Genomic DNA, 60,948 nt, shown 5'->3' with positions numbered 1-60,948 from the left:
ATTACAATAAAAGAAAAAAAAAGAAAAAAAAAATAAAATAAAATAAATAGGAAGCACAAGAGTTATTTTAAAAATAAAAAATAAAAAACTCTAGTTGCTTTATGGGAAATGAATTGGAAATGACAAAACTGGTAGCTTGTGGCAGAACTGAAACAATCTATTGTCCTGACTTAGAGGAAGGGATATTTACTTAGCAAGCCTTTACGTCCCAAGCTGTTCTAAACGCTGAGGATGAACAAACCAGAGTTCCTGCCTTCACGGTGTTCACAGACTAGCGGGCAGAAGACAGACAGCACGTGTGGCGGTGCAGAGGGCTTGGCTGCAAGAGCCGATAAGGAGGACCCCGGCGACTGCCTAGTCCAAAAGTCCTAGCTAGAGCAAGATCAATTTCTACTGCCCTTAGTACAGCCACGTGAGTGGGGTGACCATTGACCTTAACCAAAAAGATGTCAAGGCTTTCCTCCTCCTCACTCCCGCGTCCCCAGTGCCAGACAGAGTCTCCCAGCTAGACCCCAGCAGCCTCAGCACACACAGCACCGGGCGACAGCTTCCGGGGGCGGGGCCTGGTCTCGCTCCACGTCTACCGCGCCTGTTCCCCGGACGAAATCCGCGGACCAGGCTTTAGGTTCGCCGGAATCCCTCGCTCCCGACTTCTGCTTCCGGGTCGGAGCCATGGCGGTGGCAAATTCAAGTCCTGTTAACCCCGTGGTGTTCTTTGATGTCAGCATTGGCGGTCAGGTGAGATCCAGGAGGCTGTCCACACCTGCGCCGAAGGGAAACTGCTCGGGGTTAGGCAGGCAGAACTCACCCAGAGAGAGCGGACTCGGGAAGCCAGCCAGAAAGTGAAATTGCACCCGAACCTACCGACCTGCCGGGCGGGGGGAAAAGAGGAGGAGGAGTCTCCCCAATCCTAGCACCCCGCTTCTGGAGGAACTGGGCGGTTAGACCAGGGAGGCGGAGGTGGGAGATACGGAGCGGCAGGGTGGTGGGTCAGCCCATCATGCCCCCTGCTCCGTGAAGCCCTCATGGTCTTGGACTGGGCCTTCTGACAGTCTCCCGCTGATTGCAGGAAGTTGGCCGCATGAAGATCGAGCTCTTTGCAGACGTTGTGCCTAAGACGGCCGAGAACTTTAGGTAAGGACGTGCTCCAGCTCCGCTGGATTAGCTGAGACAGAAGCCGGGCTCCAGTCAGCCGCCTGAAATAGCCTGTCTACCTCTGTCCGTCCACTCACTGCTCTTGAGACCTGATTCCTCCGTGCATTGCTCTGTCTGGTTGCCGTTTGGATTGTTCCCGTGTTAATTTACGTTGTTAGTCTGTGTGTCTGCGTGTCTGGACGTCTGGTTGGCCGACTGGTGGACTTGCTGGCTCCAGTGTTTATTCTTTCCCGTATTTAGAGGCGCTCACGACTATGATATCATAGTGATTGAATCATTCATTTTTTGTCCCTTTCAGGCAGTTCTGCACCGGAGAATTCAGGTCAGTTTCAGATGTGTTTGACTTCTTTGCCTGCTCCAGAGGGGTGTTCTGGGGCTGCAGTGAGGGTATCGGTGAACCACCTGCTGGCCTTGAATGATTGCTGGTGACAGTGATAGAAGGTAATGCCCCAAGGGTCTGTCCCTAGTTTAATTTATTTGCCTTCTTTATGTCTGTCAGCCATCTTTAGGAGAGTCCTTTTGGCTCCAGTGCATGGTAAACTGGAAAGGCCTTGTGCTACCTGCTGTCACTCCAAGTCTCTTTCTTTTTGGTTATAGAAAAGATGGGGTTCCAATAGGATACAAAGGAAGCACCTTCCACAGGTAAGGCTCTTGGCAAGCCATCCTGGAGTCTTTCAGAAATATTTCCTGGGGGATTAGGCGCTTTAGAGGAAAATAAAACCAGAGGGTAATTCTTCCATTTCTTGAGAAGAAATGTTTTTGTGGACTCAACAACTGAAGATTTATTAAATGTTCTAACTCTGCTTACACTCCCCCACTTCTTAGGTCTTCAAAACAGAAACTACTCATCTTTACAATATCTTGTCTTTTTCATGCACTTGTTTGTGTGAATGCAGATTTTTTAAAAAGTATATTTGTAATCCTAAAGTGCATATAATATATCCTGCTGGTTAATATTTATAACTAATTCCTAAAATGATCATATATGATTGTCCAAGGATAATCATATTTCCTGGGGAGTGGAGTATGGCAACACTTAGTCTCATTTCAATATAGAATCTTTCTCATGGCCTCACTGTGGTTAGTAACAATGTTAGCACATAATTATATCACAGCTTTAGAGATGTGGGTCTCTAATCCCCAATAAGACTCCTGTGAAGTGGTATGTGTGATCTGCATTCTACAGAGGAGGAAACTGAGGATAAGAAAGGTTAAGGACCCTCCCTAGGGGTAATAGCTAACAGTTGTTAAGCCCTTACATGTGTAGCAGTACATTTCACATAAATTCTCTGTAGTTCTTTCCTCCAAATTTACATCAAAACCTTGATCTGCCTTTTGCTTTGGCAAGTAAGCTTTCAGCCCCTTCTTCTTGTTACTGTTCAGGTACCAGATCATGCACTTGATCAACTCTAACATGCCCTAATTTATAACTAAAATCCTTTTTTATGGTTAATTATCCTTTTCAGCTTAATCATTCAGGAAAAGAATAATCTTCAGTTTTGTTTGTTTTTTTTTTTTTTTTTTTGAGACAGAGTCCCACTCTGTCGCCCAGGCTACAGTGCAGTGGCATGATCTTGGCTCACTGCAACCTCCCCCTCCTGGGTTCAAGCAATTCTTCTGCCTCAGCCTCCTGAGTAGCCAGGACTACAGGCATGTGCCACCATGCTTGGCTAATTTTTGTATTTTTAGTAGAGACAGGGTTTTGCCATGTTGGCCAGGCTGGTCTCAAACTCCTGGCCTCATGTTATCTGCCTGCCTCGGCCTCCCAAACTCCTGGGATTATAGGCGTGAGCTACCGCGCCCAGCTAAGAATAATGATTTTATAATAGCCAAAGTGATAGTGTATTTTGAAATCAATGTTAATCTAATACAATAATAACAAAGTCTATGTTTTTCTAAGCCATAAAATCTTCTCAGTATTCTTTGCTGTCTGTTTCAGGGTCATAAAGGATTTCATGATTCAGGGTGGAGATTTTGTTAATGTAAGTACTATTCCTTTCCTATCAAAGACCTGTAGTTTTAGTTTTTGTTGTTATTGTTACAATTGCTGTTTTTACTACAGAGACCCAGTCTTAAGGCTTGAGAACAATAGCCAGGTTTGATGGGAGTATTGGAGAGAATGGTGATGGGGAAGTTCTTGAAAGTGGCTGGGTACAACTGACTGTAGATAACAGACTTTAGCACTTTGATTGAGGCATTAAATTCCATGGTCCAAATCTCAGCCTTTTTGAGCCAGAAATTGGACTTTTTAAGAATACCTATATGATCTATGATAGGTTCACACTAATTAGTCATATGAAACTTAGTCAGAAATCAGCTGTGGTTTGTTTTTGTTTTTTTCTGAATGGCAGTAAGTCTCCTTCTAGTGGGCTAAATGCTTGTCTCATTTTCTCTTTTACTTCTGGTGTCACAGTGCCTGGAAAGCTGAGTTTTTCATAAGAAGTTGATTTGTGGGCAAGGAATCAGAGCGAGAGAGGTTGATAGTTCTGGAGGAATTTTGCTCTATTCACTGGGAGAGCCCAGTGAAATAGTTCTTTTTTGCTAACCATAACTTTCTTGTAAGTAGACTGTTTTTGTCCCCCATATGAAGCCTCCCTCCCCACCCCAACCTTGGAGGGTGTGGGATAAACTACATTTTTTCTTTATTAAACCTGCTTTTGTCCTTACCCCCGACTTCTGTGCATGGTCTTTCTTTACTCTTATTAATATCATTTGGTTAGCTGTGTTGCTATTTTCTTGGATCTGGGAGACATGTGTTCTCTTTTATGTGTTTACTTAGTCTGACTCTCATGAGTTTTTAAGACCTCTTTCCTTTCCTATGCAATATAGGGTTGCAGAGTGGCAGGTTTTAGGCCGAATTATGCTTTTACCTATGTTTTGTTTCATCTGCATGGTGTTGTATAACTGTGAAATGGCACAAAAAAATCCTAGTTTTGTTTTCGCTTTAAAAAATGGAAAGTGGAGGTACGCTGGGCCTGCATTTCTCACAGTGGCAGTGACAGTGACAGTGACAACTGGTTGGAATCAAGGAACTGGTCCCTTTGGACATGGCATATCTTTGCCATTTCACCAGTCTCCACAACTGTTTCCCTTATTTATGTTGCCTGCTCCTGTAGGCATTTGTTTGCAGCCCCTGGAAAGAAATAATGGTAGTGGGGTTTGGTAGCTGGTAAGAAGGGCCCAGAAGCTATCCTCTGCCTTCTTTCCTTCCTTTTCCCCAAGGCTCCCCCGTTGCCTTACAAGGAGAGGAATAGCTTTTTACTAGTTTTTGCCCCAGGCACATCTGATCACTTGTCAATAACTCTGTGGTTAGACAATAGTTGCTCAGTCTGAAGGCCCAGTTAAAAGCAATTGCTGGCAGGGCTTACATCTGTAATCCCAGTACCTTGGGATGCTGAGAGGATTGCTTGATCCCAGGAGTTTGAGACCAGCTTGGCAACATAGTAAGACCCTGTCTCTACAAAAATAAAAAAAGTTATTTTTTATTTTTTTATTTTTGGTGGTGTGCGCCTGTAGTCCCAGGTACTTGGGAGGCTGAGGTAGGAGGATCCCTTGAGCCCAGGAGGTCAATTCAAGGCTGAAGTGAGCTATGTTCATGCCACTGCACTCCAGCCTGGGCGACAGAGCGAGACCTTGTCTAAAGGAAAAAAAAAAGCTTGCTTAGAACCTTCCATGGGGAAGGCAAAATGGAATGAGCAAGAGCCAGAAAAATCAGAATTTGAGACCTTCCAAAGTTTGACCAAGAATATTTGTTTTGTTCATTTATTTTTGGTTTTAATAGTATTTATTATTTTGGTTGCAAAAGAAAAGTGCAAAGAAGACAATAAATCACCAAATGAATTACTCTTAATCTCACCTCACAATATACTATTGGCATTTTGGTTTACAGTTGTCAGTCTTACCTTAGTATGTATATGTGTGTTTATATAATTTTTAACAGACTTAAAATAATCTATATGTTTTACTTTTTTTGTACTTCACAATTGTCCGTATTTTCCCTTGTCCTTACGTCTTCTAAAACATGCTTTCTAATAGCCACCTAATATTTCATTATGAATAGACAAGTTATTTGATCAATTCACTATAGTTGAAGATAAGTTACTTTCTATTGCTTGCTCCAAATTATTAATTTTGTAATTTTCCCTATTGTTTCTGGAGAGCTATAGATAATGTGATTATGGAGAATGGCACGGTAACTGATGTGTCTCTTAGGTTCACTGGGAAATTGGAGATGAACTTGTTTTCTCTCTTCCTTCTGTATTAATATGTATGTGGAGTTAGTTAATGACATAATAGCTTATTTGATTATCTACATAGTGCTATATTGTTTGCACAGTGCTTTTTACAGACACTATCTAATTGAATCTTCATGATAACTGTAAAGAGTAGGTAATTTCATCCTCACTTGATAGATGAGGAAATTGAGGCTCACAGATAGGAATTGACTTTCCCAGCTCTAAATGATAGATCTGGAACTCAAATTCAGATCTTTTTTTTTTTTTTTTTTGAGATGGAGTCTCGCTGTGTCACCCAGGCTGGGGTGCAGTGGTGCGATCTTGGCTTACTGCAACCTCCACCTCCCGGGTGAGTTCAAGCGATTCTCGTGCCTCAGCCTCCCGAGTAGCTGGGATTACAGGCGCTGCTACCACACGTGGCTAATTTTTGTATTTTTAGTAGAGATGGGGTCTCACCATCTTGGCCAGGCTGGTCTCAAACTCCTGACCTCAGGTGATCCACCCGCCTCAGCCTCCCAAAGTGATGGGATTACAGGTGTGAGCCACCACACCAGGCCAGGTCTTTCTAATATACAGACTTGATTTTATTTGATAATATTTAGCCAAACAAAGGTTTGAATTTGGACAGTTTTTCTTTATTCTCTGGCTTATATTAATGGTTGTTCTTTCCCAAAAAGGGACCCTTCATTCTACACTGGGTCAGTGTTTTCCCTTTCTTCCATGCACTCTTTCTCTTTACTAACTGGAGAGGAGAGCTTGGTCTTTTTGGCACTCCTCAATATTGCCTTTAAAACTCAGGGATTCTATTTAAGGCACTGCAAATATGGCCTTGGTCAAATTGTTTTATTACCCAGACTTCAGTTTCCTCACATGAAAAATGGGGAAGATGATAATGCTTATTCCTCAAGGTTGCTGGAAGAGCAAAGAGATAATGAAAATAAAGCTAGTTTAAGCAGAAATTGGGAGTTTATAATAAAGGGAGTGTTTCATGGAACTAAAGGAAGAAATAGAACTAGGAACTAGAACCATAGAGAACCAAGGCAGTTCTTTATCTCTGTTTCTCTAGTGCTCGCTAGACATCTGTGTTGTGTTCTCTTTCTGTTCTCTAGCTCACCTTGCAAATGGTAGTCACATCCAGCTTTCAGGTTTACATGATACAAATTTAGCCTCAAAGAGGGCATCTATCCCACCTCCAGATTCCCAGAGAAGGAACTCTAGTTGGCCCAGTGTGAGTTACGCATCCTTCTCTGGATCAGTCAACTACGACCAGGAGGGTAGTATCATGTTGTACATACAGACTGCCAAGAGCTCACCCACCCTCTTAGCTAGTTTAGGGGAATGGGGTGGTGGTCACTTAAGTGGGTACTTTTATGTGACTGAAGACATGAGAGTCTTCAAGAATGGCAAGGATTGAGTATGTGATCACCTTGTTGCTGTTCCCTACTTTGTCTGCATCTTAATTGACCTTTCTAGAGGCCCAGCTGTGACCTGTTTTATCTAGTCTATAAAATGCTCCAGCCAGTCTTTGTGGGCTGTAGGTACCTTCTATAAGGCTTGCTCTGATTGCAGGGTGGGGTCAAACAGGTGCACCTTCCAAGATGACCAACAAGAGTAAGAGTAGACTTTAAAGACGTCAGGCTTTAGGTGCGACAGTGTTCTTCCTCTGGTTTCCAGGGACCCAACACTCCAAGTCACTAATACTTCCCTTCTCTCTGCTCAGGGAGATGGTACTGGAGTCGCCAGTATTTACCGGGGGCCATTTGCCGATGAAAATTTTAAACTTAGACACTCAGCTCCAGGCCTGCTTTCCATGGTAAGTGAGGTCCAATCAAGGTTTTGGGTTATAGCCAGGTAGTTTCTAGGCCCCTCTTGAGGCCCAATGCTGTCTCTTGGGATGGAAGCAAATGCTTTCCTTCTCTTGCTTGGCCCAGGACTCACCTTTACCACCTCCTTTCTCAGTCTGGTTTGACTGAGAAAGCCAGTAGGTATGCTGGCTCACGCCTGTAATCCCAGCACTTTGGGAGGCTGAGGCAGGTGAATAACCTGAGGTCACCAGTTCAAGACCAGCCTGGCCAACATGGTGAAACCCTGTCTCTACTAAAAATACAAAAAATTAGCCAGGTGTGGTGGTGGGTGCCTGTAATCCCATCTTCTCAGGAGGCTGAGGCAGGAGAATCGCTTGAGCCCAGGACAGGGAGGTTGCAGTGAGCTGAGATCGCGCCACTGCACTCCAGCCTGGGCAACAAGAGCGAAACTCCATCTTAAAACAAACAAAAGAAAGAAAAGAAAACCAGTAGGTAAGGCCCACTAGCAGGCTAGCAGGCTGGGGAACTAAAATCTGAACCAGGATTTGTGTCTGGGCATTCAGCCCTACTACTCAGAATGTAAACAGTTGTGCTTTCAAGACATATTCATAGCTGGGCGTGGTGGCTCACACCTGTAATCCCAGCACTTTGGGGAGGCCAAGGCAAGAGGATTGCTTGAGGTTGAGGTCAGGAGTTTGAACAATCTGGGGAACGTAGTGAGACTTAGTCTCTACTTTAAAAAAAAAAAAAAAAAAAATTCGCCAGGTGTGGTGACACAGACCTGTAGTCCCAGCTACTAGGGAGGCTGAGGTGGGAGGATTGCTTGAGTCCAGGAGTTTGAGGCTGCAGTGAGCCATATCCTGTTCATCTCTGTATCCTTGGATCCCAGCTTAGGCCCTGGCTCATAATAGGTGCTAAGTTAGATTTACTGAAAAAAACCATGGAGGAATCAGTGTTACAAGCTCTTTTGGAAATCTTGCCCTTCAGCTAACATGGCCGGGGAAGCTTACTGCAGGTATATTTGGTTTCCATCAGGCGAACAGTGGTCCAAGTACAAATGGCTGTCAGTTCTTTATCACCTGCTCTAAGTGCGATTGGCTGGATGGGAAGCATGTGGTGTTTGGTAAGCCCTACTCCTGTCCCGTGGTCCAGGCCCTATTCATCCTGGATGGAACCTCCAGAGGAGTTAGTTCTCAAACTCTTACCAAGAAAGCTCAACTCGTGTAACTGCTTAGGTGGTAATAGAGAAAACAGAAATGGTGGGGAGGTGGGGAACATGTGTGGCTAGAGAAGTATAGGGAAGGACAAAAGGGCCATTTGATATAGTATGGAACCACGTAGGGGGAAAATCCAGTTGCTAGCTCCAGAGAAATGCCATAGAGGCAGCATGATACGGTGAGACTTTGGAGTCACTCAGGTATAAGTTTGAGCCCTAACTCTACTTACTACCTATGACCTTGAGCAAGTCATTTCACCTCTACTGCATCTTAATTTCCTAAAGTTAGTATGAGGGTCTAATGAGAAAATAGCTAAGAATGGGCTTTGGAAGCTGGAAAATGCTATGTAAACAAGAATAAAGTCCAGCTCACACTCTTCCTACAGGAAAAATCATCGATGGACTTCTAGTGATGAGAAAGATTGAGGTAAGTACTGCTTTGATTTTTCTCTTTCTCTGCCATTCTGGTCTGGTACTGTCTGACTAGCTAGCGTCCAGGAGCTAGAGAAGGGGGAATGAGCTCCAGTTTGTTAGGCCCAGTCTTCATTGCCTCAGGAAAAGGGAGGAGAAACCACATAAGTTAGCCTGTCTAGCCAACACTGAGGTTTGGTCTCTGATGACCCTGTTGCCTACTTGATAAAATTCTACTCCTCAGCACTGCATTCAAAGTCCTTCATGATTAGTCCCTGTCTACCTCTCCATGGCCCCTTCTCCTTCCACTGCCTCTTCCATGTTCCAGTCACATCAGGCTAGTAGCTCCTCTCTAAATCTGCCATACACGTCCCTGCCGCTTGCTCTTTCCTGCCCCTGAGCCTTTGCTAACACAGTTTCCTCTAGCTGGAATGCTCTTCTTTCCTTCCCTCCTGATGGAATCCCATTCATCCTTCTAGGCATAGTTCAAATACCCCTCTTTTGTGAATCCTTTCCTGACCTCTTTAAGCCCCAATTTAGTTGCCCATCTAACCCTTATCCAACTCTCTCTTATAACTTTTTCTTATCATAAGTTTGATATTTTCTAAGTGTTTTGCATTTTCTCTTTGATAGGTATTATATGCTTTACCTGTCTGCCAGGACATGGACTGTTTCTGAGTGCTGAGTCCTTAGCACAGAGCTGGCAGGCATCAGTAAAAGTTTGATCAGGGAACGAGGGAGTGCCTGAGTGGATGAAATCTCCATTGTGCTTTTTTTCCTAGAATGTTCCCACAGGCCCCAACAATAAGCCCAAGCTACCTGTGGTGATCTCGCAGTGTGGGGAGATGTAGTCCAGACAAAGACTGAATCAGGTAAGTGTGTCTTTCTCCTATTAGGTTAAGAGTCAGACCTCAGAGAAGGTAGCATGGTCTAGTGGAAAGAACTTTAGTCTTGAAGACATGAGATTGAGCCCGTTTCCTGTGTGTGTGGCCTTGGAGTAGTCACTTTCCTTCTCTGAGCACGTTTCGTCATCTGTCAAATGGAAATACTGTAATACCTATCTCTCAGAGTCACTGTAAAAATCAAAAGAGAAAGGGTTGTAGGAGCACTTTACTTTTCTATCACTTTGTAATATACAAAATATCAATGTGAAAACTACTCAGGCAGTTTGTAACAGCACTCTCAGTCTACAGTTCCATTCAGTAGTCCCCCTAGAAAGACCTGGCTCCAGGCCTGAGTAACTCTCTGCTGGGACCAGGCCGAGCAGCCAGGAGACACACCTGTCATGCCTCTCATCAGAACTGATACTGCAATTCCAGGCCTTGACTTCGTATTCGCTGGCCTCATAGGTGAATGCCTTGCATCTTCCAGCCTACATGGACTCATTTCTTACCCGTAATTACCGCTGCCTGCTCTGCGCTGGGCAGCATACTAGCTGCAGAGAGGGGGACAAGAATTGAAAGATGTCTCCTTTCAGGAGCTCATGGAAAGTAAGACATTCCCAGAGGTGATCACTAGTAATATGAGTGGCATTGCCAAGTGTGAGAAGAGTACAAGGGAGAATCCATCACTTCCAGCCAGGTGAGGAGTAGTGATGTTTTGTTTTTCTTTTTTTTTTTTTATTTTCAAACCTGCAAAAAAGTTAGAAGATAATACCTTGAAACCCATATATCTTCACTTAGATTCACCAAAGATTAACATTCTTGTTTTATTGCTTTGCCTTGACATTTGTGTTTTTCTTTCCCTTCTTGCCTCCTCACCCATTTCCATTGCCTCTCCTCCTCCCTCCTGCTCCTCTTCCCTCCCTCCATCCTTTCCTTCCTATCTTTCTTCCCATCTTCCTTCCTTTACCCTTTCTTCTTCTCTTTCCCATGTGAAAGTTGCAGACTTCTTGACACTTTACCCCTAAGTATTTCAGCAAGGAACTCCTAAAAATAAGAACATCCTACGTAACCACAATATTATCTAATATATAGTACATTTTCAAACCTCCCCAATTGTCCCAAAAGTAACTTTTGTAGGTTAAAAAAAGGTGATCCAATCAAGGTTCCCATATTTCATTTCATTTGGTTTACACAAGTAACATAATACACTCTCATTGTGAAAACTTTCACACCAAACAGATAAAGTGAAAGCTCCTCTTGATAATACCCACCCGCAATTCCACTCCCCTTTCCAGAGGTCACTTCCTTATTAGTTTGATGTATGTCCATCAGGGCCTTTGCCTTGCCCATCTAATTTTGGGAGGTTTTCTTTTTCCCAAATGAAATCATACTATATTTTTCATGTTCTAAAAAATATGTCTTGAAAACTTTTCCTTCTTAGTTCATGTAAAACCACCTTGTATTAAAAAATGAAAACAGCCCGGCAGGAGGTGGCTCACTCCTGTAATCCCAGCACTTTGGGAGGCCAAGGAGGGCAGATAGCTTGAGCTCAGGAGTTCCAGACCAGCCTGGGCAACCTGGTGAGACCCCATCTTTCCAAAAAAAAAAAAAAATTAGCCAGGTGTGGTGGTGCAAGCCTGTAGTCCCAGCTACTCAGGAGGCTGAGGTGGGAGGATTACTTGAGCCCAGGAGTTTGAGGCTGCAGTGAGCTATGATCACACCACTGTACTCCAGCCTGGATGACAGAGTGAGACCCCATCTCAAAAAAAAAAAAAAGGAAAAGAAAAACCAAAACTGCAGTGCAGGCTGAGCATCCCTAATCCGAAATCCCAAATGCTCCAAAATATGAAGCTTTTTGAGCACTAACATGACATTAGAAGTGGAAAATTCCACACTTGACCTCATGTGATGGATCATAGTCAAAAATCTGTTTCATGCACAAACGTACTAAAAATATTGTATAAGATTACCTTATACAATAGCTATAAGTAGCTAGGACTACAGGTGCGTGCCACCACGCTCGGCTAATTTTTATATTTCTTGGTAGAGATGGGGTTTCACCATGTTGGCCAGGCTGGTCCCGAACTCCTGACCTTAAGTGGTCTGCCCACCTTGGCCTCCTAAAGTGCTAGGATTACAGGCGTGAGCCACTGCCCCCAGCTGAGCATTAGTTCTTAATTTTATATGTTGTAATTGTTTTCTTCAGAATATATTTTAAGAAAAAAATTAGTATTGTGTTGCTTAAGTTTGGTGATATTCTTTGTTAAAGAGAAGTTCTAAGTTTTGATGAAGTCCAAATTATCAGTCTTTCACTGCTTTTCGGTTTTGTCTCATTTAAGGTCTTTACTACCTCAGATCACAATGTTGTCCGTGTTTTTTCTAGTATTTCTTTTTATATGGTGGAACTAAGATCATTTTTCTAGTATTTTTAAAGTCTTATTTGTATATTTATAAAACCATCTATAATTCATTTTTCTGTATAGTGTTAAGATAGGACTTTTTCTTGTCTTTTTTTCCAAATGGCAATCCAGTCAAATACCTGACCATTTTAATGACTCTACAACACACCTTTATCTGTGACCAACTCTGTTCAGAATATGTGGCACTTACAGGCATTCAGTAAAAATTTATTACATGAGTTAAGTAGAGAGGGAGAATGTCAGGCATTTTAGGCGGAGAACTGGTGTGAGCAAATGCTGAGGCTGGAATGCACAAGTGTGTGCTGAGAGCTGCATGTGGACCTCTCTTGTTCAGCCAGATGATCCCTTCTCAGGCCCACTTGACACCCTGAGCTTTCCTTTCTGCCAATACTGGGTCCCCCTTGGGCCCAGCCTGCTCTCCCTCTTCAATGGCTGCTGGCCATTCCCTCCCTCTTCTACTCATTTCTTTACTGTAACTAAAGTTGAGTTCATAGGTCCTTTCTTTCCAAAGACTGACCACTGATCACTACCAGAGGACAAACGATAACAAAAAGAATAAAGTTTAGAAATTCTTAATGTTGGGGCCTCTTTTCTGTATCTTTCTGAGTCTTTTACATAAAGTTACTGGAAGTCCTTGTTGAGGTTTTATTTCTGAGGTTGGGGATCATCAACCCTCCCCGCTCTCCCCCACTGTTAGCAAAAGTTATATGAACTTTTGCCTCCAAGAAAGTCCTTCTTCTCAGCCTGCAACCCAAGCAGAATGCATTCCTTAGGTGGCCATTGTACATTCCACAGGCCCGCTAGACCAGGACTGTCCATAGGCTGTGATGATGGAAAGATTCTAGATCTGGGAGGTCCAGTATGGTTGCTATCAGCGCCATGTGACAACGGAACACTTAAAATGTGGCTGGTGCAACTGAGGGACTAAACTGTTAACTTTTTATTTTTTATTTATTTATTTATTTTTTATTTTTTTGAGATGGAGTCTCACTTTGTCGCCCAGGCTGGAGTGCAGTGGCGCCATCTTGGCTCACTGCAACCTCTACCTCCCGGGTTCAAGCAATTCTCCTGCCTCAGCCTCCTGAGTAGCTGGGATTACAGGCGCACGCTGCCATGCCTGGCTATTTTTTGCATTTTTAGTAGAGACGGGGTTTCATCATGTTAGCCATGCTGGTCTTGAACTCCTGAGCTCAGGTAATCTGCTCATCTTGGCCTCCCAAAGTGCTGGGATTATAGGCGTGAGCTGGGAATGTTGGCTCACACCTATAATCCCAGCACTTTGGGAGGCCGAGGCGGGTGGATCGCTTGAGGCCAGGAGTTCGAGACCAGCCTCGCTGACATGGTAAAACCCATCTCTACTAAAAATACAAAAATTAGCCGGGCGTGATGACGCACGCCTGTAGTCCCAGCTACTCCAGAGGCAAAGGCATGAGAATCTCTTGAACCGGAGAGGCAGAGGTTGCAGTGAGCCAAGATTGTGCCATTGCACTCTAGCCTGGGTGACAGAGCGAGACCCTATCTCAAAAATAAATAAGTAAATAAAAAAAATAATAAATGTAAAGAGCCAGTTGTAGCTAGTGGCTACTGTACTGGACAGTGAGCTCTTTTAAATGTAAGCTTCTTAATCTACTCGCCCTGGCTTGCTTAGAACTGAATCTCGTAGCTAATACTTAAGGGTACTATAATTAAAGCAGTTATCTTTCAATGAATTCTTCCTGTGCCCAAATAATGAGCTAAGAACTTTACTTGAATTATCGCATTTCACTTTACCAAAAATCCCTATCATAGGTTTTAAAGTGTTAGGAAATCTGGGTGGCAGTCTAATGTAAAGGGGTTCCACAGATGGGCACCCCATTTTGGGTTTCTGAATAATGTGATTTGAGAAAAATTAATGAAAGAGGAGATGAATTTCCCATGGAGCAAGGGTCTTGGAGGGAAGGGAAGTGGTATTTTTAAGCCCTATTGGGCAGTATTTCTTTCTTTCTTTTTTTTTTTTTTTTTGAGACGGAGTCTTGCTCTGTCACCCAGGCTAGAGTGCAGTGGTGCGATCTCGGCTCACTGCAGACTCTGCCTCCCAGGTTCAAGCAATTCTCCTGCCTCAGCCTCCTGAGTAGCTGGGATTACAGGTGCCCACCACCGCACCCGGCTAATTTTTGTATTTTTTAGTAGTGAAGGGGTTTCACCATCTTAGCCAGGCTGGTCTCGAACTCCTGACCTCATGATCCATCCACCTCGGACTCCCAAAGTGCTGGGATTACAGGCATGAGCCACCGTGCCCGGCCGGGCAGTATTTCTTATACTTTAAAGTGCATATGGATCTCCAGGAGACTTGTTATAAAATAGTGGTTCTGACTCAGTGGGTTTGGATGGGGACTGAGATTTTGCATTTCTAATCAGCTCTCAGGTGATGCTGATGCAGACTTTGAGAGGCAAGTCAATAGGGGATAAGAGTCTATCTTTTAATTGAGAACTTGCCATATTCCAAAAAAAAAAAAGACCAAGAGGAAGTACTCTCTTGGTGTGGCACTAGTCCAGCAGGAATCCACTGCATTCACATCAAGGTATCACCTAATCCTGCATTTGAGGCCTTGTGCCCAGGCACTGGGCATATGCAGTGAAACAGCTAAGAAGAGATAGAAGACAGGTCACTTGATCAATTCTACCTCCCTATGGAGCACTTCTTTCCAGAACCTTTGTGTTTTGCCTTCCTAGGTTCTGACTTTGGTTTTAGTGAAAATGAAGTTTTCTGTACAATTTTTTTTTTTTTTTTTTAAAGACAGAATCTCACTCTGTCGCCCAGGCTGGAGTGCAGTGGCACGATCTTGGCTCACTGCAACCGCTGCCTCCCAGGTTCAAGCGATTCTCATGCCTCAGCCTCCCGAATAGCTGGGATCACAGGCATGCACCACCACGTCTGGCTAATTTTTTTGTATTTTTAGTAGAGACAGGGTTTCACCATGTTAGCCAGGCTCGTCTCAAACTCCTGACCTCATGTGATCTGCCCGCCTTGACTTCCCAAAGTGCTGGGATTACAGGCATGAGCCACCATGCCTGGTCTGTACAACTTTAGTTATAGAAACCTTGGTTTTATCTCAGTGAGTTCTGCGAGATTTTTTTTTTTTTTTAGACAGGGTCTTACTCTGTCACCCAGGCTGGAGTGCAGTGGCGCAGTAACAGCTCACTGCAGCCTCGACCTCCCAGGATCAAGTGATCCTCCCACCTCAGCTTCCTTAGTAGGTGGGATTATAGGCGTGTAGCACCACGCCTAGCTAACTTTTTATAGATGGGGTTTCACCATGTTGTCCAGGCCGGTCTCAAACTCCTGGCTTCAAGCGATCTTCCCACCTGAGCCTCCCAAAGTGTTGGAATTACAGGCATGAACCACCATGCCCAGCCCTTGGAAAAGTTTTTATGATGAATTTGGTTATGTATAGCATAAATGAACCTCTACCCTCAGGATTCTCCTGTTGTAGTCTGAATGGGTTGTCTGCTACTTACATATACATGGGAGAGGGTCGCACCTCTCTTTTGAAAGCCCGAGTTCTGGCAACTCTGCTAGTCTGATATGCTTACCCCCTTCCCTGTGATCCTCACCTGGTACCAGTACCAAGTGGTAGAGAGCTTTCCTTAATTCATTGTTGCCTAGATTCTCCAACAGATAATAATCATTTTGGGGCACTTGTTAAACCTATGAATTCCTAGATTCCTTCCCTGGAGTATTTGATTGAGTGGCTTTGGGGTGGGACCAGGATGTTATGTTAGCAACAAGTATCTCACATGCTTCTTAATAGAGAAGTGTGGGAAACACTACTTTAGTTAGTGCTGGGATGACTGTCTTTTATTTTAATATTTGGATCTTAGGAAAAAATACAGAATTAGCACAACACATCATTTTACAGTTATTACAGCTTATAGTGAGGCGAAATTGAAGTTCAAATAGTGATTAGCTTAAAAAATAAATTGTACCTGTGGATGATAGATATTGTAACAGTTGTGAAGGTGCTATTTGAATGACTAAGGTTTAGTAAACACTGTATTTCATTCTGAAATTACCTGTAGATGCGAGACATTCCTGTAGGGGAAGATTAGGAAAGATGTTTTGGTGGCAGCTGGGCTGGTCCTCTATTCATTCCACAACTAAGCACTGATGAATTAAGATAGGTCCCATGCTGCATACGAGGCTACAGATTTGAAAAGTCAGTTCCATCCTTCAAGGAACTCAGTCTCTTGGGAGAACTGACAATTACAGTACAATAAAGCCCTGTAATGGAGGTTTTAGAACAAGGTGAAGAAAGCATAAATGCCCAGATCTTCCCGGAGTGGTTGAGTAGACTACAGAAGAGATGATGCTTCAGTTTAGTACAAGAAAGAATATAACTTGTCAGGTGGCTAAAACTGGGCAGGGCATTCCAGGCAGAGGGAACAGCCTATGCAAAGTCATAAAGGCAGGAAACAGCAGGAAGTGTAGAGGAAGCTGCAAATAATTCAATATGACTGAAGCAGGAAGGTATGAAAAGCAAACGGTGAGAAGGTTGGAGAGAGGCCAGGGCCAGTAGTGGAAGCCAGTGCCAAGCTTAGCAGTTCATATGTTATTCTGAGGGCAGGGGCTGACTTTCAGGCATGAAGTAATTTTTCCCTTTTGGGGAAGGAGTCCATTGTGCTCCCGAGATTCTCAAAAGGGGCACTGACCCTCCAAAAAAGAATCACGCCAATATGAACCACTGAAGGACTTTCAGCAGAATATTGTAGATGAATGTTCATGTTCAGAAGATGATTCTGGCAGCATTGTGGAGGATGGGCTAGAGGCCAGTGAGGAGTCCACTGCAGCAGTAGTCCAGGCAAGAGAAAAGAGGTTTTACATGAAAATATGGGTCTGGGGAACACTGGAGATTTGGCAGCAAATATTTATGTGCCTGCTGGGCATGTGACACTGTTTGTTCCCTGTCCTGAAACTCAGAAGCTCTGCCAGCTGAAAAGGCCAGGGGTGGAGAGAATGTCTGGCTCCAGTCCCTTCCAGTCCAGTACAAAGGCAAAGCTGCTTGCATTGCAGCCAAGTCTTACACACATAGAGGTTCCATTCTCTTCAGTGGAATACTATACAGCCTTAACGAAATAAAGAGGTAGATTTGGATGTGTTGGCAAGATTTCTAAGGTAAGTTAAGTGACAGTCAAGATGTAGTAATTTATGTAAGCATATTACTGTTTATTTTGAATGACTTTCAGGAATCTCTGCAGTGATATATAGCAGACTGTTGATAATACTTCTGCAGAGTAGAGATAGCAAAGAGACTTTTCAGTTGCCTTATTTAAGCTTGAATTTTCTACCTTGAACATGTATCTTGTAATAGAAATACATACTGTTTATATGTAGTGTTAACTAATCCTAAATCCTCCCAGCACCTCCCAGGAGCCTGCCCACAGCTGTGGCTAACATCAGTTGTGAATCCATTGCTGATCCCTCCACTTCCTCTTCCAGGTCTAAGCCCAGACAGTGGGTGCTCTCACAGCACTTGGTTCATCTCTCCATTGTGGCATTTAATATACTGTATCACAAATATGTCAGTCTGTTTTTCTCTGGACTGAGAACTTGTTGAAGCAAGGATCATGCTGACTAACATAGTGCCTGGTATGACAGAGCTTAGGTCCTGGCACACCATGCAGCTTACAAAGTACATTTATACATTTTCATACATTTTGCTTGAGGGCCCACAGTTAAACTTCAGTCTGTGCCTGCAGTACGATGCCAGTACTCATTGTCCACTGGAGCAAGGTGTGGCATGTTTGAGGAATGGCAGGAGGAGGGGGACAATAGTATCTGAGTGTACTTACCCTGTTCTCTTAGTATAACTTGCTCGACTTCAAGGCCATAAACCCAGATTGTGGACTTCCCTTTCTCTTTACCTCTGGGACCGAAACCTGCAAGGAAGAAGGACTGCTTTTTGTTCTGGACCTCCACAGACAGCCATCAGAGTCTGACAAAAAGGACAAAGGCTTTGGAGCCAAGTAGACCAGGAAGCCTCATCACTGTCTAATTCTGTGACTTTAGTCAAGCCATGAAACCCCTTGGGACCCTACTCCTTTGCATAATTAGATAATATATAATGCATGGAGTTGTGAAGGGCAAATAAATGAGATAGTATGCTTGACCATAAATGTTAGTTGCTTTCTTCCTGGTTCTTTTGTAATTTACTGCCCAACTTTGCTCTGGGGACCCAAAGATCTGACCTATGGTGAGAATCTGACCTGTTCTACCCTTTTGGGAAAAGAGGATTAGGAGCGTAGAGAATAGCTGGGAGTGGCCCGGCACGGGGGCTCATGCCTGTAATCCCAGTACTCTGGGAGGCCGAGGCAGGGAGATCACAAGGTCGGGAGTTCAAGACTAGCCTGGTCAATATGGTGAGACCCTGTCTCTACTAAAAATACAAAAATTGGCTGGGTGTGGTGGCAGGCACCTGTATTCCCAGCTACTCAGAAGGTTGAAGCAGGAGAAATGCTTGAACCTGGGAGGCGGAGGTTGCAGTGAGTCGAGATCGCACCACTGCACTCCAGCCTGGGCAACAGAATGGGACTCTGTCTCAAAAAAAAAAAAAAAAAGAGAGAGAATAGCTGGGAGCATTGTCTCATATGGGATGTCCCCTTCCAGTTCCTCTGAGGTGCTTACCTCCCCATCCCACACTGACCTCCATGTCTCTGCCATTGTAGGCCTTCCCTTCTTGGTGGTGGTCTTGAGTAAGATAATCTGGACTGGCCCCCGTGTTTGCTTCCCTGCCTGCTGCTGCCCCATTTGATCAAGAGACCATGGAAGTGTCAGAGACTCAGAATCCAAGATTGTCTTTAAGTTTTCACTATAAATAAAGTTTTTTATATGTGTATGTTTTTTTTTTTCTTTTGGTTTTGTTTGTTTGTGTGTTGTTTTTAAATAGTTGCAATAGCCCTGTCTCCTCACACCTCAGCTTCAGCTAGGAGGACTGGCACTCCTCAGAGGCCAGCGTGGACCAGAGCCAAGCTTTTGCTGTGTATAGTTGATGCCTCTTGACTTCCAGGCAGTTGTAGCAAACCTAACTCTCTTAGGTTAAAGCTGATGGACAAAGAAGGCACAGCCCCAGGAATTTACAGCTCTACTTATTCCAAAGATGTTCCCAGAAGGATCAATTTGGTTAGTTCTGGATTGAGCCCATGGGGAAAGGGTCACTAACTTGACCTATCTACTTACCTCAGAGCATCCTTGAAAGAGTCAAATAAGAGAGTGGATATGAAGGTAATTTGTAGTAAACAGCAACAATACCTTAGAAAATGTTAGTTTTGGGACCGGATGCCGTGGCTCACACCTGTAATCCCAGCACTTTGGGAGGCCAAGGTGGACAGATCACTTGAGGCCAGGAGTTCAAGACCAGCCTGGCCAAGATGGTGAAACCCGATCCCTACTAAAAATAAAAAAATTAGCTGGGCTTGGGGCATGTACCTGTAATCCCAGCTACTCTGGTGGCTGAGGCACAAGAATCACTTGAACCTGGGAGGTGGAGGTTGCAGTGAGCCGAGATTGCGCCACTGCACTCCAGCCTGGGTGACAGAGTGAGACTGTCTCAAAAAAAGAAAATGTTAGTTTTGAAAGGAAACGGCTCAACATATAAAGATCCCACTGAGCTGGGTGCTGTAGCTCCTGCCTATAATCCCAGCTACTCCAAAGCCTGAGGTGGGAGAATCACTTCAGCGTGCAGAAGTTCAAGACCTGCCTGGGCAACATACCAAGACCTTGTCTCTACAAAACAAACAAACGCCACAACAAAAATTAGCTGAGTATGGTGGCACATACCTGTAGTCCTAACTGCTCAGGAGGCTGAGGCAGCAGGATCCTTGAGCCTAGAAGTTTGATGTTGCAGTGAGCTATGATCGTGCCACTGCACTCCAGCCTGGGTGACAGAGTGAGACCCCATCTATTTTGAAGAGGCAAAGAAGAAAGTTCCCAGATGTTTCTTTCATGAGGCACTTTCTGTTTGCTCTCATTCTTACTTGCTTTCTTCTGTCTTGTGGATGGGGATGCCTCTTAACTACTGGCAGCAAGATACTGCAAGAGCAAAGGTAGCAAACAGCCGAATTCTATGACAATAGAACTTGGTTAAAAGTGTTGTTTCAGTGTATCAGATGACAAGAGATGGTGATAAGGGCCCTACAGTACAGACATTTGCAACTCTCTAGCCAAGGAAACATACTTCAGAGGACATTATAGAGAAAGGACTGTCATCTAGTGGAGGAGAGATTTTTAAGTAACTATATAGGGTGGGATTGTAAAGAGATGGGGAGGATGAACAGCTGTGATCCAGAGCTGACATTCTTGCGATGGGCTGGTCAGCTGCACTCTGTTACATCTGGCAGCTATATTCTATGCCAGTCTCTGTCCTAGGCCCTGGAGCTAGGTAAGATGTGGCTCATGCTTGTGATAGGAGATGGGGACAGTTTTAATGCACGGTGGTATCAGAATGTGAGCCCGTATGAGGGCAGGGCAGGACATTTGGTTTTTTTGCTTTTTGTTTTGAGACGGAATCTCACTCTGTCGCCCAGGATGCAGTGCAATGGCGCGATCTTGGCTCGCTACAACCTCCACCTCCCAAGTTCAAGCGATTCTCCTGCTTCAGCCTCCCGAGTAGCTGGGATTACAGGCACATGCCACCGTGCCAGGCTAATCTTTTGTATTTTTAGTAGAGACGGGGTTTCACTGTTAGCCAGGATGGTCTCAATATCCTGACCTCATGATCCGCCCACCTCGGCCTCCCAAAGTGTTGGGATTACAGGCGTAAGCCACCACGCCCCGCCGATCTTTTTTTTGTTTTGTTTTTAGCTGCTGTGTCCCCAACACCTGGAACAACTGAGCTTCTGGAATCTAATAGATGCTAAATAAATATTTGTTGCATGAATGATAGTGGTATGAGAGGAAGAGGGAAAAAAACGGGAAAAGGGCTTCTTGGAAGAGGTGATGCTTGAGGTAAGTATTGACAGGCTTTAATTTGCCAGATCAACAAGGTGGCGAGGGCTTTTAGGAAGAGGGAACTGTGTTCTTAGGCCACAGTCTGTTAGAGATGGGGGGACAAGGTAAAAGTTATTTTGCAGAGAAGATTCTTGGGATGAATCCCTTGTCCATCACATCACTTAAAGGCAGGCACTGGAGTTGTCTGTACTGTGGTCACCACGGACAGCTGGGTGGTGTGAGCTCCCAGGATGGCAGGGAGACTAGTAAAGCTCTGGAGTGGTGCTCTCCCACTTTGGAACAGTCATGAACTATTGGTGCTTGTAGAGAGGTGGCTACAAGAAAATTATTTTTTGAGACATAGTTTCAGTCTGTCACCCAGGCTGGAGTGCAGTGGCACAATCTCAGCTCACTGTAACCTCCGCCTCCCGGGTTCAAGCGATTCTCCCTCCTCAAACTCCCGAGTAGCTGGGATTACAGGCACATGCCACCATGCCCAGATCATTTTTGTATTTTTAGTAGAGATGGGGTTTTGCCACGTTGGCTGGGCTGGTCTCGAACTCCTGACTTCGAGTGATCCGCCTGCCTCGGCCTCCCAAAGTGCTGAGGCATGAGCCACCGTGCCTGGCTGCAAACTAGTTTCTTAAACAGCTTATCCTCAGGCTCACTGAGCACGAAGAGAGCTGAATGAAGTAACTGGATGAGTAAGTAATGATACTTTTTAAAGTAACATTGAAAAGACAGATGTTACACAATTTGTATTTTTGCTTGAGAAGCCATCCCTTCAAAGCAGTTACATAGTGAGGCTGTTCACTTATTCGTAGAAGTGCTGCAGCAATATTTTCTAAGTGTCTTTGTAACTGAAGAAAAGCTCTCAAGCCTATAGGGCATGCTTTTAAATGTCCTCAGTGTTGGCGGGACTGCCTTTTGAGGAAACATTTTAACATTCAAGTCATCTGGAGCTGGAACACATGAACAGCAGCTGTGGAATCCACCCACTCTCCATACACATTGCTGCTGAAAGCCTTTTTCACCTGGATTACTGGCACAGCTGCCCAGATGACCCTTCTGCTGCCAGTACCCTTTTCAATTCATTTTCTACACCATGTCGCTCATTTAACAAATCTTTTAAGGTACTATGTGTCAGGCACTAAGATGCCCAAGGAAGTCACAGTCTGGTGGGGAACATTTAATTAGAGCAATACAGTGTGTTAAGATGGGAGGGATTCTTAACCTAGTAGCATCTGAGCCAAGACCTAGAGGATGAAGAATTAAGCAGGCAAAGAGGAAGGAGGAAAGGAAGAGTGTTGTATGTAGAATTTTATGTAATACTCCAAACGAAACAGTGGCTACAGGACTCCACTAGATGACAGTCCTTTCTCTACAATGTCCTCTGAAGCATGTTTACTTGGCTGGAGAGTTGCAAGTGTCTATTCTGTAGGGCCCTTGTAATATTTCACCATCTCCCTTGTCATCTGATACACTGAAGCAACACTTTTAACCAAGTTCTATTGTCATAGAATTCAGCTGTTTGCTACCTCTGCTCCTGCAGTATCCTGCAGCCAGTAGTTACAAGCACCTGGAAGGTTGGATAGGGAATACAAGAGAAGACTCTATGACTTCTCTTAGAAGTCAGAGAGTCCAGTAAACCACATTATGGAATCTGGACTATCCTAAGGGTAATGGCAGTCACTGGAAGATTTTAAGTAACACAGTGTCATGATCAGATAGATGTTCTCAAAAGAACTTTCTGGCTGTTGTGGTGGGTAATATTAGAGTAAGAAAGAGGTAGAGAGGTGTGGTTAGTAGCCAACAGCACTGCTGTATGCTAGGGGTCAGCCGACTACACTCCGTTTTTCTGTGGCTCATGAGCTAAGAATACAAATGGTTTTTAAAATGTTTAAATAGTTGAAAATATGTAAAGATTCGTGTCATGTAAAAATTAAGGCTGTTTTCAAGCTCCAAACCTGAGTAGTAAGTCAGAACCATATGGTCGGCCAAGCTCATATTATTAATTATTTGGCTCTCATAGAAAAAGGTTCCTATCCCTTGCTCTAAGCAATTGGTGATGATGGCCTACAGTAGTGACAGTAGGAATGAAAAGACTCTGAATTGACAGAGGGTTTAGGACTGACTCAAGAACGCCTTTAGGAGGTGGAACTCACAGGCCTAGACGGCATTGGTACGGGTAAGGAATACTGCATTAGCCTCCTAACTGCTTTCTCTACTTCCATTCCTTGCCCCTCTGCAACCCATTCTCCACTGCGCAGCCATTTTTAAAAAGATGCCGCTCCCTACTTATGGCTCTAAAATTGCTCTTCTCACTCTTCCCCTCAGGATATATTTCCAATTAAGTATACCTAAGAGAATCTGCCCACCTCTGCAACCCAATGTCACATTCGAGTCTTACTGAACTACTTGACTGCATTTCCCGAGATCCCACCTCTTCTCGCCTGTACCCTGTGCGCGGAAAGTCAGCCCTCCACCTTCTCCCTGCTTCCACTCCCAAAATACTTCGTGGTTTTGCAGCTCTGGAGTATTTACCGTGTTGGCTGTTTAAATTTCTGCCTCCATCAGAAGGCAGAAACTGACTCGCGAACTATTCCATCCCCAGCCGATAGTAGACGCTTAAAAAAGAACGAAACAAGGTGGGTGGAGGACTTCAGTAACATCAGGTGGCAGCCTCAATTTTATCGTTTGTGAAACGTGGATAGTAATCCCTCTATCACATGGCTGTTGCAGGAATAAAGTAAAAAAAAAAACAGGCTAGCTTGTTCAATAAATGTGAGTTGAATTAAATCTGATTTGTGGCCAGTAGAAAAAGATGTGAATACTTGGAAAGGAAGACACATTTTTTAAAATATATGTCTAGTAAAACGGATCAGAAGGCAGGTCCCCACGGAGCACACCCTCGCCCTAAACATGCTGAACCCGGACTGCCAGAGCCTGCGTGGTCCCTCCAAGGTGACTGCTCCGACAAAAGGGTACGCTCTTCAAACGCATACGTTTAAGGCAATTCCAGAAACCCTCGGCTGTGCCGCGAGTACACGGCCATTAAAGAAAAGACGACTCTGCCCGCCGTAATGTTCTCAGATCACAGGGACCGTATTTGGAGCTGGGAGGGAGGGAAGCCTTTTCTTCACGGGGGGCTAAGGCGTTGTCGAGCCCCCTTCCAATCCCGGGTCCGGCCGGGTAATCCCTGCCCAGCGTTCGGGCGTGCCTTTTTTTCAGCCGAGACACAACCCTAAACGTGGGGCCCGCCAGCCCGGCGGCTGCCTCGTGGAAGTCACGTTCCCTCTGCCCGTCCTCTCGGGTACTCTATGGTTTTCGTGGCCGACTACTCTAATTCTAGTTCCGGTCTCTATGGCGGCCGGCGGAGGCAGGAACGGTTGTAGGTCGGCTGAATTAGCCGCCAAAGGTCCAATGAGAGTGGAGGACTGAAAAAATATTAGCCAATAGAAGCCAGGGATTGGGGTCAGGTGGGCAGATTGACAGTGCCACTGGCCAGTGAACAACGCCTAGGGCGGGTCGCTCGTAGGGCTTATCCCGCCTGTCCCGCCATTCTCGCTAGTTCGATCGGTAGCGGGAGCGGAGAGCGGACCCCAGAGAGCCCTGAGCAGCCCCACCGCCGCCGCCGGCCTAGTTACCATCACACCCCGGGAGGAGCCGCAGCTGCCGCAGCCGGCCCCAGTCACCATCACCGCAACCATGAGCAGCGAGGCCGAGACCCAGCAGCCGCCCGCCGCCCCCCCCGCCGCCCCCGCCCTCAGCGCCGCCGACACCAAGCCCGGCACTACGGGCAGCGGCGCAGGGAGCGGTGGCCCGGGCGGCCTCACATCGGCGGCGCCTGCCGGCGGGGACAAGAAGGTCATCGGTGAGGACCGGACCGGGACGGGGGTGGGGCCCTCGGGCAGCCCGGCAGCGGAACCGTTAGCCGGAGCTGGGCGAGCCGGCGGGCGCGCGGCCGGTGGGCACCGACTCCGCGGCGCGCTGCCGCCCATCCCCCCCGTCCCCCCTCACTCCCTCTCGCGGGGACCCGCCCGGCAGGCGCGCGCGCACTGCCTCCCGCGCCCCCTGTGGACCCCGCGCGGCCGCGCGCCCCTCCCCCTGCGGCCGCGCGCCGCCGACCGCGTGTGCGACTGGGTCCCCTCCCCGCCGACCGGCCTCGTGCGCTCGGGCCTGCACGCCGTTGTTCGCGTCTCCCCCACCCAGCTCCCTTCCGCGTGTGCTCGGAGGGCGCGGCGCACCGCCTACGCAGGCCGGAGCGGCTTCCCCTTCTCTCACGTGCTCTCCGTCCGCGGCCTGCGCACACACCCATCCTGGGCCCGCGCCCCGGGCCTGCCCTGGAGCGCCCCGCGCTTCAGACTCACCCACGTGTGCGGCGGCGGCGGCGACTGCGTGGCCCCGGCGCGGCCCCGCACCCGGGCGGTGGAGAGAAAGGGCTGTCAGTTGGCCGCGGCGGCCAGCGTGCGAGGGACCGGATGCCCAAGCCGGGCGGATTTGGAAAAGGATAGCTGGTAATCGTGGCTTGTTTTGCTTTGTTTTCTTTTCCAGCAACGAAGGTTTTGGGAACAGTAAAATGGTTCAATGTAAGGAACGGATATGGTTTCATCAACAGGTGAGCTGCCGGGCTCTGAAGCCTCCATCCCACCTTCTTGCTTGCTTCCTGCTCTGTCGGCTTCTCGGGGCTTGGGAAGCCCCAATCCACAGCCCTGATCTGAAAGGCGTTTACTACCTCTCGTGTATTAGTGTGATTTTTTTTGTTTGTTTTCCTTGACGACTGGAGGGATTAGTGGATCTAGGGAATGCCTTTGTTTTGCAGCTAAATATTAATTTGAAGCTAACTTCAAAGGCTTCGTCACAGTACAAAGCAGTTTAAAAGGCAAGCGGAGTGAATGAGCCATTCCTTAACAGGGTAAACGGGAAACTACGGTCCAGTATATTTTTATCCTTGTCATCCTTTTCTACTTTATTGAACTCGGTATTTGAGAATGTGATCCACTGACATCGGATATTTATGCGTTGTTAACATTTTAGGGTAAGAGGATTTGACGTGTCAAGTATATGAGGTTTTGTCATCTTTACCGAGAGGTTGTATTGTCTTTGTTTCACGTTTCATTTTAATACCTGAGATAAATTTTGTCTTAGCACAGCTTTGACCAGAGAGAACTGTTTTTATTTGCTCATACAGTAAATAATATATTTGCAAGAAAGTGGTTTTTTTTCCTTTTTCAGTTCTTATTTTTCATTCTTCCTTGTCCTAAAATCATAACTGGTTAAGTCGATTTCTGTTAGATCCCTGGCTGTAGCTTATTAGAGTGGCCATAGTCACTGGTAACTTGACATTTTTCTTCCTGCTTGAAGGTAAAGCTGCAGACACGTCTTTAGGACTTACCCTTTGGGTTGTTTGTTGCAGTGGTGGTGGTAACGTGCAGTAGACGCACTGTATTCCATGGGCTCCCTTGTGAGCCGGGCATCATTTTTAAGATGGCTGCCAAGGCTAGTGCTAGTAGTGCTAGTTACATGGGTGCAGAGCATTGGGTATGCCAGTAGCAATCTTGGCCTCACAGGTATGGTACTTAGTGCCATCTCAGCATTCTCTTGCTTGCTTACTGTAGAAGACCTAAGCAGATGATTAAAAGAACTATGTGGAATGGACAACAAATGGGCAAAATCAAGCTTAAGGACAGAATCATTGCCTGATGAAAAACTGTTCATTAATCAATCATAGAGTATTGTGGAAACACTCAGAGTAAGAGATAAGCATTTGATGATCTATTCTCTACTTTTGCAATTGTGGGAAAATACTTTGTTTCTTCCAAAATCTTAGGATTTTCCAACTTGTTCTATACTGTTTGCCTTCCTGGCTGGCCGAAACTACGTTTTTCATTAATTTTTTGATAATGGCTTACTAGCAAAGAAGGAAGGGAATGCTTATATATAATTGGTATACTGATAGCTTTTTAACCGATCTGTCTGAACTTACTAGTGTTTTAGTTTGTATTTCTGTCTTACTCTGATTGTCGTTACTAGTCTAACCCTTAAACCAGTGGTTTTCAAATTTAAGTGTGCTTACCTTGGGAGGGTGTGATATAAGTGGTGAGTTCCTCCTTCTGAGCTTTGGATTCATTAGGTCTGGGTACATTTTTAACAGGAATGATAATGGTCTTCGGGCCATACCTTCAAAATTACTGCTTTTAACCCTTGACCCAATGTAATGGTAACTGTGGTGTGCAAATTTGCAGCCTTTTCAGCGGATAGATTGCAGTTTTTGTATGTGTTTAAGAAGTTTTAGCATGTGCCTTGTTTCGCTGCATTTTTTTAAAGTGGGCATAGGTTATGACATTTTTTGAAATCCACAGTTTTGTCCAAAATAAGAGTAATATCTTTACATTTTGTAAGTATTTAGTCCATGAGATACTGTTATTGAGTATCTCTGTTCTGAATTGGAATCAACTCAATTGGTCATCCTCCAGGGCAAGTTATGAATTGGCTTTTGATGGTCCTTTGTTTGGACTATCCTAACCTCAATTATTTTGTCAAATTAACTGGTTAAAATGTTCTTTATGCTTCTGAACTGGTTGTTTTAATGATTCTGGGACTTTTTAATAAGATGCTGTAAAATCTGACTCCAATTAAATACAGGGAAGATTTGCTTTAATTAAGGAAAATGTATGTGATAAAAGAAATCAGTTTGGAAGCTAGCAGTTGGTTCTATATGTAGTTCGTGTAGTAGAATGAATAGACTTGGCTGGAGGCACCTGTCTCTTAGGAGAGAGAGAGACACACTGCTGTTTTCTGTATAAAGGAGAGGGTGCAGTGTTTGGGATGACTATTGTGACGACTTTAAATTGCAGTTTTTTGGATGCGCTGGATTATATATTCTAGGATTGTAAGGAATTTTTATAATTACAATATTGTATGTAAATTTTCTGCCTTTAAAGACATAATTTCATTGTAAGTGTGTTTATTCCAGCCTGAATTACCACGTGATGAATTGTTACAACCTTGTTAGAATTAATTCATGAAAGGGCTTCTCCCTTATGGTTATATTGTGAAGAAGGTGCTAAGTGACATGAGCATAGAGCTTTTAAAAATAGCAGAAGTTTTGGCTTTATTTTGTTAGACTGTGTAATCTAGAAATTCTGAGAAATTCATTGAGTTATTCTTTTGTGAGCTGTGTCTACAAAACATAATTGGAGAATGTGACTAGAGGGGTTTATTAGCTCCCCCCAGATTACTGTTGAATTTTATTAGTGGTTGAGAATTGATCCATATTCACCAAAGATTACCATGAATTGGCAACAGTTCATAGTGACCAGAATAGGAATATTTTTCTGTTTCCAGAGTACTTAAAATGTCTAAATTAATAATTCTTAATGTTTTGAGGTGAAAGAATTTGGAGCAAAGGTCACAAATTTGTGACCTTCTGGCTAAAACTACTCCCAGATGCTTTGATTAGACAGTACAGTATTTTTTAAAGGAATTGGGATTAATTACTAACATTTATAATTCAGGAGATAACACCAAGTAATCCAGATTATTATATTTTTAAGATCTGAACTTTAGCTAGCTTTGGGGGCCTGTATTTCCACATAAGTAAAAAACCACCTGGCCGTATTGTCACCTCATTTAGGTGGGGTATACTTTTTTTACGACAGTCTGTCGTGCTTAGTTAGTTGTCTTAGGTTGCTGACTTCCCTTCACGCCTGGCGTCTGTGTATGCATTTGAGTTTATTATCCATGGTCTAGGAAGATGTAATAAACCAAGCCAGGGAAAGGTTTAGCTATCTCTCTTTAGTCACGCCTATCAGGTTTAGTCTCCCTTTGGGGTGGGGGCTCCCTTGTGGGGATTCCATATGTACATAACTGATAGGTGACTTTCTTCACATGTTGGTGAAAATAGATACAGCTAACAAGTATTTATACTAGGGTCTATAGTAAGTGCTTAAAATGAGCCAATTCACTTAATCTTTAAAAACCTTTGAGACGTAGGTACTGTCATTCTGAGGCACAAAGGAGTTGTTACTTGCCACCATAAGCACAGGTGATAAGTGGCAGGATTGGAACTGTTTTTTGACTCTGGAGTTAGTGTTCACCAACTGCTCTTATGTTGTCTCTGAAATAGACCCTAGCCATTTTCAATTTGGTTGTTGTCCACATAGTTACAGATAATTTCTTAGGGTGATGGTGATTATTTTTAGCCATTGAAAGACTCTTAAATGATCCAAGTATGTCACTGGGGCTCCTGTCTGCTGAGTTGCTAGTTTCTGGATTTGAAAAACTTTCTGCCTTTCACGATCTACTTTGTGAAGTTTGGGATTGTTAAAAGTTCTAGTTTAGCATGTAGGTCAGCTATACAAATAAAAGGACTTGCTTAATTCCTGATACTGGGAGGTGAAGAATTAAAGGAGAGAGCGTTGCACCTTACCTCACTTAATCTTTTTTTTTATATGGCCTGCAAGGTAAGAATGAATATTGCCTTTTTAAAGGGTGATTTTTCTTAAGATGGAATGTCACTCTTGTCGCCCAGGCTGGAGTGCAATGGCACGATCTTGGCTCACTGCAACCTCCGCCTCCCAGGTTCAAGCGATTCTCCTGCCTCAGCCTCCCGAGTAGCTGGGATTACAGGCACCCGCCTCCACACAGGCTAATTTTGTATTTTTAGTAGAAACAGGGTTTCTCTATGTTGGCCAGGCTGGTCTCAAACTCCTGACCTCAGGTGATCCACCCGCCTCGGCCTCCCAAAGTGCTGGGATTACAGGTGTGAGCCACTGCGCCTGGCCTCTAAAGGTGATTTTTTTTTTTTTTAAAGGCGGCAGTGTAAAAGTGGTTGTTGGTTGTTTGAGGTGGAGTCTCTCTGTGTTGCCCATACGGGTCTTGCACTCCTGGGCTCAAGTGATCTTCCAGCTTCAGCCTCCCAAATGTGTGGTTCTTAATAAAAGTGTAAACCTTTGGAAGGTAACAGCCCAAAAATCTCTTGGGCTGTTAAAGTCACGCTGATCTTAACTTGATCACAGTGGATCCATTGCTAAGCCACATAAGTCATGGGTAGACCGTAACATAACTGACAACGTTTTGGCATTAGGGAAGGCTTAAAGACTTTTCTGCAGGTGCTACTAAGGGAGAGATGTCAGGTTCTAAACTGGAACCCTAAAGACAAACATCAATGACATGTATGCAGGAGACATTAAGAGAGATTTATATGCTGGTTATATCAACCATTGATCTTAAGCTGGCAAGAAGTCATCCGTGTTCACCAAGTCACTAATACGTGACTTGGAGAATACTAGTAGGTCCCACTCACTGTGTCCTCCCAAAGTAGAATCCTTTACTCTTGAAATCTAGGATAGAGAACTAGTATCCAGTTTGACTTGTGAACGATGTGAGTTTGAACCGCACAAGTCCACTTACACACAGATTTTTTTTTTATAAATATATTGGAAAAATGTTTGGAGATTTGCAACAACCTGAAAACTTCAGATGAGCCACGTAGCCAAGAAGTATCCCCCAAAATAAGGAAAAGTTGAGTATGTTGTAGATACTAGTCTATTTTATTATTTACTACCATAAAATGTACACAAATCCATTAGAAAGTTAATATGGCCATTTGCAGTTGAGAAGTGTAAACAAAAGTAAAGATTCAGGCAATATTAAATCATAACTGCACGACATTCACTGTAGTAATATTGTACTATTATAATTTGTAGCCACTGCCTGTTGCTACTGCAGTGAGCCCCTTAAAATGCCATGTGACGCTAATCATCTTCACATGAACAGTTTATCTCTCCAGTAAATTGCATGTCAGTAAAAAGAACTGGTAGTACTCAGGTATTGTGGTTTAGAGCAATACTGGAAGTCTTGAATAGCACCATGGGACCCATGCAAAGTGGTGCTAGTGATGCTGAGAAAAGTCATGGCATTGTAAGAAAAAGTTCAGTTGCTTGATATGTGCTATAGATGAGGTCTACAGCTGGAATTACCTTTCAGACAGATGTACACTTACTGTATTGGCAAGTGCAGTACTGTACATGTATTTTCTCTTACAACTTTCTTAGCATTTTTTTTTCTGTAGCTTTATTGCAAGAATACAGTATATAATACATATAAGATAGAAAATATGTTAAGGATTTATGTTACCAGTAAGGCTTTCCAGTCATGAGTACGCCATTAAATTTTGGAAGAGTCAAAAGTTACAGGCAGATTTCAACTGTGCAGCAGGTTGGCACCTCAAACTTCTATCCACCCTCATAGATATTGAGTTATTCAAGGATACACTGTATTACCTTCTTGTCCCCCTAGTCCTGGGGCTGCAGTTGCTGAGTTTGCTACCCTCCAGTCTTAGCCCTTGGAAACATACGGTTTGTCCGAAGGCAGAATCATAGACAATATGTTGGAAACAGAAGTGAGTCTGTTGAGTGTGAAGGGTGTTTAATAGAGAAGAAATACAAAGATAAGTGGACATTATTATCTTAACAGTCATCTGCAAGGCTTGGAAATTGGTATCTGGTTGCTTTAGGTTATGGAGCATATAGATGGTAAATCCTGGAGTTTGTGTAACCACAGGATTGTAAATTAGTGTATGCAGTTAGGTGAATTAAGGTGTTAGACTAGCGTGGTCTGGTAATCTGCAACAAAGTAGTGTAAGAGCATTTAGTTACAGATAAATTTATGTATAATAAGTCTTATTTAAGGCAATACTGTGGATTGGCAAAAAAGTTTTCTAAAATTTAGCTTATTTTTTATGTAGATATACGGCTAGGATAAAGATAGTTATGTTTTAAAAGGAGTGGGAGGGGGTCAAACATGGTGAACATGCTGGAGTAGAGTCCTGGAGTTTGGATAGATTGGGCCATGAAAAGCAAATGCTAGAATTCCTAGTTCCTGTGGCATGGAGAATTATTTGGCAAGCTGTAATTGTCTTTTGACTTACTAAAAAGTTTTCCAGGGAAGTTAAATTTTTTTGCCTTTGTTTTCCCATTTGGAGTTGCATTTTGTCTATTTTTAAGAGCCTTACCAATCTGTATAGGCCATAGTATAGGAGTGGTAGCAATTAGGTTTTAATTTAAAACCTGGCTAGTATTAGTGAATAGTAAATGCCCAATAAATACTAAAAAGATTTGAGTCCCTACCTTAGTCATGTAAGTTACTGAGTATTTAGTGTAGTTTTTCTCATTTTGCAGGTAAAAAAGCCAGTGAGGCAGCTTTCCTAGGTTACACAACTGTTAGTAGTTGAATCAAGACTAAAAATCTAGCAGGGCGTGGTGGTGCATACCTGTAATCCCAGCTACTCATGGCTGAAGTGCAAGAACTTGAACCCGGAAGGCAGAGGTTGCAGTGAGCCAAGATCGCTACTGCGCTCCAGCCTAGGCAACAAAGTGAGACTCCATCTCAAAAAAAAATTGAGTACTGTTATTTCTTTTTCTTTTCTTTTTTTTTTAAGATCTGCAAAGGGGTTTAATAATGCAAATATCACATATATTTCCATTTTTAACACCATATTTAAGTTTTCCATTTTCTTAACAATAGAAAGTGATAAAAATGTTTTCCCCAATATAATAATACAAATGGAAAATATTATAGACAGTCATATACTAACCCTATAAATAAGATTCACCAGAAGCAAAATCTATTTTGGGGGTCCTATATTGTTACATATATACAGGGCACCAGAACCACATTTAGACTAATACTTTTTATTTCTAGTTAAAAGAAAACAATGCAGGGCACTCCTGTGACCTGCAAGTCTAATTGTACATATGTATGTGTCAGACTGTGCAGGTGGCCAAGAAGAATACAAAGAAATACTTTATCCAGCTTTGGAGTTCAGGGCCTGATTGCCCCAGCTTAAGCCCATAGGAACTTGACAGCTTGTTCATACCTCTCATCTTTAGTCATAGTTTCTCTTTCTCCAACCCCTTTTCTCCCTAACTACCCTGTGCCATTTAGACTGGAAATTCTAACAGGTAGCTTTTTCTTTCTGAATTATCTTTACTACTATATAATTTTTATTTTGAGAATATTTCTTATTTCTACATCTTGAAGACATCTCTTTATAGTAGATGGGGGAGCTAGAGCTTACATTCACTGCCGGAAAAGGGTCAGTTCCAGTGTTAATTTCCCAGCAAACACCTGAGAGAAAAACTGAACAGAAAAGAATAGTGATAGCTGGCAGAGAGTGACACCTGCACCCAGAAAGCTGTACTGCAGCTGTCTAATATTTGAGGGTCTCCTTTGTTATAACTGCCAGTTTAAACTAGAGATTCTGGCTGGTTGCAAATTCAAAGCAGATGAATACATTTAAATCACTGGTTCAACAAATCACTCTTTTTAATGGTATAATGCTTTTATTGCAATTGAGGACGTTTTCAATAAATACCTTGAGCTTGAGGCCATGGCTAAGTATTCCTTTTGCAGTACTGTTTTTACTGTCATGACACTGGTCAGTGAACTATGTTGGTTTCACATATCTATGTACCCACAAAACACCTCCCTGTCTTTGCAGGAGTGACATTACCCTGTGTGTAATGGCAGCCTTGTGCTCTCTCTGTTTAGAGACAGGGTCTTGCTGTGTTGTACAGGATGGAGTGCAGTGGCATGATTATAGCTCATGCACTCTCATTTCTGGGGCTTGAGTGGAGGCCCGGCTAATTTTTTATTTTTTGTAGATATAGGGTCTCGCCACGTAACTACTTTTAATTCTTTTTATTGCCGGGTATGATGATATTAATATGTGAATACCTGTTGTAACTACATTACAAGGCATAACAAACAGTCAGTGCCACCACAAAATGGATTGATAAAGAGATGATGTTACCCAGATACCATGAGTAGCATTATCAATAATGAAAAATTCTCCACAGAAGCTGCATTTTTAGTGAATTTAATGCGTATTAAAACAGTACAGAAATACATACATGACTCAGATAACAATAAACAAATTTATTTTCTATACCAAATCTTTATATAGTCTTCTAGCAGCTGACACCCACCACTTCCATTAATGCAGATAGTGCTCCCTATCTTTGGAAAAACATTTTATTTTTTTATTTTTTATTTTTGAGACGGAATCTCACTCTGTTGCCCAGGCTGGAGTGCAGCAGCTCACTGTAACCTCCGCCTCGTAGCTTCAAGCAATTCTCCTGCCTCACCCCCCAGAGTAGCTGGGACTATAGGCACACACAGCCACGCCTGGCTAATTTTTTGTAATTTTCGTAGAGACGAGGTTTCACGATGTTGGCCAGGCTGATCTTGAACTCCTGGCCTCAGGTGATCCTCCCACCTTGGCCTCCCAAAGTGCTGGGATTGCAGGCATGAGCCACTGCACCCGGACTGGAAAAACTTTAAATACCCTGCCAGGGGAAGTATTGCCCCTGTTGAAAATCACTATTCTAGACTTTGCCTGCATTTGCCTTTCTTACTCTACCAGTTTTTTATTGTATTTCCCCTTAGAGCCTTAGAGTTTGAAATTCAGTCATATTGGAGAGCAGAACTAATAAATGATGGCTGTAATCTGTTTTTGTGGTGCCTATGGAGTTATGGACAGATGGACATTAGGTACAGCCGTCATTTCCCTAGGCAATCCTAATCATCTAGCTTGAAAGGTCAGTTTTCAGTCACTTGCCTTAAGTCGCTTTTACAGTTTACCTGTTCTGTTTTTTTAATTATCCTCTTCCCATCAATTAAAAATGTTCTTATAATAATCCAAGCTATAATTTACAGGTCAGATTTAAAGTTAATTTTATGTGGATCCTTTGGTGCATATGTTGCCCCCTAGTTCAGCAAGAAGCTAACAGTCAGTAAGCCAGTTTGTCCAGTTCACTGTAACCTTTGTTCCCTTTGTTATTAAACGCTAGAGCTACTACTGAGCTTTTTCTCACTCTGACCTGATGGAGTAAAGAGGGTGAGGCAGGCCACTACAGGCCTGGAAATCCGTTTCCTTCTCCAGTGGTGGTTCTTGCTTCTAGTGTTATCACCTTAATCCCAATCTCCAGGCCAAAAAGTGAGATTATTTTCTACTTCCCTCTCGCTTCTGACATCCAGTTATCCACAGAGTTTCTCATTTTGCCTCAAAAAGAGATCTCAAATGTCTTTTCATACATGGCTCCGTGGTCTAAACCTTCATCAGTCCTTGTCTGGACTTGTGGAGTAGCTTTTATAACTGGGCTTTTCCTACATTCAAACATACCTTATCACCCAGAGGTCACAGTTCACATTAGGTTTCACTCTTTGCATTGTACATTCTGTTGGCGGGGGAGGGGGGTTCTCATTTTTATGATCTCAAGGAAAGTTGGTAGTTGGGAATGGTGAAGAGGAAATGATTGAAGGATAAGGTGAGAATGTAACTACTACTACTGTTGGTAACCATGCTCTAGAGGTAAGAGGAGGGTGTGCTAGAACAGTTAATGTTTAATAGGATAAGGAGGGGCAGATTATATGTTGCTAGTCATTGCTACCCTCTTAATTATGGTTCAGTAGATCACACTTTAATTTCTTAGACTTTTTTTTTTTTTTGCCTATCTTACGGGTAATGAGGCTACAACTGTTTGCAACTGCTTAAGTCTTTAAAGCAGAGAGCATGGTGGCTTGTGTTTTTTGATTTTTGCCAAATTTCCTGGTAGCTAGTTGGCAGCCAGAGAGTCTCTGGGAAAATTAATCTTTGACAACATGAGATTTATTTCATCTTCTTATTTGTTCAACTTGGTTCTGTCTTGCAGGAATGACACCAAGGAAGATGTATTTGTACACCAGGTGAGTGCTTGTATAGATATTTGCACTTCTGATTCAAGGATTGTGAGAAGAAAAGGTTAGATATGTTCTCAACTTTTGTCCCTTATAAAAGGTTAAGTCCAACAACCAGTTTATTTACTTAATACAGGAGTAGTAGCATGCTTAAAATGTATACATGGAAATGTGTTAGAGTTGACTTAATTATCCTAGACATTTCAAATTGGAATTTTGTCAACAGCTGTGGCTTTCTCAAATGTTGAGTCAAACTCACTGCATTAAATATTTATACCTAATTTCAGATGAAAAGATTATTCCGTGATTCTAAAGTTGAACAAATAATGTTGCTATAAATACACAGAAACTTTGGCAAGAAGTTTTCAAAGGCTTTTAGGTGTACCTGTAGGGACAAATCTCCATAATCAAGGGTAAATAAGACAGACCTGCAAAACATAGTAATTGAAGTGAATACTTGAAAAGTAGCATAAAGAGCCTTCTACTTACTTTAAATCACTTTGAATGGGTATTGGGGTTTTTTTTTTTTTTTTAAACCTTTGGAGAGTTTTGACTGGCTTGGAAAATGAAAAAATTTCACTAGTTTAAGGTTAAGTGGGGGAAAGTGTGACAAGGTTGACAGCTGCTCATTAAATAATTTTTAGATTGGCTTCCAGTGTTTTGGGAAGAGAAAACTGTTAACATAGGATGAGTACTGATGAGTACTACATACTGAACTTTCTCTTTAAGTATCATTTAGGAAAAATGTCTGCACATTCAGGAATTAAGATTATTGCTAATGTAAACCACTGCCAAGTGTATGTTAATACTTCAAATTTAGATATGCTATAGGCTACATTGAATGTACTTATCCTCACAGAAACGAAATGAGTAGGAAAAAATGTTTGTGCTATCAGTTTTCTCACTAAGGCTTTTGAAATATTGTCAACGTGTATTAAAGTTAGAGACCATAACTACTTTTTTGTACTATAATCCAGAAATCAAAAGACCTAAAGTCAATTTCCATACTTACATTTAATTAGATACTAGCTTATATGGCAGTATGTTTCATAGGAAGGGCTGTCATAGGTTGGTGCTTTGTAGCTCACTGAAGTGTCCTACACAGCATTCGATCACAAGGAGGAAGCTATATCAATTTCTAGTACATCCAAAACCCAATCAGGTAGTTCAGGGTCAAATGTAATTATGGAATCATTTAAATTCTAAATGTAAATAAATACAGGACTACTTCAGACAAAATGTTATTTTAAAGCAGATGTTTTATAAAATTGGTATTCTTGTCTGGATGAACACAGCTCACCTGTTCCTTTCTCCCCTTCTGCATGTTCAAAAGAATAGTGTAGACTTAGGAACAAGAGACAGCAAAGTTTCTCAGTCTTGTTGCCTGTTGGCAACCCTTAAGGGTTGGGGTTGGGGCAGGGGTGGAGATGTTGATAAAAATAAAGAGTTGGGATTTTAATTATCCATAATTCTGCTATCCCCTATGACTGCAGGTAATTGATAGTTGGCTATATCTGAAAGGTATGAAAACTGAAAGGTATGAAAACTATGTGACAGTTTAGATGACAGATGAGATCAATTATTTGACTCAACTCACCCAGTTGTACTGATTCACAAGGTGCCACCAATATGCTTTCATTTTTTTGGAAGTGGTTTCAACATGTAGTTGTTTCTTGGGACTTTGGCTGCTCAGGTCATAGTGGTGTATCAAGGAGACTGCAGTTCTGGGCAGCTTCACTTAATTGGCCTCAGAGTCGTTGATTGTCCTGTCTCCTCTGCAATGGAAATGCATGAGTGATTCTGTAATGGATACAGCTGAGATTTGGAATGAACATGGGATTTGGAGACCCAATACCTGGGTTTAGAAAGTCTCCTTACTAACTGTGACCTTGGGCAAGTCACCTAACTTTAAAGCCTGTTACATTATCTGTATAATGGGATTAACAATACTTTCACATGTCCTGTCTCATAATGAGATTGAATAGATAGTAAGTGAAAGAATGTTGCAAAAAAATTTCATAGAAATGTGAGATGTTAGTCTTCCTCCCTTCTCTTAACAGTCTGGAGAAAGTAGAAGCAACAAGTCTCTAATACAAGATTTATTGAATTCTGGGGAGGTGATAACTAACAATTCCATGCAGTCAGATCATATAAAGAATGACATAGTTAATACATGTGAATTGCATTTCCACTGATGTATTATCAGATTAGAAGGGATTTTGGTTGACATTTGTAATTGAGTTTGATATGGTAACACAGGGGCAAAGTTGGTTTGGTCAGCTTTGAAGCATGCAAAACCAAACTCGCCTGTCATCTAAACTGAACCGGTGTGGGGCCACCTTCTACTATTAAGTGCAGTCTTCAGGGGATAGATGGATATCCTCATTTGTTAAATGTTACATATAATGCTTTTGCAAAAAGCAGTTTTTAAAATGTTGTGTCTGTCTTGAGTGTTAAATTACTCGTTTTAGTTTTGTAAATAGTGGTAAAATGCTGGGGCCTTGTATGATTGGAGTGTTTTTGTTGAAGTTGGGGATAGTGTGGTCCCCGCTTTCCTAAATTTATCGATGGTTTGGTCTTATTTAAAGCAAATCTTAAGTGTATATCCAAGCTAAAATAATATTGACTCTGGTACATTTTAAATGAATAAGCACATTATTCTCCCCTGTTAATCTATTTTTGGAATGTGATATTACTAGACTGCCATAAAGAAGAATAACCCCAGGAAGTACCTTCGCAGTGTAGGAGATGGAGAGACTGTGGAGTTTGATGTTGTTGAAGGAGAAAAGGTGAGGATGCTTTTTGTGTAAAGGTTTGACTTCAGTATGGAAATATTTTGGAGGTCTCATCCATTAGGATGGTGGCTCTAATGTGGATGGATGTGTTCAGGTGACCTCATGAACACAGGTGCATCAAGCCTAATGTTCTGGCTGCAGTTAGAGGGCAATCTCTTCAGAACAGTGAGGAACTGATATTTAGTCATTTCTGTGCACCCCTGGCCACGCAGTTGCACCCCCCCCTTTTTTTTCCTTAACTTTGTTTTGTTTTTTGCTTTGTTTGAAATTGTTCTGATTTCCTTTTGAAAGTGTTGAAAGTGTTCTGATTTCCTTTGTCATTATCAATATGTAATGGCTTTTGTAGGGTGCGGAGGCAGCAAATGTTACAGGTCCTGGTGGTGTTCCAGTTCAAGGCAGTAAATATGCAGCAGACCGTAACCATTATAGACGCTATCCACGTCGTAGGGGTCCTCCACGCAATTACCAGCAAAATTACCAGAATAGTGAGAGTGGGGAAAAGAACGAGGGATCGGAGAGTGCTCCCGAAGGCCAGGCCCAACAACGCCGGCCCTACCGCAGGCGAAGGTTCCCACCTTACTACATGCGGAGACCCTATGGGCGTCGACCACAGTATTCCAACCCTCCTGTGCAGGGAGAAGTGATGGAGGTAAGTTTCACCATCAGCAACAGCAATGTAATAAGTTCTGGTAGGACTGTTTAGAGCTGTTAATTATATGGAAAGCAACTTGGATTCCTAGTAAGAACCAACAGGATTAATTTATAGTGTAGCCACAATTACTAGATGGTCGGTTTTGTTTGTTTGTTTGTTTTTTAACTCTTGGATTTATCTGGTTGGGTTTTTTATTATGTTACTGACCCAGTAGGCTTAATTTCCATTGTCTTTTTCAGGGTGCTGACAACCAGGGTGCAGGAGAACAAGGTAGACCAGTGAGGCAGAATATGTATCGGGGATATAGACCACGATTCCGCAGGTATGGTCCACGTAAACATGTTTCTATTAAAATTTCCTCAAACCTGTGTTAGGACTCAGCAATATCACGCCTCTCCTGCAGACTGTTTGACTCATTTTTCTGTTAACACTTCGTTTTCTTTCATCAGATGCCTAAGAGGTGAACCTATTAAAAACAGCTTGTATAGATGAGGTCTGCTTTATACATAAATTTTTTTAGAAAATGATGAGGGTATGGAATTTCAAATTTTCTGTCCTTGAACAGGTAAGATAATATTTTAAACCACACCTTTTAAACCTGCCTCCTTGCTAGGGAGAAAGGAAAGCATTAGGAGTATCTGAATTGTACCATGGCATTAGTGAAGAATCAACAGTGTTATCAGTTGAAATGGCATACATTATCTTCCACTAAACACTTCTCAGTTTAGGTATGTACCCCCTTTCTTTTTGGAGTTGGGGGTTGTCAGCTCAAAGTTGCAAAATGAAATTGCTCCACCAAGAATTTACATTCTTGGGGGGTGGGGGAGTCCAGTCTGTCGTTAGACAACTATCTACATGAGTGGGTATTAGAAATCTTATTAATAGATGTCATTATTAGAGTAATCGAGGAAAAATTCCATGAGCCCAAGCATATTTTAGTCCATGCTGTAGTATACTTTGAGGCAGTGTTCTCAGTCCCACGGTGGTAGGATAGAATGATCTAATAGTTGTTTCTCTAAGGGTTTGATATCAAAGCATTGAGTTTTCATAGGTGATCCCCAAAAGCTGACAGGTACCTCTGAAGAATCAAACCAATACAGTAATAACGCATCTTAACTGATCACTTAAATCGCAACTTTTAAATCCCCAAATTTTTAAGTGTCAAGTTTATTATTCTAGAAGTATCCAACATATCCAAAATATACTATGAGTCTATAAGAGGGGGTTTCTGTATATAGGTTTTTAAATTTTACCAAAGTTGGAGCACTTAGTGAAGTTTTAGGAACTAGGGAATCTAGTCAAGGTTGTATTACATATATTTATCAGCACATGTACATTGAGAGTTTTGCAAGAGCAGCTGATGTCATCATATTTCTTGTATTAATATATGTCTCGTCCTGAGTTTTCAGTTAAAAGAGCTGAGGTCCTAACTGATCACTACCACAATTGAAGATCTCTGATTCAGTTTTCTACCAGGAGATTGTGTTAGCCAGATGCTGGATGTTGAAGATAGATGGGTTTTTATTTTTCAGAGTAGGTCTAAAATAGGCTCTCATGGCAGTCCATCTAGTAAGTCCATGGGTTCCAGCAGCAGAATCTTTGGTTTACCTTTTTGTTACACTGAAGAGCTTAAATGTTCTGCCTAGTTTGATTGATGTCCTTAAAAATAGCATAATTTTGTGTTTGTATTCAGTGCTTCAGTTCACCGTTGAGTAAATTGTTTGTCTTTATATTGACAAACAAGAAGCTTGCGGTTGATTTGTCTCTTAGAAAGGTATCTTTGTCCATTGTTACCCCTCCAGTGCAGAGGTTTTTGCCTTTTGGTTTAAGTTAGACTTAATGTCTACGTGTTTCAATGTTTAGAATGCTCAATCCTGCCAGATAGTTGCAGAAGTAACATATAATTGCTTTGAAGTTATCATTGAATGCTAGACTTTCCAAACTGTGCAGGAATCTTTTGTTCAAATGAGAGTAAATGAAACATGCTGCCCCTAATGCATGGAATGGTGTGGTGAAATCCTGACTGGTGTGGGTTCAAGAGCAAATTGAAAGGGAAATCTTAAGACAGAGTATAGTACAAGTGTTGCTGAAAAGGAGACAAATAGGTAGTAGTAAGGGGAAAATGGGGAGTCAAAAAGGGAGGTTTTTTGTTGAGAAATAACATTTATAGGCTGAAATGCAATCCAGGATAACAGTTGATGGCAGGAAAGTGACTGCTGGAACTGTTTACTTCCTCAGAGAAGGTAGGGTTTTGCCCACAGGTGAAAATGTTGACCTTTTGTTAGGAACCTGATGTTTTCCTGTGTAAGAAACAAGAATACATGGGCACGCATGTGTTAATGGGAAGACATGGAAGCCTTTAGTTGCTCAATTGAGACAAAAGTAAGAGGAAGTTTGAAAAGTTTGGGGCAAAGAACCCTCTAGAAGAGAAAATAGAGATGGTAAATTTATAAGTAATAGGATAACGATCATAAATTAGAAGTGAGTTCACCCAGCTTGGCTCTATGTTTCTAGCCATTTGGGCATCGGGCTCAGTTTGGGCAGAGTTGGATTTATCCAGATTTGGTTTGATTTATCCAGATCTGGTTTATCCAGATGAAGACACTGGGGTAGGGATTGGTCATATGATTAATGGTAGACTTTATACTTGGATAAAGAGGGGAGAAAAGGGGAAAATGAGGATTTTTTTTTTTTTTTTAATTGTTTCGTAGAGATGGAGTTGCACTGTGTTACTCAAGCAGTCTTGAGCTCCTGCCCTCAAGTGATCCTCCCCAAGTGCTAGGATTACAGGTGTGAGCCACTGTGCCCAACCTTGGAGTGAGATGAATAGGTGATAGAATCGCCATATTACAGGTCCTAGATTAAGAATGAGAAAACGATAAGGAATTACCTAGAAAAAAATAGGAAGGTACATAATTGGAAAGTTGAGTGGTATAATTGAAAAAACCCAGGTAGAAAACAGCTGGACTGGGAGGTCAGTCTGAAAGCCCAGGTTATTAGAAGCTGTTACACTCGAACCTTAGTAATAACTGCAGTAAGAAAAAGATAGTAAATGGAGCAGAATCCAAAATAAGATGGAAAGCCTAGTTTTTAGAAACTGGGAGAGTTGATTTAGAAGCCACAGTAAGGTTAGAACAGTCACCACTGTAGGGTTGCAAAGAAAAGTCAGAACAATTTTGTTGAAGATTCATCATGAGTTCCAAAAGATGTGGGGAAAGAGTTTTAGAATGTACAAAGGTAAATGTGAATTTATTCCCATGATGACTCATAGATACTAAAGGCCTGGGGCTTTCTGGAGTGCTCAGGGTATGGGTGGAGGAAAGGCCAGGAATCCATCATTTCTGAGCACTGGGGGAAAGAAAATCCCGAAATTTAGTATCTTTATCTTGGTGATTAAAAGACTCAAGCCTGTAATCCCAGCACTCTGTGGGAGGCCAAGGAGGGAGGATAGCTTGAGGTCAGGAATTCAAGACCAGCCTGGGAAACATAGCAAGACATCGCTACTAAAAATCAGACATTAATGAGACGTGGGGGGCTTGCCTATAGTCCCAGTTACTCAGGAGTCTGAGGTGGGAAGATCACTTGAGCCTGAGAGATTGAGGCCACAGTGAGCTGTCATCATGCCATGGCACTTTAGCCTGGGCAACAAAGCAAGACTCTTCCCCTACTCCGCACCCCCACCCCTCGCCCCGCAAAAAAATCCATCTCTTTACACAAATTGCTTACAAACCACTTGATACAGAATGGGCCAGACATGGTGAGTTAGTTGTGAACCAACTGGTTACACTGGTGGGTGTGTTGAAGAGAGAAGGTTTTATCATTCTTAAGTTTGACACCGTTCATTGCAGGGGCCCTCCTCGCCAAAGACAGCCTAGAGAGGACGGCAATGAAGAAGATAAAGAAAATCAAGGAGATGAGACCCAAGGTCAGCAGCCACCTCAACGTCGGTACCGCCGCAACTTCAATTACCGACGCAGACGCCCAGAAAACCCTAAACCACAAGATGGCAAAGAGACAAAAGCAGCCGATCCACCAGCTGAGAATTCGTCCGCTCCCGAGGCTGAGCAGGGCGGGGCTGAGTAAATGCCGGCTTACCATCTCTACCATCATCCGGGTAAGCAAGCTTGGATGGCCATCCATTTATGGCAGTCGTGAGTGGTGACCATTTCATTTTATTAATGCAAGAGTGGAAAAACCTCAGTTCCATCAGATAATGAAAGCCATGTTATTTATAATGTGTTCTGCCCTATTCTTAATTACCTAATATTTCATTTTAGGAATATTGAATATCAAAGTCATATTTGGCCACCCCTCAGCTAGTTCTCAATTCTGACACTGGAGACCTGTATTTTCATGAGTATTTTGAACTATTAGTGCTTTCTATCAACTTTTCTGAATGAATTTTATGATTTCAGTAGTAAACAGAGGAAAGTTTTGCTTGCTGTATTCTGAGAAATATGTTAATTACATTATTATTTATGCATTATTTCAAAAAGGAAGTGGGGATAGCTATTAGAATTAACCTAGATGGTGACAAATAGAGTCTGTTTGGAGAAAGTGGCAACATCAATATAATCTTTTAATCATTTCTAATTGTTTTTTTGTTGGTTTATGTTGTTCCCGGAAAAAGATGAGAGTGCTTTGTGTCTTAAAAAACTCCTAGGAGAATAACACGTGGTTTATCATGGTTTATGTAAACTGCCTGTAGATTAATAATAATAATAATTCTCTGGCAGACCACATGATACATTTACGTTCTTGTTACTTTAGCTTATTAGCTCACTTGTTTTTATTACCCTTAATTCCAAAATTAAGGGATTCCTTTTCATTCCGCTTTTTACATGATATCGAGAGGTATGTGATTGTCGTTCCCTCCAAAATTAGCATTCAACCAGTGGTGCTTTTGGTTTTTTCGCGTTTACCGTTTGCTGGATGGCAAAAGATCTGTTAATGTCTCCCAATACACAAGTGATGTAAGCTAGAGCATGTACTACACTAAATGAAGATCACCATGAATTCTACATGATCATCTTTATTTTTTTCTTTACAGTTTAGTCATCCAACAAGAAGAAATATGAAATTCCAGCAATAAGAAATGAACAAAAGATTGGAGCTGAAGACCTTAAGTGCTTGCTTTTTGCCCGTTGACCAGATAAATAGAACTATCTGCATTATCTATGCAGCATGGGGTTTTTATTATTTTTACCTAAAGACGTCTCTTTTTGGTAATAACAAACGTGTTTTTTAAAAAAGCCTGGTTTTTCTCAATACGCCTTTAAAGGTTTTTAAATTGTTTCATATCTGGTCAAGTTGAGATTTTTAAGAACTTCATTTTTAATTTGTAATAAAAGTTTACAACTTGATTTTTTCAAAAAAGTCAACAAACTGCAAGCACCTGTTAATAAAGGTCTTAAATAATTGTCTTTGTGTAAATTTGTCTAGTTTTGCTTTAGTTTGTAAGTATTTAGCTATTTATAGGACCCTTAGCTTGACCCAGTCTACAAATAGATGATGCTCACTGGTAATTCTCTCAGGTAAAATGTCTCAAAATCTCTAATCCGTTAAGTGGCATGCCTGTGGGCCCATACTAAAAATTAGAAAATACATACTCTGATAACCTAGCCATTTTTCATTGAAGGATTTAGTTCATTTGTAAGAAAGACTTGATAGTGTAGATTTTGTGTGGGTCCCTTCGGCTGTGAGGCGTTGTTTAAAAGGGCATTGCTCTAGCCTAGACCGACCAGACTCTCTCTCATCGCTCCACTTAGTTTTGTTACCTTGGGAGAATTTATTTCAATGTGCCAATTGAAGTGTTAGGAGAACCTGTCACAGTGCCTAGTGTGGCCATCAATTATTGGTTCAGCTCCTTATGTCCTAGAGATGGAAACAAGTAATATAAAACCCATGGGAAAGCTGCTTAGGAACATGGAGGTTGGTGAGCTTGTAATTATGTGGTTCTCAACACCTTATATCCTAAGCCTAGTCTGGCTGATCTTTTCTCTTTTTGAGACGGAGTCTTGTTCTGTCACCAGGCTGGAGTACAGAGGCACGATCTTGGCTCACCGCAACCTCCACCTCCAGGTTTAAGCGATTCTCCTGCCTCAGCCACCCTAGTAGCTGGGAGTACAGGCGTGTGCCACCACGCCCAGCTAATTTTTGTATTTTTAATAGAGATGGGGTTGCACTGTGTTAGCCAGGATGGTCTTGATCTCTTGACCTTGTGATCCGCCCGCCTCAGCCTCCCCAAGTGCTGGGATTACAGGCGTGAGCCACCGCACCCGGCCTCTGGCTTTTGTTTTCTAATGTTTTGTTAGATGTTCTTTGGCTTGCTTTGTGAAATAGTCATGTAGTTGATAGTGACTGCTGCCCCGAAACACTCCAGATTTTCCTGGCCAGCTATCAGGGCCCAGGAGAAACAGACAGTAGGGGTCAGGAGTAGGCCAGAGTGGCACATCAGGAATCCTGCAGTGCTGTGGAAGTCATCTCCTGCTTGGGACTAACTCTTTGCAGAGAACTTGATAAGAGACTACTCAAAAACAATTTTTTTAACCCCACTTAGTCTAAATATCTGTACTGAAGAAGTGAGTTAGCCTATTTCTTGCTGGTGTTTATGAAAATACCGTGTTGGCAAGAGTGCAATGGACCTGAAACTTCAACTGTTGGTAGCATCTAAACTGTTACTTACAACTGCAGATGCACACAGTCCCTGACTTACAGTGGTTCAACTTAGGGGCTTTTAATGGGGTTACGGTTTCTGCTGAATCAACATTGTTTTCATGGCATCACAGAGTTGAAAAATCATAAATGAAACCATCGTAAGTTGACTGCAGTGTCGCCAACATTAAATGCAGTTTCAACTTAATGATTTTCTGACTTGTGGTTTATGGGGACATTAACACATCATAAATTGAAGACCATCTGTATTAGGATATCATGGAAATGGGAAGACCAACAACATTGGTTAAATATCCAATAATGTTAGAATGAGATTTTTGAAAACATGTTGAGGAGGACAGTTTTTTGGGGGAATACAATCTTATGTGTTAGTGTTGAAAACAGAACTACGTACATGTTTTTAGATACTGTCTTGTGTTCTGTTGCCCAGTATTTTGTGTACTTAAGGATTATTTGTAAGGACTACAGAGGCTATACATCTCAAAAACTACCCAGAAAACTTGCAGCCAAGATCAAGGTTTAGAACCTGTTCTGCCAATCAGATACACCAACATGAGACCTGGAGACATTGCTAGGAAGCTAAGCAAACTCCCGTTTGCTAGCGAGGGTAGTTGCTGTGCTTTGGTGATGCTGCAGCAGCAGTGGTTTCCTATCTGCCTCACCTAGATGGTGACTCTGAGCCTGGTTCCCCAGCCTTAGCAATTGTGAGATAACCTGTATTCCTTTTTTTTTTGTCTTCCGGAAGAGATGTGCCATTTGGAGCAGAGTGAACTTGAGCAGAGTGAGCGCAGGAGAGCAGGAAGTGAGGAAAACGAGTGTGTCATAGTTTCTTTTGAACGTTGCACTGGAAGACCTAGGGCGGTACAGTTAAAAACAAAAACGGAAGGATTTGGAAGAAATAATTGTCATGCATAGGTGATGCTGGCCACACGGAAAATCCAAAAGATATTGCAGTCAAATTTGAGTGTTTATAATTGGCTAGTTGTGTTTCTGTATAGTAATGTCTAGAAAATATATACACATATTCTCATGATACTATCAAGGAAATGTAATTAGGAGTGAATCTATGGATCTTTATGGAAGGGAGTGGAACGATCAAAAGACAATGAATTTTTTTTCCATGTTTATGGTTATTAAGACTAGTCAGTTCATCCAGTGATTAAATATATTTCAGTTTTAAAGTCTTAGGGTTATTAGGCCGGGTGTGGTGGCTCACACCTGTAATCCCCACACTTTGAGAGGCAGAGGCGTGTGGATCATGAAGTCAAGAGATCGAGACCATCCTGGCCAACATTCTGAAACCCCCATCTCTACTAAAAATAGAAAAATTAGCCAGGCGTGGGGGCAGGCACCTATAGTCCCAGCTACTCGGGTGGCTGAGGCAAGAGAGTTGCTTGAAACTAGGAGGTCCCAGCTGCTCGGGAGGCTGAGGCAAGGGAGTTGCTTGAAACTGGGAGGCGGAGGTTGCAGTGAGCAGAGATCGCACCACTGTACTCCAGCCTGGTGACAGAGCGAGACTCCATCTCAAAATAATAATAAAAATAAAGTCTTAGGGTTATTGTGGTGTGTCTTGGAAAGCAAACAGAAAGGGGCCTGAAAGGATGTTGAAGATTTAAAGAGAAAAAGATGTGAAATAGTTGTCTTGGGAATGGGAAAACAAATGTACTAGGGACATGCAGAATTGCCAGCAGGTAAGCAGTTGGATTTAACTAGGGCTTTGCCAGGTGAATTCAACAAAGGACGGAAAGAGCAAAGGTATTGAGTATGTATGCAAACCTATATGGTATAGCCTATTGCTCCTAGGCTACAGACCTGTAGAGCATGTAACTGCTGAATACAGGCAATGATAACACAGTGGTAAATATTTGTGTGTCTAAGCATGGAAGAGGTACAGAAGGGTGGGCATGGTACCTCATGCCTGTAATCCCAGCATCTTGGGATACCAGGAATTTGAGACTAACCTGGGTAAAATAGCAAGACCTCATCTCTACAAAAATTTCAAAATCAGCCAGATAAAAGGTATTTTCCATTTAACTTTTTTTAATTTTTTTTTGAGACGGAATCTTGCTGTGTCACGCAGGCTGGAGTGCAATGGTGGAGGCCTCCTGGGTTCAAGCAATTCTCCTGCCTCAGCCTCCTGAGTAGCTGGGACTACGGGCACCCACCACTGCGCCCAGCTAATTTTTGTGTTTTTAGTAGAGACAAGGTTTCACCATGTTGGTCAGGATGGTCTTGAACTGACCTCATGATCTGCCCGCTTTGGCCTCCCAAAGTGCTGGGATTACAGGCGTGAGCCACTGCGCCCAGCCACAAACTAATTTTTAATAACTTTTTGACTCTTAACTTAAAACTACAACTTTATGAAAATACATACTTACCTGTAAGCTTTTTTAAAAAATTTTAACTTGTAGGTTCAAGGGGGGATGTGTGCTGGTTTGTTACTTAGGTAAACTTATGATTCTCCATATCACTGTCTTTTACCTACACACTTGTCCCACTGAAAGGTCTTCAGGGGCAGTAACATGAATGGAACTGTCATCTCCTTTGATAACAATAACAGTGCCTGCTGGAATACCTCCTGAAGGACCTGCCTGGGGCTAACAGTTAAAAGTTAACTTTTAAAAAACATACTAGGCATATATTATTACAGTGTCATGTAGTAAATACATAAGCCATTAACAGTCGTTTATTATTACAAGCTGTATATAATTGTGTGTGCTATACTTTATGTGACTGGTAATGTGGTAGATTTGTTTATACCAGCATTACTACAAACACGAGTAACATGTTGCACTATGACATTCCTATGGCTAGGACGTCACTAGGCAGTAGTAATTTTTCAGCTACAGTATCTTTTATTGATATGAAGTATTTTACATATTGTGTACATGTGAGTATGTGTTACATGAATAGAATGTGATGATCAGGTCAGGGTACTTGGGGTATATCACCTTGAGGTACACCTTGAGTATCATTTCTACTTATTGGTAACACTTCAAGTTCTGTCTTCTAGCTATGTTGAAATTAGAGTACATTGTTACTAATATATAATATGTAGTCACCCTACTGTGCTATAGAATATTGGAGCTTATTCTAACTATGTACCCACTAATCAACCTCTCTTTACCCACCCTGGACACACTTCCCAGCCTCTAGTATGTATTCTCTATCTCTGTGGGATCAATTTTTTTTTCTTTTTTTTTGGAGACGGAGTCTCACTCTGTTGCCCCCCAGGCTGGAGTGCAGTGGCGTGATCTCAGCTCACTCCAACCTCTGCCTCCCAGGTTCAAGCGATTCTCCTGCCTCAACCTTCCAAGTAGCTGGGACTACAGGTGTCTGTGACCACACCCAGCTAATTTTGTATTTTTTAGTAGAGACGGGGTTTCACCATGTTGGCCAGGCTGGTCTCGAACTCCTGACCTCAGGTGATCCACCCGCCTCAGCCTCCCAAAGTGTTGGGATTACAGGCACGAGCCACCGTGGCTGGCCTGGGATCAGTTTTTTTTTTTAGCTCCCACGTAAGAGTAGGAATGTGGCATCTGTCTTTCTGTGCCTGACTTACTTCAGCATGCCTCCACTTCCATTTATGTTGCTGTAAATGACATGATTTCATTCTTTTTTAATGGCCAAATAATATTCCATTGTGTATATATATGACATTTTCTTCATTCGTCTGTCAATGGGCACTTAGATTGACTCCCTCTTTGTTCTTTGCTATTGGTTCTGGGTTTTTTGTTTTGTTTTGTGTTTTTAAGACAATGTCACATTCTGTTGCGCAGGCTGGAGTGTAGTGGCACCAGCCCAGCTCACTGCAGCAGACTCAAACTTGTGGGGCTTAAGCAACCTTCCCACCTCAGCCTCCTGAGTAGCTGTGACTACAGGTGTGTGCCACCACACCTGGCTGTTTTTTAAATTTTTTGTAGAGATGCATTCTCCCTATGTTGCCTAGGCTGGTCTTGAACTCCTGAACTCAAGCAGTCCTCTCTCCTTGGCCTCCCAAAGTGCTGGGATTATAGGTGTGAGCCACCGCGCCTGACTGCTGCTGTTGTCAATAGTGCTATGCTAAACATGCAAATGGAGGCATCCCTTTGATACACAGACGCTTATTCCTTTGGGTAAATACCCAACATTGTGATTGCTATATTCTATGGTAGTTCTATTCATAATTTTTTGAGGAATCTCCATACTATTTTCCACAGTGGTTGTACCAATTTATATTCGTACCAACAATGTATAAGAATTCCTTTTCTGTGCATCCTTGCCAGCATCTGTTATTTTTTGATGTTTTAATAATCACCATTCTTCCTAGGGTAAGATCATATCTCATTATGGATTTAATTTGCATTTCCCTGATGTCTAGTGATGTTGAGCATTTTTCCATGTACCTGTTGGCCACTTGAATATTTTCAAGTGAGAAGTGTCTATTCATGTCCTTAGCCCACTTTTTAATGGGATTTTTTTTTTTTTTATTGTTTGAGTTCCTTGTGTACTCTGGACATTAGTCCCTTGTCAGATGAATAGTTTACATATTTTCTCCCATTCAGTAAGTTTTCTCTTCACTCTGTTGTTTCCCTTTGTTGTCTAGAAGCTTTTTAGTTTAATATGATCGCATTTGTCTATTTTTATTACAGTTGTGCTTTTGCATCCTTAGCCATGAAATCTTTGCCTGGAACCAATGTGTTTGTTTGTTTGTTTGTTTGTTTTGACAGGGTCTCACTCAGGTTGGAGTGCAGTAGAATGATCATGGCTCACTGCAGCCTCCACCTCCTAGGCTCAAGCAATCCTTTTAATTTTTGTAGAGACGGGTCTCACTGATGTTGCCCAGGCTACTCTCAAACTCTGAGGCTCAAGTGATCCTCTTGCCTCTACTTCTCAAAGTGCTGGGATTACAGGGCGTGAGCCACCATGCCCAGCCCCTATGATTTTTTTTTCGAATAGTTTTTATAGTTTAAGTCTTTAATCCATCTTGAGTTGGTTTTTGTATATAGGAAGAGATAAGGGACCAGTTTCATTCTTTTTTTTTTTTTTTTGAGATGGAGTCTCGCCCTGTCCCCAGACTGGAGTGCAGTTGGCGTGATCTCGACTCACTGCAACCTTCACCTTCCAGGTTCAAGCAATTCTCCTGCCTCAGCCTCTCAAGTAGCTGACTACAGGCGCATACCACCACACCCAGCTAATTTTTGTATTTTTAGTAGAGACAGGGTTTCACCATGTTGGCCAGGATGGTCTCAATCTCTTGACCTCGTGATCCACCCGCCTCAGTCCCCCAAAGTGCTGGGATTACAGGCATGAGCCACTGTGCCTGGCCCCTCAGTTTCATTCTTATACATATGGATATCCAATTTTCTTAGCACCATTTATTGAAGAGGGTGTCCTTTCTCCAGTGCATATTCTTGGCACCTTTATCAAAAGTCAGTTGGCTGTAAAGATGTAGATTTATTTCTGGGTTTTCTATTCTGTACCATTGGTCTGTGTGTCTGTTTTTATACCAATACCATGCTGTTTTTGGTACTATAGCCTTCTAAGATATATATATATATATTTTTTGTTTTTGTTTTTGTTTTTTTTTTTTTGAGACGGAATCTCGCTCTGTCGCCCAGGCTGGAGTGCAGTGGCGCGATCTTCGCTCAAGGCAAGCTCCTCCTGGGTTCACCCCATTCTCCTGCCTCAGCCTCTCGAGTAGCTGGGACTACAGGTGCCCGCCACCACACCCAGCTAATTTTTTGTATTTTTAGTAGAGATGGGTTTTCACCAGGTTAGCCAGGGTGGTCTCAATCTCCTGACCTCATAATCTGCCCGCCTTGGCCTACCAAAGTGCTGGGATTACAGGCGTGAGCCACCGCACCAGGCCAGCCTTCTAATATATTTTGAAGTTAAGTAATGTGATGCCTCCAGCTTTGTTTTTGTTGTTGTTGTTCAGGATTGCTTTGGCTATTCAGGCTCTTTTGTGGTTCCGTATGAATTTTAGGATTGTTTTTTCTAATTTTATGTAAAATGACATTGGTATTTTGATAGAGATTGCATTGAATCTATAGATATAGATTGTTTTGGGCAGTATTGTTAACAGCATTAATTCTGATCCATGAGAATGTGATTCCATTTGTGTCCTCTTCGATGTCTTTCTTCAGTGTTTTGTAGTTTTCTTTGTAGAGATTTTTTGCCTCCTTGTTTATTTCTAGGTATTTTTTTGATAGCTATTGTAAGTGGGATTACCTTCTTGAGTTCTTTCTCAGCTAACTCATTATTTGTGTATAGAAATGCTACTGATTCTTGTAAGTTTATTTTGTATCTTGCAACTTTACTGAATTTATTAAATCTGGGAGTTTTTGATGGAGGCTTTAGGTTTTTCTAGATATAAGATTATATCATCAGCATAGAGGGACAATTAGACTTCTTTTCCAATTTGGAAGCCTTTTATTTCTTACTCTTGCCTGATTGCTCTGGCTAGGACTTTCGTTACTGTATTGAGTAGGAATGCTGAAAGTAGGTAGGCATCCTTGCCTTCTTCGAGATAAAGGGAAGGGTTGGCCAGGTGAAGTGGCACACACCTGTAATCCCAGCACTTCGGGAGGCTGAGGCAGGAAAATCACTTGAAGCCAGGAGTTCAAGACCACCCTCGTCAACGGAGTGAGCCCCTGTCTCTACTAAAAAAAAGGAAATTTAAGGAAACAAAATTTCCTGTCAAATGCTGTGGAAAATAAATTAGAAAATTTTAAAAATAAGACTTTCAGCTTTTCACCATATAGTATGATGTTGGCTGTGGGGTTTGTCATATATGGCCTTTATTATTTTGAGATAAGTTCCTTCTGTTCCTAGTTTGTTTGGAGTTTTTATCATGAAAGGATGTTGAATTTTATCAAATGCTTTTTCTTTTTTCTTTTTTTTTTTTTAAAGACAGGGTCTCGCTCTGTCGCCAGGCTGTAGTGCAGTGGCGCGATCTCAGCTCACTGCAACCTCTGCCTCCCAGGTTCAAGCGATTCTCCTGCCTCAGCCTCCCAAGTAGCTGGAACTACACGTGCATGCTACCACACCTGGCTAATTTTTGTATTTTTAGTAGAGATGGGGTTTCACCATGTTGGCCAGGATGGTCTCGAACTCATGACCTCATAATCCGCCTGCCTCGGCCTCCCGGAGTGCTGTGATTATAGGCATGAGCCACCATGCCTGGCCTATCAAGTGCTTTTTTCTGTGTCTTATGAGATCATATGGATTTTGCCCTTCATTCTTTTGATATAATAATCACATTTATTGATTTTCTTTTTTATTTTTTTTTGAGACAGACTCTTGCTCTATCACCCAGGCTGGAGTGCAGTGGCATGATCTCTGCTCACTGCATCCTCCACCTCCCGGGTTCAAGCAATTCTCCTGCCTCAATCTCTCGAGTAGCTGGGATTACAGGCACCCGCCACCACGCCAGGCTAATTTTTGTATTTTTAATAGAGGCAGGGTTTCATCATGTTGGCCAGGCTGGTCTCAAACTCCTGACCTTAAATGATACACCCACATCGGCCTCCCAAAGTGCTGGGATTACAGGCGTGAGCCACCATATATTTCCATATATTGAACCATCCTTGAATTCCCACTGTAAATACCACTTGGTCTTTGTGTATTATCTTTTTGATGTACTGTTGGAGTTAGTTTGCTAGTATTTTATTGAGGATTTTTATATCTGTGTTCGTCAGAGGTACTGGTCTATAGTTTTCTTTTTTTGTTGTGTGCTTCTCTGGTTTCGGAATCAGGGTACTGCTGGCCGTGTGAAATGAGTTAGGGAGAGTTGCCTCCTCTTTAATTTTCTGTAATACTTACCAGAGGATTGGTATTAGTTGCTTTCATATATTTGGTAGAATTTGGCTGTGTCTCCATGAGGTCCTGGGCTTTTCTTTGTAGGGAGACTTTTTTTTTTTTTTTTTTTTTTTTTTTTTTTTTGAGACGGAGTCTCACTTTGTAGCCCAGGCTGGAGTGCAGTGGTGCAATCTTCGCTCTCTGCAACCTCTGTCTCCCAGGTTCAAGCAATTCTCTTGCCTCAGCCTCCCAAGTAGCTGGGATTACAGGCGTCCGCTACCATGCCTGGCTAATTTTTGTATTTTTAGTAGAGATGGGGTTTCACCATGTTGGCCAGGCTGGTCTTGAACTCCTGACCTCAGGTGATCTGCCTCCCTTGGCCTCCCAAAGTGCTGGGATGACAGGTGTGAGCCACGGCGCCCGGCCAGTAGGGAGACTTTTAGTTACTGATTCAACCTCACTACTCATTGGTCTCTACAGGTTTTCTATTTTTCCTGATTCACTTTTGGTAGGTTGCATGTTTCCAGGAATTTACACATTTCCTCTAGGTTTTCCAGTTTGTTAGCATATAGTTGTTCATAATAGTCTGATCTTTTGTATTTCTGTGGTATCAATTGTAATGTCTCCTTCTCATTTCTGATTTTGTTTATTTAGGTCTTCTCGTTTTCTGGCTTAGTCTAGCTAGAGGTGTGTTAACTTTATCTTTTTAAAGAACCAGATTTTTATTATATTAATCCTTTGTATTTTTTTTTAGTCTTTATTTCGTTTAGTTCTCTGATCTTTACTGCTTCTGCTCATTTGGGGTTTGGTTTGTTCTTGCTCTTTCACTTTCTTGGGGTGCATCATTAGATTGTTCACTTGAAATCTTTCTACTTTTTTGATATAGGCATTTGTTGCTATTAATTTCCCTCTTAGTAGTGCTTTTGTTGTATCCAACAGGTTTTGGTGTGTTGTGTTTCTGTTTTCATTTCTTCCAAGAAATTTTTTTATTTCCATCTAATTTCTTCATTGACCCAATTGGTAGTTCAAAAGCATGTTGTTTGATTTCCATGTATTCATAAAGTTTCTCAAGTTCTTCTTGGTGTTGATTCATAGTTTTATTCCATTGTTGTCTGAGAAGATACTTGATATGATTTCTGTTTTTTTAAAATTCGTTGAGATTTGTTTTGTGGTTTAACATATGGTCTGTCCTGCAGAATGTTCCATGTGCTGATGAGAAGAATGTCTGTTCTGTAGTTAAAATGCTCTGTAAGTGTCTCTTCGGTTTATTTGCTCTAGAGTCCAGTTTAAATTCAGTATTTCTTTCTTTTTTTTTTGAGACGGAGTTTCATTCTTGTTGCCCAGGCTGGAGTGCAATGGCGCGATTGTGGCTCACTGCAACCTCCACCTCCCGGGTTTAAGTGATTCTCCTGCCTCAGCCTCCTGAGCAGCTGGGATTATAGGCATGCGCCACCATGCCCAGCTAATTTTGTATTTTTAGTAGAGACGGGGTTTCTCCATGTTGGTCAGGCTGGTCTTGAACTCCCGACCTCAGGTGATCCACCTGCCTCAGCTTCCCAAAGTGCTGGGATTACAGGTGTGAGCCACTGCTCCCAGCCTTCAACATTTCTTTATTGATTTTCTCCTGAGGTTTATTTGCTCTAAGGTCCAGTTTAAATTCAGTATTTCTTTATTGATTTTCTCCTGAGATGATCTGTCTAAGCTGAGTGTGGAGTTTTGAAGTCCCAGCTTTTATTGTATTGAAGTCTCTCTTTAGATCTAGTAATATTTACTTTTTGAGTCTCAGTGCCCCAGTTTTGGATGCATACATATTTAGAATTGTTATATCCTCTTGCTGGATTGATCCCTTTGTCATTATATAGTTACCTTCTTTGTCTCTTTTTACTGTTTTGACTTAATATCTGTTTTATTTAATACAAGTATAGCTTATATCAAAGCTCCTGCTTGCTTTTGGTTTCTAGTTGTGTGGAGTGTTTTTTCTATCCCTTTACTTTGGGTCTATATGTGTCTTTGCAGGTAAAGTGGGTTTCTTGTAGGCAGCATATAGTTGGATCATGTTTCTTTATCCATTCAGCCAGTCTGTGTTTTAAGTGGAAAATTTAACCCATTTACATTCAAGGTTATTATTGCTATGTCATATTTTATTATTGTCACATTGTTAATTGTTTTCTGATTGCTTTGTATATTTGTTTCTTTTTTTCCTCATTGTTTGTTATTGTGGTTTAGTGATATAGTGGTACCATTTGAGTCCTTCCTCATTTGTGTGTTTAACTTACCAATGAGTTTTATACTTTAGTGCTCTTTAATGATGGTAAATGTTGTCCTTTCTCTTGCAAGTTTAGGACTCCCTTGAGCATTTTATGTAGAGCTGGTCTAGTGGTGTTAAATTCCCTCAGCATTTGCTTCTCTAGAAAAGACTATTTCTCCTTCATTTGTGAAGGATAATTTTGCTCATGTAATATCATTGCATGGCATTTTTTTTTCTTTCAGCACTTTGAGTATGTCATCTCATTCTCTCCTGGCCTATATGGTTTCTGTTGAGAACTCTGCTGTTAGTCTGATGAGGGTTCTTTTGTAGGTGCTTCTGCTTTTCACTTGCTGTTTTTAGTATACTCTCTTTTGCTTTGGCTTTAGATAGTTTTGACTGTGTACAAGACCTTTTTGTACTATATCTGTTGGGGATCTTTGGGTCACCTGGATCTGGATGTCTAGGTCTCTTGCTAGACTTGGATAGTTTTCATCTAATATTTCATTAAATAGGTTTTCTAACCCTTTCATTCTCTGTTTGCCCTCAGGGACACTGATAATTCAAATATTCTGTCACTTTTTGTCATTACAAATGTCATGAAGGCTTTTCTCATTGACTGACCAATTTTGACAGAGTCTCACTCTTGCCCAGGCTGGAGTGTAGTGACATTAACATGGCTCACTTCAGCCTTGATCTCCTGGGCTCAAGAGATTATCCTGCCTCATCCTCCTGTGTAGCTGGAGCTATCATGCCCAGCTAACTTTTTATTGAGATAGGGTCTCACTTTAATGCCCAGGCTGACCTTGACCTCCTGGGCTTAAGCAATCCTCCTTCCTTGGCCTCCCAAAGTGCTGGGATTACGGCCATGAGCCACTGTGCCTGGCCTTCTTTTTAATTCTTTTTTTTTTTTTTTGTCTGACTAGATTATTTCAAAAGACCTGTTTTTAAGTTCTGAGATTCTGTTTGATGTAGTAGTCCATTGTTAAAGCTTTCAAATGTATTTTGTATTTCATTCAATTAATTCTTCTGTTCCAAAATTTGTTTGGTGCTTTTTTTTTTTTTTTTTTTTGAGACAGAGTTTTGCTCTTGTTGCCCAGGCTAGAGTGCAATGGTGCAATCTTGGCTCACACAGCCACCACCTCTCAGGTTCAAGTGATTCTCCTTCCTCTGCCTCCCAAGTAGCTGGGATTACAGGCATGCACCACCATGCCCAGCTGATTTTGTATTTTTAGTAGAGTCTGATTTTCACCATGTTGGTCCGGCTGCTCTCGAACTCCTGACCTCAGGTGATCCACCCACCTTGGCCTCCCAAAGTGCTGGGATTACAAGCATGAGCCACCGTACCCGGCCTCTGTTTGGTGCTTTTGAAAAATACCTGTGTCTTTGGTAAATTTCTCCATTCATATCCTGATTTTTTTTTCTATTTTCTCTGTATTGTTTATCATCTTGTATCTCACTGAGTGTCTTTAAATCAGTAATTTGAAATCTTTTTCTAGGCTCTTGTGAATTTTTGATTGGGATCTGTTGCTGGAGACTTACTGTGTTTCTTTGGAGGTGTCATATTTCCTTGCTCTTTTATGTTTCCTATGTCTTTATGTTAATATCTATACATATTTCCTATGTCTTTATGTTATTATCTATACATCTGGTGTAATAGTTGCATCTTTTTTTTAAGGCAGAGTCTCACTCTGTCACCCATGCTGGAGTGCAGTGGTGTGATGGCTTGCTGCAACCTCCACCTCCCAAGTTCAAGTGATTCTCATGCCTCAGCCTCCTGAGTAGCTGAGATTACAGGTGTGCACCACCACACCCAGCTAATTTTTGTATTTTTAGTAGAGATGAGTTTTGCCATATTGGCCAGACTGGTCTCAAACTCCTGGCCTCAAGTGATCTGCCTGCCTAGGCCTCCCAAAGTGCTGGGATTACAGGTGTGAGCCACTGTGCCCACCCTCAATTTTTTGACATTGCTTTTGTAGGGGAAGTCCTTTTTCTGAATATGCATCTATGATGTTGGTTGAGTAGGGCACTTTGATTTTGATTTGGGGTGCATGCAGTAGTATATGATTTCTTCCACTGTAAATAGCTTCAGTGGTATCTGTGATTTCCCTAGTGGCATAGAGTATGGTTATTAGTGGAGGCTGTGGGAAAGTTGCTGGGGACTAGGATGCCAGATGGGCCAGTCTTCAGTCCCTAGTGGTGGCAATGGTGGGCTGGGCATGCCTGTCCTTGGGTCTTTGGGCAGCTTACACTGGCACCAGTGTCAGTGAATCCAGACAGACTGATTCTTGGGCCTCCAGGGGACTCGCTCAGATGCTGGTAATAGCAGCTGTGGTCTGGGCACCCAGGCAGGTTCTCAGGCCCCTTGGCAGCTGATATGATGTGGGTGATGGCAGTAGCAGTGGTGGAGCAACCCAAATGGTTCATGCTAGTGTTGGTGGTAGCTACAACAGGTTGGACGGGCCAGTCTCTTGTCCTGCTGATGGTATGTGCAGGTGGTTGCCAGCTGTGGTGGTATCAGCAGGTTGTGTTAGCACAACTTCAGACCCCAAGAGGAGTATTCATATGCCAATGGTGGTGGACTGGGCCAGACAACTTCCAGGCCGCTGAACGGCATGCTCAATTATTGAGTCAGCTCTATTATAATCTTATGGGACCACCATCATATATGCAGTCTGTCATTGACTGAAACATTTTTGTGTGGTACTTGACTGTACTTATTAAGGGAACTGGAAGGATATGAGGTGGTGGTCCTAGGCTGGGATGGGGTATGGTGCAGTTACTTATAATAACAAAGCTTAGGTTGTGGATATGTAGATGGGAGATGGAGGAGGAAGAATCACAAGCTGACTGAATGTGGAGTCAAGACCACAGTGTTCAGTGGATCTTTTGTGTGCATGTTGAAATTGCCACAAATGATGGTGGAAGAAGTTAGTGGGTGTGGAAAGGACAGTGAGGTGATACAGGAATTAAATCTTAAAGGAATGCTTCTGGATAATGAGTTTAATCTAGAAACTCATTGGACTAAATGAATTTTGTCCATGGCTTCAAAGAAGGAGTTTTTGAGGGCTTAGGAGAGAGGGAAAATTATTTAGAAGTGGCAGTGGTGGCTCATACCTGTAATCCCAGTACTTTGGGAGGCTGAGGCAGGAGAAATACGTGAGCTCAGGAGTTTGAGACCAGTTTGGGCAACAAAGTGAGATCCCATCTCTAAAAAAAAAAATAAAAAATTAGCCAGATTTGGTGGTGCATGCCTTTAGTCCCAGCTACTCTGGAGGCTGAGATCAAAGATCACTTGATCCCAGGAGGTTGGGGCTCCAATGAGCCATGATTGAGCCACTGCACTCCAGCCTGCGTGACAGGGTGAGACCCTGTCTTTAAAAAAAAAAAAAAGTGGCAATAATGTAACAGAGGAGACTTAGCCCACCACCAGACACCATGGTATTTGGGACATAGGAGAGAAAAAAACAGACTCCATTGAAAGGGCTCCAAGGGAAGAAGGTTGTGGAGGTAAGTATGATTAGAGAGAGAGTAAAAAGCTGAATAAGAACATACAGAGAAGAGGCTGTGCCTGAATTCCAGTGGGCCCCTAAGAAGGTTGGGAAGGGAGCTATATTGAGCTAGATTAGGAGATATAGAGAGCTAATGAGAATTAACAGTCAGGCAGTGACAGCTGACTGGGGAAGTTTGGACGCCTAGCTGAGACTGAGGCACACAGTCAAGTGTAATGCATGACAGGTTAGGTCCCAAAGTCCAGATGAGTAATGAGACCTCAACCAGAAATATGGGGTAAGAAAGAGGGGCTCAAATTTGAGATGTTTTCAGAAATCGAGTTGGCAAATGTAGGTAACTAGCTGAATGCAGGGATGACTGCAGAATGTTGATGCAGATACTGTCATTGGCTGGAATAAAAACATGCATATCGAGGAGAGGGGTCTGATAGCTCAGTTGAGATATGTGGAGTTTGAGGACCTGTGGGGGCACCCATGGGGAGTGTGTCGGAAACTAAGGAGGGAGTCATAAGCCAAGGCAGAGTGACACTCATCAGGTGGCTATTGGAAGCTGTGATCATGGGTGAAAGCATATCCCTTTAGGGGCATTTGTGGAGAGATGAGGATGGAGACACAAACTTTTGGAACAAGGTCAAGACATAGAAGTGATGGCTAGAAAAAGATGTGGCAAATCCAGAAAGCGGGCATCACAGAAAACTGGGGAGCAAAATAGGAAATGGCTCACAACATCAAAGCCAATAGGTCTAAGAAGGTGGGAGTTGAAAAGTGTTTACTGGCCTTAGCAACCAGGAGATGACTGGTGAGAGGAGTGGAATGTGGAGGTGACCCTCAGACTGCAGCAGACGAGGGGTGCATAGGGCAGCTACAGCGCACCTGCTGCTCCCGCAACCTTCCACATCTCCACAATGGCTGGTCCATCCTTACAGGTCCATGCCAAAACCCTCAGTCATCCTTGACTTCTCACTTTCCCTCACACTCCGCATCCAATGAGTCTGCACATTCCATTGATTCTGACTTTGAAACAGCTAGAATCTGGCCACTTGGGTCCAGGCTGTGGTAGCCTCCCTGCTACCATCTTCCTACCCTAACACCTGTGTCAGGCCTCGAGACACTCCTGCTCAGAGTCCTTCGGAGGCTTCCAGTCTCACTTTTGAGCAGAAGCCAGCATCCTCCAGGAGCCTCCACAATGTGCCCCCACCTGCCCCATGCCATCTACTCACTCCCCTGGTTTACTCCACCCAACCTCACAGGCTTCCTTTTCCTGCACTCTCCCACCTGCAGGCATTTACACCTGCTGTTCCCTTCTGACTGGAAGAACGTTCTACCGGATAAGTTAGTGGCTTTCTCCCTCAGTTCTTTAGGTCTTTGATCAGCAGGGCCTCTCCTGCCTACCTGTTTAAGATGGCCACTCCTTCCTATGGCCAGCTCCCAATTCCTGGCCTTCCTGATTTTCCTCC

General features: G+C 42.6%; 2 protein-coding genes across 10 annotated transcripts; both read left to right on the top strand.

Annotated features, from left to right (window-relative positions):
• The first annotated feature begins 285 nt into the window (after positions 1-285).
• On the top strand, positions 286-23,623 carry PPIH (peptidylprolyl isomerase H). 8 transcript variants are annotated; one of them, XM_054492267.2, is made up of 10 exons: positions 286-738; positions 1,070-1,134; positions 1,454-1,477; positions 1,753-1,797; positions 3,095-3,137; positions 7,111-7,203; positions 8,231-8,318; positions 8,798-8,838; positions 9,605-9,694; positions 23,426-23,623. In XM_054492267.2, the coding sequence occupies exons 1-9, from the start codon at positions 673-675 to the stop codon at positions 9,671-9,673; spliced, it is 534 nt and encodes a 177-aa protein (XP_054348242.1). In that variant the 5' UTR covers positions 286-672; the 3' UTR covers positions 9,674-9,694; positions 23,426-23,623. The 8 variants fall into 8 exon arrangements, with proteins under 8 accessions (XP_054348242.1, XP_054348220.1, XP_054348214.1 ...); XM_054492245.2 differs by lacking the exon at positions 23,426-23,623 and adding an exon at positions 20,963-21,071; XM_054492239.2 differs by lacking the exon at positions 23,426-23,623 and adding an exon at positions 18,829-18,998.
• A 760-nt stretch (positions 23,624-24,383) lies between these two features.
• Positions 24,384-44,696, top strand: YBX1 (Y-box binding protein 1). Of its 2 annotated transcripts, XM_054492197.2 has the most exons (8): positions 24,384-24,962; positions 25,643-25,706; positions 35,806-35,839; positions 38,530-38,619; positions 38,972-39,274; positions 39,517-39,599; positions 43,126-43,391; positions 44,328-44,696. In XM_054492197.2, exons 1-7 carry the CDS (start codon positions 24,797-24,799, stop codon positions 43,358-43,360), a joined length of 975 nt encoding a protein of 324 aa, XP_054348172.1. In that variant the 5' UTR covers positions 24,384-24,796; the 3' UTR covers positions 43,361-43,391; positions 44,328-44,696. The 2 variants fall into 2 exon arrangements, with proteins under 2 accessions (XP_054348172.1, XP_054348187.1); XM_054492212.2 differs by lacking the exons at positions 24,384-24,962; positions 25,643-25,706 and adding an exon at positions 25,112-25,605.
• Positions 44,697-60,948: the final 16,252 nt, after the last annotated feature.

The sequence above is a fragment of the Pongo pygmaeus genome, chromosome 1 (assembly GCF_028885625.2).
Source record: "Pongo pygmaeus isolate AG05252 chromosome 1, NHGRI_mPonPyg2-v2.0_pri, whole genome shotgun sequence".
NCBI classification, from domain to species: domain Eukaryota; kingdom Metazoa; phylum Chordata; class Mammalia; order Primates; family Hominidae; genus Pongo; species Pongo pygmaeus.
This window is presented reverse-complemented; position numbering and strand designations above follow the sequence as displayed.

Bases quoted from the DNA above. Each gene is read 5' to 3' on its own strand.
- PPIH (XM_054492267.2), top strand. From the start codon at position 673: ATGGCGGTGGCAAATTCAAGTCCTGTTAACCCCGTGGTGTTCTTTGAT. The intron at 1,135-1,453 runs GTAAGGACGTGC...TGTCCCTTTCAG, and splicing joins AAGACGGCCGAGAACTTTAG to GCAGTTCTGCACCGGAGAAT. The intron at 7,204-8,230 runs GTAAGTGAGGTC...GGTTTCCATCAG, and splicing joins CTCCAGGCCTGCTTTCCATG to GCGAACAGTGGTCCAAGTAC.
- YBX1 (XM_054492197.2), top strand. From the start codon at position 24,797: ATGAGCAGCGAGGCCGAGACCCAGCAGCCGCCCGCCGCCCCCCCCGCC. The intron at 35,840-38,529 runs GTGAGTGCTTGT...TGATATTACTAG, and splicing joins AAGATGTATTTGTACACCAG to ACTGCCATAAAGAAGAATAA. The intron at 39,600-43,125 runs GTATGGTCCACG...CGTTCATTGCAG, and splicing joins TATAGACCACGATTCCGCAG to GGGCCCTCCTCGCCAAAGAC.